The sequence below is a fragment of the Trachurus japonicus genome, chromosome 17 (genome assembly GCF_045865225.1).
Source record: "Trachurus japonicus isolate A0001 chromosome 17, Traja_1.0".
Classification (NCBI taxonomy): domain Eukaryota; kingdom Metazoa; phylum Chordata; class Actinopteri; order Carangiformes; family Carangidae; genus Trachurus; species Trachurus japonicus.
Window position 1 is genome coordinate 11,551,301 of NC_140923.1, and position 53,218 is coordinate 11,604,518.

General features: G+C 42.7%; 4 protein-coding genes across 4 annotated transcripts in view; 1 reads left to right on the forward strand and 3 right to left on the reverse strand.

The window, feature by feature from the left end:
- LOC146970182 (uncharacterized) overlaps positions 1-4,386 on the reverse strand; it is a 14,876-nt gene extending 10,490 nt beyond the window's left edge. The window contains exons 1-2 of the mRNA XM_085804661.1: positions 4,116-4,386; positions 597-1,232 (exon numbers count right to left, since the gene is read on the reverse strand). Coding sequence (XP_085660787.1) covers positions 597-1,232; positions 4,116-4,386 — 907 coding nt within the window. The remainder of the gene's footprint in view (positions 1-596; positions 1,233-4,115) is intronic.
- Positions 4,387-7,366: 2,980 nt separating this feature from the next.
- Positions 7,367-11,332, reverse strand: LOC146970183 (uncharacterized). The gene is made up of 2 exons (XM_085803707.1): positions 10,984-11,332; positions 7,367-8,435 (listed from the first exon to the last, which is right to left on the reverse strand). Exons 1-2 carry the CDS (start codon positions 11,261-11,263, stop codon positions 7,456-7,458), a joined length of 1,260 nt encoding a protein of 419 aa, XP_085659833.1. The 5' UTR covers positions 11,264-11,332; the 3' UTR covers positions 7,367-7,455.
- Positions 11,333-14,700: 3,368 nt separating this feature from the next.
- Positions 14,701-34,799, reverse strand: arhgap30 (Rho GTPase activating protein 30). Its single transcript, XM_085803690.1, has 14 exons — positions 34,581-34,799; positions 33,482-33,932; positions 30,893-30,995; positions 30,649-30,793; positions 30,447-30,529; positions 29,025-29,132; positions 28,717-28,835; positions 27,310-27,484; positions 26,466-26,563; positions 25,489-25,560; positions 23,641-24,459; positions 21,743-21,957; positions 18,186-18,841; positions 14,701-16,856 (listed from the first exon to the last, which is right to left on the reverse strand). Exons 2-14 carry the CDS (start codon positions 33,567-33,569, stop codon positions 15,620-15,622), a joined length of 3,918 nt encoding a protein of 1,305 aa, XP_085659816.1. The 5' UTR covers positions 33,570-33,932; positions 34,581-34,799; the 3' UTR covers positions 14,701-15,619.
- A 3,375-nt stretch (positions 34,800-38,174) lies between these two features.
- LOC146970185 (uncharacterized) lies at positions 38,175-52,963 on the forward strand. Its single transcript, XM_085804662.1, has 6 exons — positions 38,175-38,397; positions 44,300-44,400; positions 45,565-45,667; positions 47,609-47,770; positions 49,753-50,036; positions 52,432-52,963. Exons 1-6 carry the CDS (start codon positions 38,175-38,177, stop codon positions 52,918-52,920), a joined length of 1,362 nt encoding a protein of 453 aa, XP_085660788.1. The 3' UTR covers positions 52,921-52,963.
- Positions 52,964-53,218: the final 255 nt, after the last annotated feature.

Genomic DNA, 53,218 nt, shown 5'->3' on the forward strand with positions numbered 1-53,218 from the left:
GCAGAAGTAAGCGATCCGGTCGTTTTGGCTAATGCTGCGTTCCAGGCAGGCTTTTATAACCGTAAATTACAGCTTCAAGTCACAACTTACGACTTTGTAGCGTTCCAGGCAACCCACTCCGTAACTTCCGACCCGTGAACTTGTACCAGATCGAACTGGTACGACTTCACAGGTCGGAAAAACACGAGTTACGGGTTGCCTTGAACGCACCATAACTTCCTGTCAGCCAATGGAGTTAGCAGCCCCCGCCCTCGTCATGGATCTATTGGTCCTCGTCCCTACGTCACCACATTCAGGCGCATCCCTTGGCTGCACACACAGAGAGGACTGCCCCTTTATGCCGTTCTCTCTCCTCATTGGATAAAGGTTGTAGGATACGAGAAAAGTTTTCTCCTCGGCTCAGAGCAGAGCAGAGTGACTGACAGACCCGTGTTTCAGACCAAACACTCTATGTAAGTGATTGCTGTGGGAAGATATAACTATTTAAGACTTATAGTAACACAAAAATATCGCTTACTTCTGCTTTAATGTTTCCAAAACAAATAAAGTTATAGTTACCAGTACAGTGTAAATGAAATCTATAAACCTTCCCGTACCTCTTCTGTGGATCTTCATGTGCTCTTTGAGGCTACACGACTGATTGAAGCGCCGCCCGCAGACCTCGCACCGATACGGTTTCTCTCCGGTGTGAATCATCTTGTGTCTCTCCAGGTGTCCGACGCGCTCGAAACACTTGCCACAGTATGGACACACGAAGCCTTTCTTAAACATCAGCCTCTTCGCTGTCCTCCTCCGCACCATGTTGTACAGGTTACGGTACTGACTGCACGCTGGCGGCGGTGGTGGCAGCTCTAGTCCATTCAGACGGTTACTGCAGTTGTTGATGCTGCAGTTGCTGCTGATGCTGCTGATGCTGCTGATGCTGCTGCTGCAGGCCGCGGCCGGTCCAGCAGCGTCCAGCGAGGATGCATCCAGACACGAACCCAGATCTAAGTAATCTGAGTTGTTTCGTCCCGTCTCGGCCTGTGTGGTCGGTGGTCTCCACTGCTCGTACAGACCCAGCTGCTCTCCTCCTCCTCCTCCTCCTCCCAGCTGATCTCTGGTTGCTTCTCCGCCGCCTCCTCCCTGGTCCATGGGCTCGGATTTAACCCGGACCTCCGACATGGACCGGCCGCTGTGGTGGTTCTTGTCGAGGTGCACGCTTTCCAGCAAGCTCCTCTCGTTGTTGATGCCTGTGGAGAGACAGTGGTACAGTTGAACAACGGTGTATTAGACTCAAATTGTTTTGATGCCAAATTAAATATGTGGTGCAGGGCCGGCCCCTGGCATAAACACTCTATGTGGTTGTTTAGGGCCACAGCCGTTAGGTGGGGGGCCACATGATCAGAAAGGTACCGGGGTTCATCAAGTCATTTAAACATCCTGAGGTCTGCACGTGCACGCTATGAGCTTTATATGTAATGTGAAGTCAATATTCAGCTTCTTTTATCTCACATTTGAGACATTTGGTGAAAATAGAACGGCAGAATGACAACATTTGTGCTCAAAAAGCAATCTTACAAAATGTCATTTTAGACTTGTTTTCTACACTTATCTATTACTGTATTCATATCCTATTTCAAGCACCAAAACAGTTCATTCTCATGACTGAAGGAGTGTTTTCACAAGGGATTTGAAATGTTTCAAAAAGCAGACTTCAAATTTCCAGCATTTGTCCTAAATTATTTATTTCTACAGTGTTCTAGGACAAACTGGCCTCAGTGTGCTTACAGCGGAGGTTCTAATATTTAGACATAAAACACTTGAGTATTGTTACATCTGCAAGTATCTTAAAAAGATAAATGTAAGAAAATATGTAAAAGTGGAGAAAATGGCCTCAAACCTCAGAGGGCAGAAACACGTCTGTATTCAGTTTTAACCAGTGATTTGGTGTTTGTGCTTAGAGTGCAGGGCCACAAACAAAAACTTTGTTTAGGGGGCCACCAACATCCTAGGGCCGGCCCTGTGTGGATTCAAACTGTTTGGTGACTTCATACCGACGTGTTTAGCAGGAAAAAGAAGGAAATAATCTCAGTAACCACACACATCCAAAAGTGACCGTCCATCTCCAACTGTTCCAGCTTCAAGATACACAAAACATGTCACAGCTGCCATCATGCCAGAAAGACGCAAGTCTTTTAAAGGAATAGCTCACCAAAAAAATGAAATTCAGTCATTATTGACTCACCATCATGCTGATGAATACTGCAGAGTAGTTTTTTATTCCTCAAAGCGCATCTGCAGACCCGGGAGGGGGGTTCCTAAATCCTTATATGAGAGTCAATAGCGCCCGACACAAAAGGTCCATAAAACCATAAAACCATAAAACCATTGGGATTTGCCTGGTGCGCCCCAGGAAAACTCAATACAGGACTGTTTAGGCTGTAAAAATGTTGTAAATGACGTCGTCTCGAGTAAACTCTGGACTATATCCCTTCGGGACACTTGGATTGCAGCGGACGAGGAGCATGGAGGAAGATTACAAGGTTTTTGTGTAGTTTTATGGACTATTTTGAGTCGGGCGCCTCTTCCGAGTCTCCAGATGCAAAAAGGTTTAGAAAGCCAAGAAAGCAGCTGGAGCCTGTCAGTATTTAGAAAGTAATATCAGATGGTTTAGTCCAGTTGACGCCTATAAAAAGGTTTCTCATCGCCAAGGTGTCACACAAGAGGCGTCTCATGGTGGGGGAAAGCAAAGAGCTTCTCCAGACCTTCAGAAACTGATGTTGCAGAACAAACTGATGACATCGGTTACAGACGTGTCTGAGTCTGAATGCACCGTTTTGTCCGTTAGTGCCGTTAATCCAGAACTAAAAAGAACAACATTTCACCATAAACTGGCCACGATCAGGTCCTCACAAGATGTCTGAGTCAAAAGAAAACTAAGAAGAGTCGTCCAAGAGCCGATGATCACTGACGGAGCTTTAGAGAGACCTGGAATTAGCAGGTACAGTTATAAAAAAACAATGCCTTTAACCGCCATGGCCTCTGTGCTGCTCACCATGCAAGTCTATTGACACGCTCAATACTTATTTTCCCCACTGTATGATGCAGTTCCTCTGCGTAGAAGCAGATGTTTGTATATCAAAGCATAGTCCAATCAATTCTCACATACTGTTCCATCTGCTTCTACAACATGTTATCTGTCAAAAACAAAGACAAACTCACACGCATAACTAACACAGCCTCCTAAATAATTGGGCAGATCAGATTTACACAACAGGTCCATCACACGCATTTCTATCTCAATAGAACGGGACCTCAAAGGAGGTTAAATTAAACCTCCTTTGAGATACTATGACCTGGACAAATGAGAATATGCACAGGCTAATAGAACGGGACGTCACACACCCACTCAACACCGACCTCACCCCCCTCCCCTCAGGACCGAGATACAGGGCACTGAGGTGCAGAAGCCTAATACCGGCCGTCATAGCGACCCTTAACAAGAGGCCAAGATCACCTGGCCAGAGTGTAATAATGTGTGGCACTGTGTTGTAATTTGTGTGTGTTTTATGTGTCTGGTGAAACAAAATGTAAATGGTCATGTGAAAAAGAATTTCCCTAGAGGGACAATAAATGTCTAAAGTCTAATGTTTGACATCTGTCATAGTCAATGGCTGCCACTGGTGATCAACTCCCTACAGTAGCCTACTATGAAGGCATCATCTACACCAGTGTGACAGTCTACAGCTCCTTCTGTAGCCTAGTAAAGCCTACTATTATAAAAAGGTTTTCTGAGCTTTATCTGTTGAGCTTATTGGTCCCAGATTCATTCTGTAACACCACAATGACACTAAAACTAAAACTGCAGGAGGAACCAGGAGTCCTGCAACAGGTCTGGGCACACAACATGAAGTGAAACTGCACAATGAAGTTTCCCACAGAGGTTGAACTGGTTCTGTTTCACATGCAGGTCACAGTAGATACATTAAATATGTAGCCTATTTGATGAGTTTCTATTATTTCCTGCACAATAACAACTCGGTTTGCTCTGAAACTTTTTGCACAGCTCCGTGTATCAGTGACGTGTCCCGGATGTTGTGCATGTATCTGAGGGTCCGTCAGTCCGTCCTTACCGTCCCTCCCGGGGGGGTTGATGCTGCTGTTGTCCGGTCTCAGCAGGGAGACTCCCCGGTCCTGGTCCTGGGCCGCCCTCAGCTCGGTGTGCAGGACCTCGACGCTGCTCTTCAGCTTCCTGATCTCGCTGTCCCGCTGACAGAGCTCCAGCCGCAGCAGCACCACGCCGTCCTCCACCACCTTGGAGATCTGCGCCACGGCGGCCTGGGACAGCGCGTCCACGATGGAGGCGATCTGAGCCCGCAGAGAGACGCTGCTGGCCGCCGCCATGGTGGAGCAGAGGAGAGGAGAGGAGCCGCTGTCTGTCTGTCTGCTTCTTCACGCTGAGCTGCAGCTTCAGGGATAAAAAAAAAAAAACTGACACAAACAAAGAGTAGCGAAGCCCCGCCCCTTCCGGTCGGTGGGACCCCACGGGACTCGGAGCGTAAAAAACAAATGAATGGTGTTCAATGGAGAGAGAGAAAATAATTATTATTTTCTGATCCCCCAGTCGTTATGCATTGGATTACACAAATGTTGTTTAAAGGCTTAAATTATATTTTTTTCATGTCAAGAGTTTATTATGCCATTGTTCAGTTAAATGCTGTTGAGAAAACACAATAAGAAAGACTAGATACAAACATGTTATTTTCATCCACAGCAATTCAACTCTCCACATGCCCCGACTTGTAATGATTTCCCCTCTTTCTGTTCATCACAAGAAACATATGTGAAAAAAAATCCATGGAACCAGACCTGCCACTATATAAATAACGGCGTCAGCGGAAGTGACGACACTGGTACCGTAAAAACCGGACAAAAGGCGCAACAAATATTCCAGAGAGAAAAAAAATAATTAATTAAGAAGAAAAAGAACTCAATATTCATAGATAATCGAAGATTAAATTCTTGCTTTTTTCAAAATTTTCCAAATTACTACTTTATTTACTTAGTAACTTTGACTTTCTTAAAGGGATAGTTCAACATTTTGGCAAATTGGCCCATTGCCATAATCCCTATAGTTTTAGCAGTAGGTTCGTTACCTTTAATTGTCGGTGCAAGCTATTTTTAGAACGGCAGAGCAGAGCCGTGAGCTGCTCAGAGCTACGCTACGGAGGCTCATTATGGGATTTCTTGGTTTCCCTCATCAAACTCATCAAATACACAATCCAACAACTCCACAACGCTCTGGTGGACAAGTTGTGACCTGCACATTCACCACACTATGAGATAATAACACAACGTTACCAGACAGAGTTGTTTTAGAGGTAATTGCAGAGACTGCTTGATGAAAAACTGCCCCTGAAGGCAACGTGCATTAGCTGTTTTGCATGAATTTCCCTCTAAAACAACTCTGTCTGGTAACGTTGTGTTATTATCTCATAGTGTGGTGAATGTGCAGGTCACAACTTGTCCACCAGAGCGTTGTGGAGTTGTTGGATTGTGTATTTGATGAGTTTGTTGAGGGAAACCAAGAAATCCCATGATGAGCCTCCGTAGCGTAGCTCTGAGCAGCTCACAGCTCTGCTCCGCCGTTCTAAAAATAGCTTGCACCGACAATTAAAGGTAACGAACCTACTGCTAAAACTATAGGGATTATGGCAATGGGCCAATTTGCCAAAATGTTGAACTATCCCTTTAAGTTTACTTATATACTACTTATTTTTCCAGACATGCACAAAACAGTGATTTTCAATTGTTGGCCATTAACTCACTTTATTATTATTTTTAAATGTTTCATTAACCATACTCATTAACTCAAGTAAGGACAATGGTAAATAAATAAGATAACCAATAAAAAGAAATAAATATGTATACAATGTGTGAAATGGAAAAATGCTTTAGAAAAACAAGTAAGAAAATTGACATACAAATCTTCACAGACAGATGTTTTAAATTAAGTGCAAATATAAAAGTACATACATCATTCATTGCATAGCTACACACCCCACACCACCTTTACTACAGTATGACACCCATAAATCATCACTAGGGCAACCTGGAAATCGCTGGAGGCCACATGATGAGTTCAATGTGTGACACCTAGTTTTATAGTTGTTAACAGCTGGTCGGCATCAAAAAACACGAGATAAACCACGAAGACTAATGGACATTAGAGAGATAACAATTAGGGGGTGATACCTGAAAATGTACAAGGCACTGGAATAACTCTGATTGCAGTTAGGTGGTGGGATACACTTTCATAGCCTGGTAGAAGTCCTGACTTGCTGCACAAGTTGACAACATTATGCACAACACTACAAAACAATAAGCTGCTTCCTGACAATGGTGCAATTTCATATTATTTGTGCAATAATGTAAATAAGAATCTTTATTTATGTAATTTACTGGATTAGCACCAAGAGAAATTTGTCGTTTTTGTTTTATTCAGAAAATTTGTGGGTTTTAATTTGGCACATTGCTCACATACCTTGCTTCAGGTAAATTAAACTGACTGAAACCCATTAAACTGTCTTGATGATATCTGCCAAAATAATTGAAAGTCAAACTGTAACTGTCATTTTCACTTGGCAGTCGTCCTGTACAATCAGTCTGACTGTTAGCTCTCAGTAAATAATCCAATGACACATGATAAAGAAAAGATCCCTTTCCTGCTTGTTGCACACAAGTTACAACCATTAATAAATATAACCATCATATTTTTCCTCGCCCCTGCTTGTAACAGTGTTGTGATCCACTGAATGCAAAATGGGTAATTTAATGGCTGCACTCGATGTATTAAAGGGATAGTAGCATTTTTTTAAAAGTGGGGTTGTATGATCTACAAATAGCCCCTAAGTACTTTAATTGCAGTAGAAGACTCTCTGCACTCCTCCCATTAGCAACGCCAGCCCATAATAGCCCTGCCCAGAGATTTACAACATACATTGTTGTGAATGGACCCAAAGAAACGGCCTATTTTCGCGGCCTAAAAGAGGTTTTACCTGAAAAAAAATACACAGTTCCATTGTTCGCTATAAAACTGTGTTTTTCCTGCACTTTGAAGGGCTGGAAAAAATTATATTATAGCGAACAATGGAACTGTAGGGGGTTTTTTTTCAGGTAAAACCTCTTTTAGGTCGCGAAAATAGGCAGTTTCTTTGGGTCTGTTCACAACACTGTATGTTGTAAATCTCTGGACAGGGCTATTATGGGCTGGCGTTGCTAACGGGAGGAGTGCAGAGAGTCTTCTACTGCAATTAAAGTACTTAGGGGCTATTTGTAGATCATACAACCCCACTTTAAAAAAAATGCTACTATCCCTTTAAACCCGTCGAAGCACATTGGCGAAATAAATAAATAAAACGTGCAAATTCTCTAAAGTCCTACAGAGTCACTGAGAAAGCCGGTGTCTGGGTGCTACCTTCCTTTCAGGTGGATCTCTTGGTGTATTTTGAGGTTTCCCAGCACCGTGAAGCTTTTGCCACACTGGCCGCAGCTGTACGGCTTCAGGCCGCTGTGGAACCGCTCGTGCCTCTGACAGTTGTCCTGCCTCGAAAACATCTTGCCGCAGATCTTACAACTGAACGGCCGCTCCCCCGTGTGCACGCTCTGGTGCGTCTTCAGCCGGGTCTTCTGCGTGAACGACTTCCCGCACTCGAGGCAGCGGAACGGTTTGAAGTTCGTCTGGTGCGCGGCCTTGTGCTCCTCCAGCTGAGACAGGCGGTGGAAACCTCTGTTGCACACGGAGCAGATGAAGAGTCTCTGATGATTCGATCTCCACACGTTCATCAGTCGCTTCGCTCTCAGGTTGTTCCTGCTCGGGATGTGATTGTGATCCTCTGTGGACTTCTGTGCAGGAGGCAGAGCTAGCGACGGCCCGGCCCTTTGTGATGACGACTGACGGTCCTGACAGGCTGCGGGATGTGAAACACGTCTGAAAGGTTCATTATGAACAGACTCTGGAGCGACTCTTCCCATGCAGATAGGTGGAATCTCCACTTCCACTTTTATCGGCACTCTTAACGGATCTTCTGCGATCTCCTCCGGTGCAGCTGATGAGGAGTTATGGGAACTTTCTGGATTTCTGGGAGCGAAAATCTGCATGTGCTGCTGCCGTGCAACAACAACAGTTGAGTTTTCCTCATCAAACATGCTGCAGGCAGCGGGCGGCCATGTTGGCTCATCTCGCTGTGCCGCCTCAAAGCAGAGATTAGCGGCCGCCGCTGCCGAGTTGTCTGTCGTTTCCTGGACGACGAGTTGTTCTTCATCGTCGTCTTCTGGCTCGGGTTTCACCGCCGGCCTCGTGTCACGGTTCTTTTCTGCCCCGTCATACAGTGACTCGGCAGTTTTTGGTTCCAGGTACACTGCTGCACATGTTTGCTGATCTTCTCCTTCGTCTGCAATTAAAAAGAAAGAAAGTTGAAGGTACACATGATGAATTTGACTCTTAGCTCCACAAAATGCAAATGCAAGTCAATGAAGCAAGAACTCGATTATTAACTGGAACATTTCAACCCCCAGGCTGTTTACTCTGGAAGAATCATCTGAACACTAACGATTAGTTCTTTAATAAAGTATATCAGCCCAATGCACCAACTTACTTCCAGAAACATACCTGTCAGAAATGCTTTTAAGATTAATCTCATGTTATCTGTCCATAAAATCATAGATTTAACTGAGAGGGTGCTTGAGTTGGTTCATTTACTGTAAACTAATTTTAACTCAAGTAAAGTTAGTAGTTTTTACCACTAAAATACATTTTCAGAGTTGGAAAAACCTCATTTACACAAAAAAAAACAAGATAATAACTGTCAAATAAAAACAGAACAGTACATAAACAATCCTAAGTTAGCAAAGCAGTAATAACAAAAAAAAATTGGTGGCTCCTGGTGATCAAAATTCAGTTTGTCATTGATGATAAAACAGATTTACAACAGATGAACTGCTGCTCTGCTGAAGAGTCTGGACCTTCTGCTTTATCTGAGTTTTACTGAGGAAACTGAGAAACATGACACTACATTGCTTTTTTTTTTTGTTTGTTTATCTTGCTGTGTTGTTGAGTAGATAGAAATAGATCTGGGAGTTGTCGGCACAAAAGTCATCAAGTCATGTTTATAATTAGTTGAAAGAGCAATAAAAAAGAAGCTCCAATTAGCATTTTTCTTCATAAACAGATTTTTTTAACATCAAGCCAGTCAATCTTTTAATCAAATTAATTGAATTAATATTATAACCTGATATAATATCTCCTATATGGATTATTACAACATCACCTTTTTAAGTGTATGAATATTTTACAAGGTTCACAAAATTAGAGTCAGTACTGAGGAACTAATGAGGAACAAATGAGTAGTTACTGAGGAACTAATGATGAACTAGGTATTAGTTAACGGTCAGTTCTTTTAATTACGGTGGAACTAATGAGGAACTAACTTTAATCATTACCTTGTGTACCCTAAAGTAAAGTGAAACATCAAAATGAGTAACTACTCTAATTTTGTGCCTTAGTTCCTCAGTAACTAATCATTTATTCCTCATTAGTTCCTTATTAGTAGTTCCTCATTAGTTCTTCATTGGTTCCTCAGTAACTACTCTAATTTTGTGTACCTTACTGTAAAGTGTAACCGGACTTTTCTTTGTCTATTTTTATGAGAAATATTTGAACGTCTTTAATTTGCTCTTCTGGTTTAACCCTTTAACACCTATAATATTAACCATTCCGCCTGGACTTATTTTGTTTTTTTAGCTGTAAAAGTGTCATACAGTCTGCTATGAGTATGTGCTTTTGTCCCTTTTTTCAGGACAACTTATTCTTTCAACATCTGGCAGTTGTTTTTCTCTACTGTGTGATATAAGTGGTGTAACAGGGCGTAATAACAGAAAAACACAAAAAACGGAATTGAATTTTTGTGGTTTTTACTCAATAAGGCACTGAGAATATACATGAACAAAATAATTTGAATGTACAAAATGAAATATAAAATATAATACACACAAAAAAAAACCAATTATGTCAACTTTGACCCAGTAGTTTTTTGTTTTAGGTCCAATCTGAGGATGAGACTTTAGAGCTGGAGGTAACTTCACATATGAAAAATAAATTATTGACTAATTCTTCAGCCGAATTTAACATCAGACCATAACAATTCATGGATAATCTCTATTTATGTTCAATTGAGTAACAAACGTTGTGTATAAACCCGTGAAATCTGACTTTACGGCATTTAACATGAGGTTTGGAGGCAGCGTTGTGTCAGGGCCGTTGCTAGGAATTCTGGGCCCCCTTAAAGAATACTAAAGTGGGCTCCTCCCCCTAACTTTTCCTTTTTTTTTTCTTAGACTACGTATGTATTATCGTTTTTTTATTTAGCCTTCTTTGTTTTGATGCTAATGCAGCATTACACTGCAAAACCTCAAGTATCTTAGCAAGAATATTTGTCTTATTTCTAGTCAAAATGTAATTTCTAGTCAACAAATCTCATTATACTTAAAATAAGACTCATCATATTAAAAGTAGCTTGTTTTTAGACACTTTTTTACTTCTTTCAAGCATATTTTCACTTGTAATAAGTAGAACAAATCTGATAGTGGAGCAAGTTTTTCTTCCTTATTACAAGCACAAAAAACTTACTTTCACTGGCAGATTTTTCTTTTTATTGTGGATTTAAGTGAAAATGATCTAAAAACAAGTTAATTTTTAGGTAATGAGTCTTATTTTAAGTGGAAAGAGATTAGTTTTGACTAGAAATGAGACATTTGGACAAGAAATAAGACAAATATTCTTGGAAAGATGTTGTACTATAGTCAGGGTCTTACGCAGAATAAATCAGTCATACAAAGATTAGACTACTGGGGTTTTTTATGGGCCCCACTGGGCGCTGGGCCCCTAGAGTTATCATCACCTTTCTCCCCTATACAACGGCGCAGCGTTGTGTCCTTTCTCACCTGTCGGAGCAGCCTGGTTCACCTGGTTCACAGATTGTTGTGTCGTCTGCTCCTGTTTGTCCTCTGCTGCTCCTCGTTGTGTCCTTATCGCTGCTTCTTGAGCTTTGCAGAGTTGAATCTCCATCAGGTTCAGACTTCTCTCCAGCTCCTCTATCTCTCTGTCCTTGCTACACATCTCCCTCCGCAGCGCCGCGCCGCCGTCCTCCATCAGCTTGGTGATTTCTGCCACCGCGGCTTTGGCCAACACGTCCATGATGGCGGCGACCTGCGAGGAGAACATCCTGCTGCTGCCCGGAGAAAATAAAATAAAAATAAATAACAAACTCACTGGATAAAAGATGTCCAGACTCTGTTTGACAGCCCGGGGTTTCTACAGTGAGGAGAGAAGCGCCTTCACATCTGTTTTATTTTGATTTACTTCCGGGAAACCGAGGGCGCGGATGTGACGTAATTGGCCAAAGTCGTAACGTTCCTAATAAACACGAATCCCAACAAGATATTGTAAGTTCACCCTCTGCTTTATCCTACTACTGGTCTACATTTGTTGGAAATATTAATTGGGAAAAGGTCTGGCTATTATCAAATAAGTTTTTTTTAACCAACAAGGTCAAAGAGATTTCATTTAAAATGCTTCATAGATTTTACCCAACTAATCATTATATACAAAGGCTTAAGAAGGACATTGATGTGAACTGTACCCACTGTGTCTCTGTCAACGAAACCTTGGTTCATTTATTTTGGTCTTGCCCACACACCAGACAACTTTGGAGCAGACTGGCACGCTTTATCAGTTATCATATTTATCCCCAGTTTAATTTATGCTGGAAAAATGTTTTCTGGTAAGAAGCCAAACTTCTTGGAACTGTCTGCATATGTTGGTCAATATATCTCCTCCCTCTGTGATTGTGAGAATAAAAAAGCTGTTAAAACGTATGATCTTTGTAAGCTTTACAAAATATTTATTTAAGTTTATGTTTTTTCTGTCTTGCTGTCATCCCCTGGCGTATTTATGATGGTTTGGTTGTGTATTAATGTTGTATACACTTATTTAATCTAACTGTATTCAATCCTGTGTATACTCTTGTTGTCAATAAATTTGTATAAAAAAAAATAATAATAATAATAACTAGAAAATTTCCTCTGGAGAAATTTTGAATGGCCCACGGGGCTACTGCCAGTTTTGCCATCTCTGTCAACATGGGAATCAAACCCACGATCTTAAGGTCAAGACAGAGCTGATCAGACACATGATCATCTTTCTATAAGCACTGATATGGAGGAGCTGTAACCACATTAGGTTAACTGTGTGTGTGTGTGTGTGTGTGTGTGTGTGTGTGTGTGTGTGTGTGTGTGTGTGTGTGTGTAATCACATGAAGTTACCTGTGTGTGTTAGAGTGTGGGAGAGGAGTGCGCGCTTCCGCGCGCATTTGTATGTTACCTAGTGTGTGTGTCTGTAACTGTAATCACATGAAGCTGGTTCTAGAGTCTGTGTGTGTGTGTGTGTGTGTGTGTGTGACTGACTTGACACATGTTATGAGCTGCATCCTGTGTCAGTCTGCAGGACTAGTAGCGAATCGAAAATCGTCCGGAAGAGGACGGAGAACTAGAAAAAGCATTTCCAAGAATGGAAATGGTGTGAATGCTGAAAGCAGCTGAACGCTGTTGCAGAATTAGCAAATAGTGTAAACCATACAAATGTTTGACCAAGGTAGGAATCAAACCCACAACCTCATGGTCAGTAGACTTTCACTCTGCCTCAAAGCCACAGTGTACACACAGTTGCAAAGACTGTTGTCTGTTGATGAGCTGCACTCAGTTGGATACACACTGTGTCAACACCAAGAAAGCTTGAGAGTCAAGCTTGAATGACTTAGAATGAAAATTTCTGTGAATTTCAGGCTGAGAGCAGCAGTTTCAACATGAAGCAAGTTATCAGAAGTAAACAGAGGACGACTGGGAAAATAATTCACTATAATTGTTGTTGAGGCAAGATTTGAACCAGGAATCAAACCCACAACCTCATGATCACTAAACCTTTGCTCTGCCACTTCGCCACAGAGAGCACAGACCAAGGCCTGTTGCCATTGTAATGTGATGATGTGCTGCAAACGGTGGCAGTAGCAATTAATGTGTCTCTTAACGAACACCTGTAACCAATTGAGGGTGGGGGAGGGGAGCAGAATTCAACATCACATAACAAGATTGCTCAGCCTGGATTCAAACTAGTGACCTTGGGGTTGGCAAGCGGACATCTTACCAACTGGACTACAGACAGAGTTGTGGAGAAGAGAGGTTGAGACTTTGATGAATGTGAGATTTTTCAATGATGCTTAAAAAAAAAGAAGAAAATAGTATAAATGAGCCACAACAAGTAAGTAGAGGACTTTTTTGTGACCTGTGACTATTTTTTGGTGAATTAAAATGAATTAAAAAGCACTTAACAGCAAGTTACAAAGTTGAGCTCCCTCTCATGCTGCTGTGAAAAAATGCATTGGGCTGAATGAGAGCAGAGAGCTCCCTGGCTGCATTTAAAAAATATTTTAAATTATTATCTAAGTCTCTTTGCATTTTTGACCAGAATTTTAGCCAGAAGACAAGTGTGGCTACAAAACTGGAGAAAATAATTTGTCTAGAGTTTAATTTGTGGCCGTGCTGACAGTTTAGCCAGAAAAACTCTAGAATGTTTTTTTGCCTCTCTCCACTCTGGCACCACTGTAGCTCTGCTCGTTAGACGCAACACACACGCATTATAAAGCTGAAAAAAATCAGAAAAAGTTAAATATTTGAAAAAGTATAAAAAGTATGAAAAATTTGAATACATCCGATAAAGTCCAGAAAAAGCTGCACGTTTTGATATATGAATTGTTGAAATAGCACAAAGTATGAAGGACTAGAAGAAGACCGTAAAAAGGCGGAAGAAAATGGCCGAACAGAAGAACAATAGTGTGAATGCTAAAAGCATTCACACTAATAATAAGGAAGAAAAAATCCACCAGTGCCCGGTGCGATGGCCCGTGGCCCTAATAAACACGAATCCCAAATACACTGCTGTGCCCAGTTCAGTTTATGCTGGAAAAACGATATGTTTGGTTACACTGAATTTGATAAGAAACTAAATTCTCAGTTTTATTTGATCTATTTGTTAATTACGCTATATTTATCCAAGTTTTACATACACAAATTCAAATTTTCAGGCAAGAAGCCAAATTTTCTGCAACTGTGCCGTATGTATAACAATAGGCCTATTCCTCTAGAGCCCATGTGATGGTGAAAATAAAATAAAAAAGCTGTTTATACATATGGTCTCTGTAAGCTTTACAAAATATTAATCAAATAAGTATTTCTTTTTTTCTCTTTGTCTTCTTGTCACCCTTAAACCCCCTTGTTTGATTGATTGACTGATGATTGTATGTTTGTGTAATAAAGTTGTATACACTTATCTTTGTGTTCATCCATGTGTTGTATACCCCCCCAAAAAAGGAAAATAAAAATAAAAAATAAACAAAATACAGTGATGAGAAGAACTAAAATAAATTGTATTTCTAGTCGTCTCGAAACAATAACAGATATTTTCTTCTAAAATAATAAATATTATAATTTTGATGTAGTTTAAATTATAATACAAAAAGAATATGCAACATCTTGGAAACATATTTTTATTCACATATTTAATTAAAAAATTTAAAAACATCTATTTTCAATGGTACATTCCATTCATCATCCCTGCTTTTCAAAATCTACTATTTAATCCCATTTGGTCAACTTTTTCTTTATTTCTTTGTACAACATTTATATGTGCTGTATAGATACATATACTTCATATAACTACAAAGTACTGTATAACACTCAGGGGTTCTGAGCTGGATTTGAGTTCACCTATCAAAGTTGAATTATCCAGTGATGGCACGTTTTGTTTCTCCAGACCTTCAGTATAAAAGCTTTATGTGTGGGCTTTGAATGTTTGTCCAGATGGTTTGTAAAAAATATTTCACATTAAACACGTTGGAGCAGCAGTTCTCTATTCGTCCCACTTCACTGTGTGTTTGCATTCAGTTTCTATGTTTTATATCTGTAAAATCTTGACTGCAGTTTTTCCCTTCTGCATCCATGTGGCCCAGAAGTTTAGAAACGGTGACTTTAATAATAGCTACATCCCTGCTCAGAGTCCAGACGTCCTGGACTTTTGCTTCATGTCACCACTTCCTTTCATTTCCCTGTCAGCTACAGTTGTCACAGTCCTCTCCAACACAAACAAAAAAAAAAAAAAAACCTAATAGTTTTCCAGCTGCACATCAAGTTTGTGTGCAACAGAAAAACCATTTCGACATTTATAACAGTTATAATAATACAATACTGTTGTGATTTATACTGGAATTTAAAAATGAAGCCTTTTATGCAAGGCAAGGCAAGGCAATTTTATTTGTATAGCCCGTTTTTACAAATAGTTTGTCTCAAAGGGCTTTACATGGCATCGTAACAACATCCTCTGTCCTTAGACCCTCACATCGACTGAGGAAAAACTCCACGGAAAACCCTTTTTGCTCCATGTAAAAAAAAAAAAAAATAGTTTGTACAGAAAAATAAATCAGTCTAAATCAATATACAACAACATCGCCCCTGCTCACTCACTCTACTACTACACTTCACCTCCCCGGTCCTTCTGCCTCTCCTTCTCCTTCTCCTTCTCGCACTCTCTCTCCTTTTCTCGCTTCAGGGTCGCTATGGCAACGGCCTCGTCGAAGCACATGCTGTGAGGACTGCTCCTGCTGCTGCTGCTCGAGGCGCCACCATCGTCGCTGCTGTCCCTCCACCTCTCCCTCTCCCTCTCCCTCTCCCTCTCCCCTCCTCCCTCCCTCCCTCTGTCTGCCTCCAGCCTGTCCCTCTGCTGCTGCTGCTGTCGGAGCGTCAGGGCCGTGATCTTGCAGTGCTGGGGCTTCGGGGGCACCACGGGCACCGCCTTCACCTGGTAAACTTTGGGGTTTTGGGAGACGACCAGCTTCCTACCGACTCCTCCTCCTCCTCCTCCGACTCCCGACGTGGCCTCTTTTAGTTGTTGTTGTTGCTTTTCTACGAGATCTGCCGGTGATCTGAGATTGCCATCAGCTCTCCCCCGGCCGTGCTGCTTCTCCTTTTCTGGCTTTTCTTTTGAAACCGCTTCTTCTCCGTCATGATGATGATGTGCCTCTTCGCCGACCGCAGTCTTCCCTTCGATCGCTTCCTCTCGTTCGCTCGACGTCTCTTTTTCCTCTGATTTTTGCCGCATCTCCTGGTTTTCCTCCGTCGATTCCTCCTCTACCTCCGTCCTAACTCGTCCCTGTCCTTCCTTCACTTCCTTTATCTCGTCTCTCGACACCTTAACTTCCTCCCCTCCATCTGTTTCTAGACCACCGTCCGTCTCAAGCTGCTCTTCCTCCTCGCCCTCTATCACTTCACACACAACATCTTCGAGTTCAGCCCAAATTTTACCGCTACAGATTTCCCCGTCCTGCTCTTTACCTCCTTCCTGCATCTTCTCCTCATCTTTTCTTTCAGCTTTCTTTCCTTCCATATACGTCGGCTCTACTTCTTGAAATCCTCTCCCGTCCTCTTCCCCATCGCTGTGTTTCTCTTTCACATCCCCTCCGCCGCAATTTCTATCTCGATCTTCTCGGGGTTCCTCTAATAAAACGTGACATGTTGGATCATCGCTGGGAGGATTTTCAACAACTTCCTCTTCCCCTTCCACCTCCTCCTCCTCCTCATCCTCGACCTCGACGGTGCTTAACTCATCAATGTCCTCATCGATTGGTGGTGGGAAGTCCTCCCAGCTGTGTGTCGACACTTCCTCGTCTCTCTGAACATCTGCAGTGTTGAGATCTTCCTCGGCTGTTGTGCTGCACATGGATGACAAATAGAAACAGTTAATAAGAGTTGCTGCTTTTTTAGATGAAGATTTAGGGGTTACATTCATTTATTTGGACATAATTAGATAAAGAGTTGGCTTAAATACAGTTGTTTGCTTTATTTCTAACATTGTGTGGAAACAGTTTACCTTTTATATTCATATAAATATAATGTATGCCACCAGGGCCGTTGTATAGGGGAGAAAGGTGATGATAATTCTAGGGGCCCAGCGCCCAGTGGGGCCCATAAAAAACCCCAGTAGTCTAATCTTTGTATGACTGATTTATTCTGCGTAAGACCCTGACTATAGTACAACATCTTTCCAAGAATATTTGTCTTATTTCTTGTCCAAATGTCTCATTTCTAGTCAAAACTAATCTCTTTCCACTTTAAATAAGACTCATTACCTAAAAATTAACTTGTTTTTAGATCATTTTCACTTAAATTCACAATAAATAGAAAAATCTGCCAGTGAAAGTAAGTTTTTTGTGCTTGTAATAAGGAAGAAAAACTTGCTCCACTATCAGATTTTTTTCTACTTATTCCAAGTGAAAATCTGCTTGAAAGAAGTAAAAAGTGTCTAAAAACAAGCTACTTTTAATATGATGAGTCTTATTTTAAGTATAATGAGATTTGTTTTGACTAGAAATGACATTTTGACTAGAAATAAGACAAATATTCTTGCTAAGATACTTGAGTTTTTGCAGTGTAATGCTGCATTAGCATCAAAACAAAGAAGGCTAAATAAAAAATGATAATACATACGTAGTCTAAGAAAAAAAAAAAGGAAAAGTTAGGGGGAGGGGCCCACTTTAGTATTCTTTAAGGGGGCCCAGAATTCCTAGCAACGGCCCTGTATGCCACACATTATTTTCATATTTCTTGTTGTCTAACTCCAGACTGTTTGGACTGTGGACCTTTCTTGTCATTATAACATCTATTCATTTTGTTATTATGGAAAAGTTTGAATGTGCATGTGAAAAGAAGGTGGCCCCGAATTGTAATTACGGTAAATTCATTATATAAATGCAGCAAAGAAGTTGGTTTAATACCTCAAGACGATATTTCTTTAAAACCATTCCCTGTAAATTGTACTAACATGTTAATATCTGAGCCTATTTACTCATAAAGCACCTCTCCTACTCCTACCTCTCCAGACTGTCTGTCTGCGTGTACGTATCTAGGACAAACGGATTAGATTTTGGTAGCTAAAGGTCAAAAGGTAAAAAAAAAAAAAAAGGTTTGTTGTTGTTGTATATATTTTTAACCACTGGATTCAAATGCATGATGTAAAAATGTAAAATAGGAATCAGTTTCACCTTTGCATGTGGTTTTCAGGTTGCTCCTCTTGCTTATCGTGTGAATCTTCCTCTTCCTCCTGCATTATCTGTTTTCCCTTCATTCTCTCCACGTCAGCATCATCCGTCGCTTCTCCCTGCTTCTGATCTCCTCTTGTCGGTTCTTTAATGTGCAAAGTCTCACAGTGTCTCTCCTCAGAGCTGTGCGATGGATCAACAGGAGGAAGTCCATCGAGGTTGAAGCGACTGTCCTGTGTAACAGAGTCATTTTCCATCCCTGATAGTTTTCCTAAAATGAAATCAGCAGGAAGGCTTTTACAAAAAAAGCCCTCGTCTTCTTCTTCGTCTTCTTCTCCTCCACTACTGTACTCATTGTCCCTGTCATCCTCCTCCACATCCTCCTCATCCTCATCCTCGGAGCAACACCCCTCCGGCCCGTCGACGGGCGAGGTCATGTAAGGCAAGCTGAGGGACTTAGTGTGTCGGCTGTGCAGGTCGAGGCTGAGCGGCCTGTGTGGGGTTAAGTGGGTGGGACTCTGGACGAGTGTTTCAGGGACCGGGTGCAGCTGCATCTGTGGCTCTGCAGGAGGAAGAGGAGGAGGAGGAGGAGGAGAAGGAGCTTGGGCCATGACTTCATACTCATCGTCTGAGTGACCCGGAGGTTCGACGGAGAACTCCTGAAAAGAGAGTGTAATGGTAAATCTTAATATTCCTTTCTTTTAATCACTTGAGACACACTTAACCATCTGTGATGCCCAACTTCCCACTTCCTAATTCACACTCAAACCCCTTTGTATTTTAAATTGTATCTCTTAACTCCATACCTCGGGAGACCGGTGATGATACCTTCAAAGGTGAAGGTGTGAAAACACAATCAGGGAAGGGGCCGGCCAAAGGACACAAACACACCCCAGAAGTGGACCTTCCCTCAGCTATAAATGTTTAGGTTTTCCCATTGTCTTTGTCTTTTCTTTACCATCACCCACTTGGGTTTGAACTGACCTTTCCTTGCAAGGAAATAAAATCATGTCCGCCAGCGAAGTCTCTATTTCATTATTCACCAACAGCAAACGGCGGAGAATTTCCACGACAAGAGGCAGGAAGTGAAATAAAAGAACTTCAAGTAGGTATAATCTGACATCGTCTGCATAGAATTATAAAATGGAAAGGTGAAATCCCGCAATCTGATTGGTTGTTAACCGTGGTATAATGAGCATATACCACGGCTACTATTCTAAAGCCTTATCACAGCGTAGGCTATCACTCCGCCTCAGGCACGTATGAATGGAAGTTGTTGTCATGTATCCATGACAACGGACTGATGTTTTTACGATGTTAAAAAATGGACTAAAGTAGTTGAATTCACATGTTTAAGGTGAACTTTCACCTCCGGGGAGGGTTAACAATGGTAGAGGGGACTGAGCAGTGACTTTCACCTGAAAAAAAGCAGAGGAAAAGACGAGCTACAGAGCTACTTGGAGCTAACGTCTGGAGAGGTGGGACTATTTTTTTCACAGTGAGGCTATTTTATTGGATAATATGTATTTCTGGCTGAATAAAACTACATGAAATTGATTGCGTATCCCTCTTTCATATTGTCATTATTGGTAACCGTTTTATAAAAGCAATATATCACTCCAGTCCGTGGTATATGCTCATTATACCACTCTAAGGGGGATAATGAGCATATACCACGGCCTGTCGTGATATATGTAAGGGATAATGCCCGACGAGGTGTCCATTATCAGAAATTAATGGACGACGCGGAGGCGTGAAACGGTTGCTTCCGCGAAGTCCATTAATCTCTGATAATCGGACACCTCGAAGGGCATTATCCCACTTATACCATGGTCACTTACGAGATAAATACATATTAAATAAATTACTTATAATTTAATGTTGTTTTTACCGTTAAAATGTTGTTTTTACCGTTAAAATCACACGTCTTTAAGCGGCTGAGCCGAGCGGACTATTTAATAAACTCGTCGGCGATAAAAAAAAAAAAAAAGAGGGGCCCGCTGTGACTGCAGCGTGTTGCCATGGTGACTCTGCCACAGCCTGATAGTTGATCAGTGAAGGGAGGTGAGGTGACGGCTCAAATGTTACGTGACACAAAGTATTATTTCAGAGGGCCAGTGCACTTCTTACCGCTTGTGTGTTTACAGACTCCAGTGCGATGATGCGCTGAAAAAAAGTTGTTATGGTCCGAGTGTCCGTTGCCGTGGTTACCAACAAGCGTTTGAGCCAGCGCAGTAATATTTAGAACGTAATCAGGCTATTTTACCGGAACATCTTTATGGGTGTCCATTATCACTTCTTAATGGACACCCCGCAGCCAATCAGAATCATAGGCTGTGTTCGAAATCATCCACTCACTCACTCACTCACTCCCTATCCACTACATCATGTATATGATATAGTGGACTACATCATGTACACGATGTAGGGAACGACGGGAGGAGAATTCGGACACTAGACGGTAATTTTCTGGACGTGGTTGCGTCAGCAGATGCGCCAGGTGTTGCTGTGACGGAAGCAGACGCGCCGAGAATCATGTCAACAAACCATGGACGTATGAAACAAACCGGACACATAAAAAATAAAATAAGAAAAACCAGACACTTGCGGGAACATTTGAGGATGTGATTATGTGTGGTTGTGTTACTCGGACAATAAACTGTTGAAATATCGGAAGTTTGGTTTGGTAAACTACTGTTGTGTGTCCCGACCGTGAGCCGTTAGCGGCTCTGTGGCTATGCTCTGTGGCTATTAGCTTAGCTCGTCAGATCGTATTTACTACATATTCTACTACAGTTTCTTAATTAGATTGATTTAATGCTGCCTGTTAATGTTCGGATGCTGCTGCCCAACTCCTGCTCCTCGGGCGAGGCAAACGGAGCGAAGGCAAATATGTCTGAGGAGTTTTTTTGGTAAATTGCCTAAATAAATCGTAGCTAACATGCTAATTAGCTTCATCTTCTTCTCTGGCAAAACACGACCGCATTGCATTGTGGGATACGGGAGTAGAAAGTAGTGTACATCGCTTGTTCACTCAATTTCGCGGTGCATTGTGGGTGTTTTGTCATCCACTACATAGTGGATGAAATTAATCGCGGAGAATTCGAACAACACTACAAAATGGCGAACACACTATATAGTGCACTACATCCGTGATAGGGGGTGATTTCGAACACAGCCATAGACTGTAAAAAGAATGGACGTAGCACCGTGACGTCACCCATTGGTTTTGGTGAGTCTGTTTTGTGCCGCTACTACGGGGGTTTGAACCGCGCCATGTTGGATTCTACTTGCCATATTTGGAGCGGTGCGGCCATTGGCCGGCCAAAAAAATGAAATGTACCAGGCTGTAAATATGTTTTTTAAAGCTGTAAAATCGGCTATTTTAACATGGGGCTCAATTGGAGTTGCTCCCTTCTGGAGCCAGCCCCCAGCGACAGCCGAGGGGATTGCAGCTTTTTGAACGCGGAAGTGAGCTTCACTTCTCAGACCGACAACTGCCCCCTTGATCAGAATCGAGGATTCACCCAGACCATAATGCTTAAATAAACAACACCAACCGGATAGGAGCTGCTGCCATAGTCCATATGGTCCATGCCGCTGCAGTCCATTTGATCCAGGAAATCAAAGTTGCATTGGACGTAGCCAGACATCTCCTGCTCGTCTTTCTCCACTGCGGTCGAGTTGAGGACGACGTCGGGAGAATCTAATGCACAGACGTCTTCTGACTGATTCACCTCAGGCTCAGCATCAGTCGGTTCGCGCCCATGCATGTCTACAATAGAAATATAGGATAACATTAGAAACTGGATAATATTAGAAACATTTATACTAAGAAACCAATTCTGGGGTTTAAATTAACAGGTTCATGGTCACAGCGACAAGACGACATAAGATTTGTGTCTCTCTAATTAGAACAAATAATAGATAAAATATTGGCTTGTGCAAGGGGTATCATTGATTTTTTTATGGCATTTCCTTTCATCATAGTTATTCAGTGTTTGTCACTATACCCTTTAGTGCTTAACTACATCTAAAGGCAAAAGTGTTCACACTGTTTCTGAAGAGTGACACTCAGAAGTGAGAGTGAGGCAGAAAGTCGGCAGCAATGTTTAGCTACCCTTATTAGCTGATAGCAGATGTTGACATTTGCTGATTAGCACAAAGGTAAAGTTAAGGATGATGTCATTCAGTTTAGTCTTGCAAGTTGACAAACTGACATGACGATGGTGTCAGAGAGTTTTGTGTGTTTACAGTTGATCCTGAAGGCAACGTGAATTTCAGCCAATAGAGGAACAGTCTGAGGATCAACAAAGTCATTTAAAGATAAATAAATGCTGCAGGGAGCTTCATTGTCTGAACCAGAATTTATGGCAAATTAATCCATTCAATTGTTGCAAAGATATTTAGGTCCACAGACTGATTTGGTGAATAGTAAATGATATTGATAACAGTCATTAGTCTTGGCCGTCGTTTAGCTCGGTTGATAGAGCAGACGCCCCATGTGCAGAGACTATAGTCTTCCCGACTCGGGCGGCCTTGTGCTGCATCTCTCTGACTCCCCATTTCCAGGCTCTCTCTACTACTACACTATTGATTAAAGGCAAAAAGCCCAAAAAATATGCTTAAAGGGATAGTTCAACATTTTGGCAAATTGTCCCATTGCCATAATCCCTATAGTCATAGCAGTAGGTTCACCTTTATTTGTCGGTGCAAGCTGTTTTTAGAACGGCGGAGCAGAGCCGCGAGCTGCTCAGAGCTACACTACGGAGGCTAATGGGATTTCTCTGTTAACACCGAACTTGGAAAGACCAGCTTCTCTTACTGTGCACCTACAACCTGGAACACTCTGCAGAATCATTTGAAACTTACCTCACTTTTATCAATGGGACAATTTAAAGCCATAACTACATCTTATTTTACCTCTAACTGCTCGTGCTTTTAACTACTATGTTTCGATTTACCCTAATCACCTTAAATTCTGGTATTCTGTTATGTTTTTGTATGTTTCAAATGTCTTGTCTTCTGTCCTTGTGTGTTTTGTGTTTCATCTCGGCTATATTGTAAATGAGGTTACTCCTCAATATATCTCCGAGTTTAAATAAAGGTTATGAAATGAAATGAAATGAAATGGTTTCCCTCATCAAACTCATCAAATACACAATCCAACAACTCCACAACGCTCTGGTGGACAAGTTGTGACCTGCACATTCACCACGCTATGAGATAATAACACAACGTTACCAGACAGAGTTGTTTTAGAGGGAAATTCATGCAAAACCGCTGATGCGCGTTCGTTCCTGTCAGGGGCAGTTTTTTTGGCTATAGGGATTATGGCAATGGGCCAATTTCCCCAAAATGTTGAACTATCCCTTTTTTAAAAAAACAGTCATCATTAGTCTCAGCCCCTGTATATTCAGAGTAAAGGTTGTCATGGTGATGAAACAGGAGGAGTTACCCATGTAGTCACTGCCGTCGTCAGCACATGGGTCATAATTCACAGCGTCGTCATCGTCTGTGTTGGAGTTGGAGTTGAGGTTTTCCACCTGTTGTTGCTCTCTCGACACACTTCTGGTCACCTTCTTCTCCTCCTTCTCCTCCTCCTCCTCTTCCTCCTCCTCTTCTTCATCCTCTTCCTCCTCTTCCTCCTTTGCTCCTTCAGCCTTTTCCTCTCCAGCACCACCTGTCGCCTCTGTCTTCTCATCTCCCTCCCTGTCTTTCTCTTCCTCCTCAGCCTTCATCCCCTTCACCTTCACCTCTTCCTCTCTGCTTTCCTTCCTCTCCACCCTGTCCCCCCCTCCTCCTCCTCCTCCTTCCTTACCCTCCACCCTGTCCCCCCCTCCTCCTCCTCCTCCCCCTCCTCCGTCCTTATCCCTGTTGCAGTGGACGATCCTGCTGTTGCCCTGCAGCACGCCGTAGGCCAGGTTGGAGGTGATGTGCAGCGGCACGGTGACCAGGGTGGGGCCCGTGATGTGCATGGCCGCTCTCCGTCCCGCCTTAGTGGAGACCCCCGGGGATCTGGACTGGAGGGTCTCGCCCCCCACGGACCCTAAACCCTCGGGGTCCAGGGCGGTGTAGGTGCCCTGGGTCCCCGCGCCCCCGCTCACCAACCCCGTGCCCCTGCGGTACGTCACGGCGTATTCACTGGCGCTGCCGGTGCCGCCCGTCGCGCCGGTGCAGGGGGAAACCTCGGCGCCTGACGGAGGGGAGGGGGAGGAGGGGGCCGCCTGGGCAGACATGTTGGTGGAGGGGGGGCGCTGCGCAGAACGTCTGGAGCCTAAAGGGACAGAAAAGATAAAATCCTGTGTCACAAAAACCGTTCAGTCTACATGAAAATATTGCGGTCAATTTGCATCTTAAAAGGATAGTTCAACATTTTGGCAAATTGGCCCATTGCCATAATCCCTATAGCTTTAGCAGTAGGTTGTTACCTTTAATTGTCAGTGCAAGCTATTTTTAGAACGGCGGAGCAGAGCCGTGAGCTGCTCAGAGCTACGCTACGGAGGCTCATTATGGGATTTCTTGGTTTCCCTCATCAAACTCATCAAATACACAATCCAACAACTCCACAACGCTCTGGTGGAGGCCAATTTGCCAAAAATGTTGAACTATTCCTTTAACGAAAACTGTTGCTTAACAGGCCAGTACACACAAATCATAGTCATCTTCTCACTTTTCTTTATGTTGTTCAGGTTTTTCTTTTGGTTTTTTTTTATCATTTTGATCTCTGACACATTTGTTTGTGAAGTTTCAAACATTAAAACACCTGAATCTTCTAAAGGACGACTGCAAGCCACAGCCATCACATCAAAACGGTCAAGGTAAAGAAAAGAATATATCGCCTGGTTGTAAGAACTTTATCAAGATCATTAAAAATCATCCTTAAAAAAGGTCTGTGTTCAAATGTCCCAATTACTGTATTCTGGATGATGGGTGGGAGAAAAAATCGATTCACATAAATATCGCGATATCTTTTTGGACGATTTTTAAATCAATTTTTTTTTGTGTGCAGATAAATATTAAAAATGCAGCCTAAAAATCGATGGCAATATCATAGAATCGCAATTTAAATTGAATCGCCATCCAAAAAAATCGTAGAAGAATCGAATCGGGAGAAAAACATATCGTCCCAGCCCTAATCCACAAGCTTCACAATGAATGAGTTTCCATTAGACTATACTGTCTAACTGTGGGAACCGGATGATTCAGAGTAAAGACGATGTTGTCTCAGATAATCCCCAGATGGACTGAGTTTTACCTCACTGGTCAATTAAAGTTTATAGAAATGAATAATAGGTTTTTGCACCTTCGGTTTTATATGGCGGGGAGCTGAGGGAGTCCATGCTTCTGGCTGGTCTCAGAGTACCCCTGTCTTTTTCTGAAAGAGAAAAAAAAATTAAGATTATACAGGCGTGGAAAAACTGAAAACACACAAATTTAATTTATTGTACCAATAAGACCCCACATTCAGTCTGAAGCTGTAAGATGACCAGGTGCTGTGCTGACAATCTATTCTAGACAGCATCTTAAAGCAGATATCAGTGGAATGTTTTTGTTAATATAAGTCCTAAATAGTCCTATTTTCCGTCAGCAATCACTTACATGAAGTATTTCAGCCTAAACACGAGTCTCTCCGTCACTCTGCTCTGCTGTAACCCGAGGAGAAAATTTTCCTTGTGGGATACAAGTGTTATCCAATGAGGGGAGAGAACGGCATGAAGGGCTGTGTGTGCAGCCAAGGGATGCGCGTGAATGTGGTGACGTAGCACGAGGACCAATTGATGCCTGACAAGGGCGGGGGCTGCTAACTCATGGTGCGTTCAAGGAAACTCGTACTTTGTGTTTTTCCTTCCTGTGAAGTCATACCAGTTCGATCTGGTACGAGTTCACGGGTCGGAAGTTACGAGTGGCCGTTATAGGGAACTTTCACAGACAACAGGACGGTAAAAACACGAGCTACGGGTTACCTGGAACGCTACCAAGTCGTAGTTGTGACTTGAAGCTGTAACTTACGGTTTCAAAAGCCTGCCTTGAACACAGCATTAGCCGAAACGGCCGTGCCGATGATATCTGCTTTAAGTTCCTATTAAAAGAGTGAGAAGTCTTCATCTTCAGACTTCATTTAACAACAGCAGAACTTCTCTCACTCTGTAAAACATCATCAATTAATAAACACAGGAATCAAACTTACTATAAAATCTTAACTTGTTCATGGAAAAAACAGAACCAAACCAGAAGCTTATACTTTCATACAACAGCTAATTTCCATAAGACATTTTGTACCTTTAGCTGAGTGTTTGTGTCTCCTCCGTGGGTCTGGGAATCGTCCTCCGATGTTGAATATGGACATCCACTTCCTTCCCTTCAGAGATCCTTTTCTCCTGAAGCCACATTCATAAAAATAAAAATTAAAAAAATAGAAGAACAGCAGAGATGAATCACATTGAGGAAACTCAGAAACGTGTTTTCAGTCACTTGACCTCACGACATAACGTCAGCATGTTTCACTCTACCAGGAAGCAGGGCCGTTGCTAGGAATTCTGGGCCCCCTTAAAGAATACTAAAGTGGGCCCCTCCCCCTAACTTTTCCAGTTTTTTTTTTTCTTATACTATGTATGTATTATCATTTATTATTTAGCCTACTTTGTTTTGATGCTAATGCAGCATTACACTGCAAAAAGTAGCTTGTTTTTAGACACTTTTTACTCCTTTCAAACATATTTTCACTTGGAATAAGTAGAAAAAATCTGATAATGGAACAAGTTTTTCTTCCTTATTACAAGCACAAAAAACATTTCACTGGCAGATTTTTCTACTTATTTCAAGTGAAAATTTGTTTGAAATAAGTGAAAATGATCTAAAAACAAGTTAGCTTTGACTAGAAATGAGACATTTGGACAAGAAATAAGACAAAAATTCTTGCAAAGATGTTGAGTTTTTACAGTGTACTATGAGTATTAGTCAGGGTCTTACGCAGAATAATTCAGTCATACAAAGATTAGACTACTGGGGTTTTTTATGGGCCCCACTGGGCGCTGGGCCCCTAGAGTTATCATCACCTTTCTCCCCTATACAACGGCCCTGCCAGGAAGTTTAACACATTGTCCGTGATTGACAGTGGACTCACTTGTCTGTGCCTTCGATGATGGCGTGGTAGGGTCTTATGGCGAGGGGTCCGTCCCCTGGACTGATGTTCCCGATGTTGGGAAGAAGGTGAGGGTGGCTGGACCGGAATAACGGCTCGTCCGGACTGAGCTCTGACGTCGGGGAGGGGAGGGACTTCCTCCTCTCGGCTGATACACCTGCACACAGCAGCAGACGGAGATGAGGCAGAGGTCTGTGTGTGTGTGTGTGTGTGTGTGTGTGTTTATTGTTGTTTATTGTTTATTGAGGATCCCCATTAGCCGACGCACAAACGCCAGGCTAGTCTTCCTGGGGTCCTTTTCAAAAGTTCAAAATAAAATAATAATACACAGATCCAGTTACAATAAAAAGAAAGGAAAAAGGAAAAGAAAAAGAAAGTTCTCAAAATGATAACATGAAAGTTTAACTCTTAAAGCAGAAGTAAGCGGAATATTTGTGTTAATATAAGTCTTAAATAGTTATATCTTCCGACAGCAATCACTTCTATAGAGTGTTTGGTCTGAAACACGGGTCTGTCAGTCACTCTGCTCTGCTCTGAGCCCAGGAGAAAACTTTTCTCGTATCCTACAAGTTTTATCCAATGAGGAGAGAGAACGGCATAAAGGGGCAGTCCTCTCTGTGTGTGCAGCCAAGGGATGCGCGTGAATGTGGTGACGTAGGGACGAGGACTGTTATGGTGCGTTCAAGGCAACTCGTAACTCGTGTTTTTCCGACCTGTGAAGTCGTACCAGTTCAATCTGGTACGACTTCACAGGTCGGAAGTTACGAGTGGCCGTTATAGTGACTTTCACAGGTAAAACAGGTCGGAAAAACACGAGTTGCGGGTTGCCTGGAACGCTACAAAGTCGTAAGTCGTGACTTGAAGCTGTAATTTACGGTTTCAAAAGCCTGCCTGGAACGCAGCATTAGCCAAAACGACCGGATCGCTTACTTCTGCTTTAAGTCTAAAAAGTGACTTTACATGTTTCTTAAATGCTTTTTTTACTGGGAATAGTCCTAATATTTAAATGAAGAGTATTCCATAACGAAATGCCTCTAGCTATATACAACAGTGCTTTCCATTGAATTAGCTAGTTCTTGGTCGTGGTAATGCAAGTAGACCTTGAGTTGAAGCTCTAGTACTGTAGTGGTGAACATCAGCATTATAACCAATCTGATTACAAAGATCTTATTATGAATAATGTTTCGAATAAATAACAATAAACTGCTGGATTGAACCTATGAATAACCTTCAGCCATCCAAGACAAGAATGCATACGGTCCACACTCGATCTATAAGAACAACCAAGAGTAAGTCTAGCTGTGTGTGTGTGTGTGTGTGTGTGTGTGTGTGTGTGTGTGTGTGTGTGTGTGTGTGTGTGTGTGTGTGTGTGTGTGTGTGTGTTCTTACCTAGCTCTGGAAACAGCTGCGGCACGTGTGTGAGGATGAACTCCACCACAATGGACTGAACCCTGACCTCCATGAAGGCTGCTGTGCCGTTAAACCCGGTCGCCTCGATGTCCTTCGACCTAAAAATAGAAACCAATTGATGGATTATTGATTGATTGATTGATTGATTGATTGATTGATTGATTGATTGATTGATTGATTGATTGATTGATTGATTGATTGATTGATTGATTGATTGATTGTGTGGCTACTAGTTCAGTGTATTTCTCAAAGGCGGCGGCAGCACACACTGATGCTAACAAACACACCTGAGCAGGTTGGGGGCCCAGACGATGGCCAGGTTTCTGGCGTGCATGTTGGTCTCCGAGGAGTGAGAGGCCATCCTGACCAGATGACGCATCAGGAACTCCAGAGTCCTGAAGGAGGAGGAGAAGAAGTAGAAAAAGAAGTAGAAGAAGAAGAATTGAATAGATCTATGATGGTTTTTATATTGTCACATTATTGTAGGGATAAAACATGATAGCTGATTTCAAGTGGAGCACAAATCAGTCAGTTAAAGTTCAAATAAAACTCCTAAAAACTGTGACTTGATAACTCATATGATACAGGGGTTTTCCAGGGTTAAATGGAGGTCTGAAGTGTAATGTGTTTCTCTGTAGATGTTATTTTTTATAACGGCGGAGCAGAGCCGCGAGTTTCCCTTATCAAACTCATCAAATACACAATCCACACTCCAAAAACTCAAAATCTTTCCAAGAATATTTGTCTTATTTCTTGTCAAAATGTTTCATTTCTAGTCAGAACTCATCTCTTTCCACTTAAAATAAGACTCATCACCTAAAAATTAACTTGTTTTTAGATCATTTTACTTGTTTCAAACTAATTTTCACTTGAAATAAGTAGAAAAATCTGCCAGTGAAAGCAAGTTTTTTGTGCTTGTAATAAGAAAGAAAAACTTGCTCCACTGTCAGATTTTTCTACTTAAATAATCTGCTTGAAATAAGTAAAACATGTCTAAAAACAAGCTACTTTTTAAATGTGATGAGTCTTATTTTAGGTATAATGAGATTTGTTTTGACTGGAAATGACATTATGCCTAGAAATAGGCCAATGGACTATGAGATAATAACGAAATGTTACGAGACAGAGTTGTTTTAGAGGTAAATTCATGCAAAACCGCTGATACGCGTTCCCATCGGGGGCAGTTTTTCAGCAAGCAGACTCTGTATTTCCCTCTAAAACAACTCTGTGTGGTAACGTTGTGTTATTATCTCATAGCGTGGTGAATGTGCAGGTCACAACTTGTCCACCAGAGCGTTGTGGAGTTGTTGGATTGTGTATTTGATGAGTTTGATGAGGGAAACCAAGAAATCCCATAATGAGCCTCCGTAGCGTAGCTCTGAGCAGCTCACGGCTCTGCTCCGCCGTTCTAAAAACAGCTTGCACCGACAATTAAAGGTAACGAACCTACTCCTAAAACTATAAGGATTATGACAATGGGCCTATTTGTGTTGAACTATCCCTTTGAATATATCATGAAATTCTACCAACGGAAATTTGCTTGGACACACTTTAGTACTCAGTTGATACTGAATATCATCGAACCTACTGCTATGACTATAGGGATTATGGCAATGGGCCAATTTGCCAAAATGTTGAACTATCCCTTTAAAGGAAAATGAGGCAGGTTTTTCATTGTGGGTTAAGTTGGAAAGTCTATAAGACTGTACCTGTAATGAGGTGGTGGCAGCTCTTTGAGAACATCTCTGATCTTCACCAGCCTCTCCTCCTCCAGCTGGATGGCCACGGCCTCCTGCAACACACACATTTCACTTTATCACTGATTTTTTTTTAAAGAAAATATGTTTTTTTTATCCCAATTTGATTTAAAATCCTAATGGTAACATTTGTGTGTATGAGCTTTTTACTCACAGCAAACTTGTCGTACAGCTGGTACGTGAGCAGAGGGTTGGGCAGCTCTCTGAAATAAGCTTTACACAGAGAGCTGACACAGTGGATGTCCTGCAGGTACACATCCTTGTTCAGATCTGGAATCCCGTCGTTCTCAAACTCTCCCCTGGTTGTAGACAAAGACAGATTCAATCAGTTTAATTCAGTAAATTTTAAAACAGAGTATATAATACAGGTTAAAAGAGAGGCCGGTGGGAGAACTCGCCTTAGTTTCTGTATGTTGGACGACACTCCAGACAACCTGTAGATCCCGTCCACGATCCCATTGAGCTCAACAAATTCACTGCAGCATCGCAAAACCTGAGGAACTGTGTCACATGACCCAAGTTATTAACCTGAATAATAACACGGGTGATCTATAAAGGTTGAATATGAACACACACATCCAGGTTTGTATGTATTTTGTTTCATATGTGACAGCCAAGACATGAAGACTTGCTGTTGATTGTATTCATATGCACTACATGTGATCATAAAAGCAATGTCAAAATCACATGCACAGACATACTGATATATGTATACTATATATATACTATGTAATCCTGCAGACATTTAACCTATTACCGTATATGTCAATCACTGAAATACACGGTTGACCAAAAAATTGGAATAAAACATTTTTTTTAACCTCTTCTCATGAAATCATTATGATATTGTGATTTATTCTTGATAGATAAAGTGTACTATATTTTCTCAAAACTTTATTGATCAATCTCTTCCAAACATAACACTGTGAAAATTAAAGCACAATTAACCTTTATAATAGAAAATAAAGTTATTCCAGCTTTATGGGAAACCATGTATTTTGAAAGTCAAATTTTCAACCCTGGAGTGTTAGGATATTTCATCAATAGTTTTTATTTTCATATTGCAAATCAGTTACCATGGTGGTTCCTCGCCCGTCTAGGGTAAAACATTTGCAGTATCTTTAGAGTATTTTCATTTCAATATTTTTATAGTATGCTTATTTACAGTATATTTTTATAATTAATTTCTTTTTACAGTATTTCATTTGTAATATGGCACCACGATTTTTCATGTAATTTCTACAAATCCTACATAAACAACACCTAGCTCAACATTTAGCAAAGATATTCAGTTGAGTTTCCATCAACTTATCATTTTTAGTTTCAATATTACATCCGTAGATCTGGACGTGGTTGGGGGCTCACAGCTGCGTTTTATACATTTTGGAATAACACTTCAGTTTGACGCGCTCTGAGCTGCTGCTTGGTCAGATGATATTTGATTAAATGTCGAAGTTGCCAAATATGGTTCTTTGCCCAAAGGGTTAAATTGAACATTTTCTAACGTGTGATTTTGTAAAAAGCAAAATTTTCAAAATCAAGTAATTGTGATGTTGGAGGAGCACCATTTCTTTTAGTCTGAAGAAGTATTTAAAGGACTGTCATGACATTTTGCACAGTGAGATGAATCTGATTGTAGCTACTGATCTGTGACGTTTCCTCTGACGTTTAAAAATGTGAAAATAACTATCAACTATTAAATGTACTGGTACAAACGTCCAGTATAAAACCCCCCTTCAGCGTTATCTGACACTGACTTTTCATGTGACATCATCATGAGGTCAAAGTTTAAGTTTGTTTGAATCTAAATACGCAGAAACATAATTATATTCCCATCAAATATGCTAATTAGCAAATATAAGCATGCTGCGATATATTTGATCTTGATGAATATTACACCTGCTAAACATCAACACGTTAGGCTACTATTGTTATTGTGAGGACGTTAGCACACTGATGTTAGCATGTAGCAGGAAGCACTAACACCTGTACCTGAGTCATCCTCACAGAGATGCTAACAAGGTTAGTTTAGTTTCTATTTACAGGAAAGTTGAAACATAAAATCCACAGGGACTTTATGTGTGTTATGAAACAGCACCACATGTCTCACTTTATAAAAGGACCAGTAGCCTACTATTTAATGCATTGGAGCAGACCTGTGGTGTAGTTAATGGTGGGGGAAAAAAACTAAATATGTAGCTACTACGTCTTTTTTTTTTGCTTCATATCTGTCTGCTTAATGCAAAATTAGGAATTAAGCATTTTAAAAACACAACAAGTGTTCTTCAATATTCGCAAAAACACATTTCTATTTTCCCAGATCACACAGGATGTTCACTACAGTAGCCCATACTGTAGCGTACATACATATCTATACACACCATCATATTGTGTGATCATTCAGACGTCTTCCAGTTAGACACTGTTGAGATTTATCTACATTATGGTTATTTATCTGTACACTGCAAAAACTCAAAATCTTTCCAAGAATATTTGTCTTATTTCTAGTCAAAATGTCTAATTTCTAGTCAAAACAATCTAATTCTACTTAAAATAAGACTCATCACATTAAAAGTAGCTTGTTTTTAGACACTTTTTACTTCTTTTAAGCAGATTTTCACTTGAAATAAGTAGAAAAATCTGATAGTGGAGCAAGTTTTTCTTTCTTATTACAAACACAAAAAACTTGCTTTCACTGGCAGATTTTTCTACTTATTTCAAGTGAAAATTAGTTTGAAACAAGTGAAAATGATCTGAAAACAAGTTCATTTTTAGGTGATGAGTCTTATAGAGATTAGTTTTGACTAGAAATGAGACATTTTTACAAGAAATAAGACAAATATTCTTGGAAAGATGTAGAGTTTTTGCAGTGTACAGTATGTTGTGGTGTTTAGTCTCTGTGCTGTAGTGTATGTTAATGATTACAGAGAACAACACAGTACGATATATAGGACTTTGTTTTGTAGTGGGGGGGGTCGTTCACTTACTCTCTTGAGAGGAGGCGGTCAGGTGCTCGAGCAGATCACATCCAAACACCTTCTCTTTGTTCCCTCCTCTTCTCCGAACTCTTCGCATCTCTTCCTGTCGTCTGTTTCCACCTCACATTCAGACGGGCCTTCGCTCCGAGCCGCTCACTCTGTGACCGTCACACTGACTTTCTGACTTCCCGTGGATGTGTTGACCTTTTTGGTTAATGTGACACTGGCTTTGTAAAGGTGCTGCACATTTCACAGATTTGACCGTGCTGCTACTGCTGCTTCTGCTGCTTCTGCTGCTTCTGCTGCTGCTGCTGCTGCTGATGTTTCTGCTTCCTTTACTTTAGTGCATGGTTGGTTGTTGGGTGCAGGTTGCTTCCTCTGTAGAGCTTGCGTTGCATGGGGAGTTGATGTTGTGTTGAAGCTGGATTGTGTTAGGACATACTTTGGTTCATCTTCCAGCCTGAAAACAGAAAAAAAAAAAGCAGAAATAAAAGGTTTCTTTGTGCACACAGCGGCTTCACATGGCAGAAAACAATCTCCCCCTTTAAAAAAAAAAAAGAGAAAGAAATCAAACAGCAAATGACTACGAATGCTCCAGTATGCATATGTGGCTCTTCACTTCCCCCCCCGGTGCACTCAATTTATTTTCGAATGAAAGGCCACACCCTTGCCTCTGAACTTCTCCTATTCAGTGAAGTGAGCCACTGAATGTTTCACTCCAGTCAACCTGTAATGTCTCTCTGGACCGGCGGACACATCTAAACCTCCAATCTCAGCTCCCGCCCGAGGACTGGGTTCACTACAGACCCGGTCTGACCTACTCGCCCACATGCCACGGCCATCGCGGCCCCTTTTTTCACTGCAGCGGAAGTGGAGCAGCTCTGTTTTATAAGCCTGAACCTATAGACACCAAGACTACAAGACACACACACACACACTGAGGCTCAAACTCAGTCCCCGCATCTTCCCCCATCGTCCTGACACCTGCCACCGCCGTCCTGCCGTCCACCATCCCTCCCTCCCTGTCTGTCCACTCTGAGGAAACGGTCTCAGCGTGGAAACCTGAGAGAATATACAAAGTTTAAAAAGCGACTACGAGTGTTCCTACCTTCGCTCTGCATCGGCACGCAAGAAGCAGCATAAAATGATGACGCAAGAAACCACTAAACTTCCCCTGTTCACTTCCTGAGTGTCGCTCCTTCTCTTGCGCTTTCTCTCTGAATGTGGCCCACGGTTTCTCCGCCTCTGCTGATTGAGTAGGGAAATCAGTTCAGTGTATCAGTACAGTGCATCTATTTCCCTTTATGTGACTCTGTTTGTCTCCGTGCAGGCCAAGTAGTTCCTTGTATGATGAGGTTCACCCCTGACAGCAAAAAGATTGACGTTGAAAAGAGCAGTTCAACTGTAGCGAAACAACAAAATGTTTGACTCATTTCCTTTTGGTTGTGTCAGTTGTGCATGAACGCTGTGTACCAACTCTGATCACAGAGGCCTAGTAGTACTACAGCATCCTCAAAGTACCAGTGCCCCTCAGCCCTTTACATCAAAACACAAAGTACAACAAAGGCTTTAAAAAAAAAAAAGTACCAACATAGACGCCACAAACTGCTGCAAACAGCTTCAAACCAGGGGCCAATGAATTATTCAAAAGGCCCAGAAATCATAAATACTGGCATACCACATGTACCACAAAGTGTAATCTGTTTATGATCTGAGTCTCAGCTGTTTTTGGTGTTTTTTTGCAACAAGCAGAGAATGAGTTTGTTATTTGCCATTTTAAAAAGGTTATTACGTAATCCTGCTATGATAATCTGTTGATTCAGTTACAGTAAGAGTTGCTCGGGGTCAGCTGGTTTAAAGCCGAACAATTTCAATTTTGAAAGACTACTGTAACATGTAGCTCACCTAGTAGAACAGCACTCTTTGTAGTCGACTTTGTTCTAGTCTAGATTCAAATCCTTCCATCAACATGCAATTTTGGTGATCAATGCATTTTCTTTTGTCATCATCATTATGATCACTGCTATGTGTGTGTGTGTGTGTGTGTGTGTGTGTGTGTGTGTGTGTGTGTTTGTGTTGTGTGGCCTCTCTCTCTGTTTGGTTTCTCTCTTTTTGGTGTCAGACATCACTGCCTGTTATGCTGCCCTTTTCTGCTAAAGCTCTGATTGCTAATTGTAAAACTGTGTGACAGGTGTTTACCCATGTGATGAGTCAGTGTGAATAGTAGGGAAACTAACTTTAGAATATTGAATAACAGTATGTTACTCGTGAAAACAAGAGATTTTCTTCATGAAAATTGTGCCAAATGCAGAGAATTGTGTGTAGTGTTTTGAAAAAAGTGTGTTAGGCTATAGAACTGCAAATTGAGTGTAAAGCAGGAATTGTGCTTGTAGTTTAGCAGATTTGGTTCAGGGAGTTGGTGCATGAGTTAGATGTTGAGGCCATTGTGTCTCAAGTACCAAAAATTGTGTGTAAACAATAAGTATATTTGGCTAATTGAGGATTGAGTTTATGAAACAATGTGTTAATAATGACAGTCAGATTTGTCAGATTAGCTAGTGACAGTGAAGTTCATTTTGGTCCAAATGCTCCATGTTTTCCAGAAGGTTAATGATCAATTAGAGTGTTTTTATTATGCAACCTGGCAACTCACTATTTTGTAAACATCATTACCGAACAATGTCATATCAAATTTATTCTGCATAATCTGTCATACCTATGTGTAAATATCTGTCTCTTTTACACAAATCCCCCCACTTAGCGTTAATAAAGGCTTATTATATGGGTTAATGCACTAGTTTCAAGCAGGTAATTTTCCAAGCACCATAACACAAATAAATGACTGTCTACTGTTGTAAATTATAAACTAAATGATATAAAATAATTAGATTAATTTATAATCCGTCTTTTCATTTGATTGAAAGTAGCCTACAGTACATCACACTGATAGAGCATGATTCATTCTGACAGTGCGCAAGTTGTCCCATATTTACGGTAGCGCCTTGTCACCTGTGGCTGCTTGTACAACAGACGCTGCCATGGTAACCTCGTTTTAGATCCCTGCGCGTTCCAAAATGGCGGAAATAACGACGAACTAACGTCAAAAACACGACACAAACACGGTTAGATGTGCGTTTATTTCACATGGCAGAAGATACAGAAGTAGTTTGAGTAAATATACAAAGTCCAGTGTGTTAAATGCGAGGAAGTGGAGGAAGTGGACAGAGAGAGACACCGCCCGTGTGAAGCGGAGAGGTACTATAAAGCGAGCGCCGCTCTCTCTTCCTTTAGTGCCACCAAAGACGGTTTATAAACCAAGAGCTTCCATGATGAGTCAGCTGTATTGACTCCAATGGGAAAATTGAACGTGAACACAGATTATGGTCTGTCTTTTCTCCCCACAGTCACTGTAGTAAATTTTGGACTCATTTTTCACAAGCCACATCTCTTCTGAACAGTTTGACACCAAAATGGCAATTTTCAGACGGAGAGATCAGGAGAAAATCCACTTTGTTTTAAGACCTGTCTCTGTCTCTACGACACACTCTCGCGAGATTTGGCACAGATCTCCTAGGCAACGTCAAACAAACGGCCGCGAACTCCCGTGAAAATGATTTTAATTATTTTTGTCATGCTAAATATGACTGTTAGTAGTGTAAATATTTAATGTTATCATAAGAAAACATTAATATCTCACTTTCGTCTACCTACAAATTGTATAAATCCACACACACGATCACAGACGAGGTGGCCCAGCGCCCAGTGGGGCCCATAAAAAACCCCAGTAGTCTGATTTATTCTGCGTAAGACCATATAGTACAACATCTTTCCAAGAATATTTGTCTTGTTTCTTGTCCAAATGTCTCATTTCTAGTCAAAACTAATCTCTTTCCACTTAAAATAAGACTCATTACCTAAAAATTAACTTGTTTTTAGATCATTTTCACTTAAATTCACAATAAGTCGAAAAATCTGCCAGTGAAAGTAAGTTTTTTGTGCTTGTAATTAGGAAGAAAAACTTGCTCCAGATTTTTTCTACTTATTCCAAGTGAAAATCTGCTTGCAAGAAGTAAAAAGTGTCTAAAAACAAGCTACTTTTAATATGATGTGTCTTATTTTAAGTATAATGAGATTTGTTTTGACTAGAAATGACATTTTGACTAGAAATAAGACAAATATTCTTGGTAAGATACTTGAGTTTTTGCAGTGTAATGCTGCATTAGCATAAAAACAAAGAAGGCTAAATAAAAAATGATAATACATACGTAGTCTAAGAAAAAAAAAAGGAAAAGTTAGGGGGAGGGGCCCACTTTAGTATTCTTTAAGGGGGCCCAGAATTCCTAGCAACGGCCCTGGGTTGGGGTGACGGTTGGCCACGCCCACTTAGAGAGACAGGAAGTGTTTAGCTACCATTTCTATCACTGGAGCCTCTCATGGAGTAGCCTATCTTTCCATTTATTAAATATCTTTGGTGCCACTCGCGGAAGAAATTAACGGTTCACTTCCTCACAACGATGAACACAACAACACGCTGACATTTGTGACTCGCAGTGCGCACACACACACACACGTTTATCCCGAGACATTCAAGGCGTGGATGAACAGGTGGATTTTTATTTCATTATTGATCAATCAATCAACGTCTGGATAAATAAATCGCCTTGAATCGAAGTTGAAGTGGTTCCTTCCCTGTCTGGTGAAGATGGTGGAGAGCTGCAGCGGCTTCCAGGGCCAGCTGCTGTCCGTCATGGAGGTGCTGGCCCAGGCGGCCGTGGCCGAGATCAACCGGCGGGTGGACGACAGCTGCGCGGCGCTGCGGCTGGAGCTGAGCCGCGGCCGCAGGGACATCGACCTGCTGAAGGGCAAGTGCGACCTGATGGAGGCCGAGCTGAGGAGGAGCAGGGTGAGGAGCAGCAGGAGGAGAGGTGAGGAGGAGGTGGGGGAGGAGGTGGGGGAGAGGTGAGGAGGAGGAGAGGAGGAGGAGAGGTGAGGAGGAGGTGGGGGAGAGGAGAGGAGGAGGAGGAGGAGGAGGAGGAGAGGTGAGGAGGAGGAGAGGTGAGGAGGAGGTGGGGGAGGAGGTGGGGGAGAGGTGAGGAGGAGGAGAGGAGGAGAGAGGAGGAGGAGGAGAGGTGAGGAGGAGGAGAGGTGAGGAGGAGGTGGGGGAGAGGTGAGGAGGAAGAGAGGAGGAGGAGGAGAGGTGAGGAGGAGGAGGAGAAGAGGTGAGGAGGAGGAGGAGGAGGAGAGGTGAGGAGGAGGAGAGGAGGAGAGAGGAGGAGGAGGAGAGGTGAGGAGGAGGAGGAGGAGAGGTGAGGAGGAGGTGGGGGAGGAGGTGGGGGAGAGGTGAGGAGGAGGAGGAGGAGGAGAAGAGGTGAGGAGGAAGAGGAGGAGGAGGAGAGGTAAGGAGGAGGAGGAGAGGTGAGGAGGAGGAGGGGGGGAGGTGAGGGGAGGAGAGGTGAGGAGGAGGAGGAGGAGAGGTGAGGAGGAGGAGGAGGAGGAGAGGTGAGGAGGAGGAGAGGAGGAGAGGTGAGGAGGAGGAGGAGGAGAGGTGAGGAGGAGGAGAAGTGAGGAGGAGGAGAGGTGAGGAGGAGGAGGAGGGGAGGTGAGGAGGAGGAGGAGAGGTGAGGGGGAGCAGGAGGAGGTGGAGAGGTGAGGAGGAGAGGTGAGGAGGAGAGGAGGAGGAGGAGGAGAGGTGAGGAGGAAGAGGAGGAGAGGTGAGGAGGAAGAGGAGGAGAGGAGGAGGAGGAGAGGTGAAGGGGAGGAGGAGAGGTGAGGAGGAGGAGGAGAGGAGGAGGAGGGGGGGGGAGGAGGTGGGGGAGAGGGGAGGAGGAGGAGGAGAGGTAAGGAGGAGGAGGAGAGGTGAGGAGGAGGAGGAGAGGTGAGGAGGAGGAGGAGGAGGAGAGGTGAGGAGGAGGAGAGGAGGAGAGGTGAGGAGGAGGAGGAGAGGTGAGGGGGAGCAGGAGGAGGTGGAGAGGTGAGGAGGAGGAGGAGGAGAGGTGAGGAGGAGGAGAGGTGAGGAGGAGGAGGAGAAGTGAGGAGGAGGAGAGGTGAGGAGGAGGAGGAGGAGGGGAGGTGAGGGGGAGCAGGAGGAGGTGGAGAGGTGAGGAGGAGGAGGAGAGGTGAGGAGCAGGAGGAGAGGTGAGGAGGAGGAGGAGGAGAAGTGAGGAAGGCCAGGAGAAGAGGTGAGGAGGAGGAGGAGGAGGAGGAGGAGAAGTGAGGAAGGCCAGGAGAAGAGGTGAGGAGGAGGAGAAGTGAGGAAGGCCAGGAGAAGAGGTGAGGAGGAGGAGGAGAGGTGAGGGGGAGCAGGAGGAGGAGGAGGAGAGGTGAGGAGGAGGAGGAGAGGTGAGAAGAGCGAGGAGGAGGAGAAGGTGAGGAGGAGGAGGAGGAGAGGTGAGGAGGAGGAGGAGGAGGAGGAGGAGGAGGTGTTTTCTACCCGGAAGTAGAATGTAAACAACCAGGAGATTCGTCCTATAGTTCACCTGGTAGAGCAGCTTGCACCGTGAGCAAGGACTATGTTCCAGTCTGGGATCGAATCCCAGTGTGCAGTTTTACGCTAAACAGTACAGTGTCCAACTGTCAGCAAGCGGGCGGGCTGGGCGGGTGCAGAGCAGCTTAGGCTCCGCCCCCCCTCCAGAGGCGCATTGCTAATGAGCTGCTGCTGCTGTGCAGAAGGAGAGCCCTGGGAAATGGCTCAGGTTTTGTGATTTTGGCTAAAAACTTCATAATCACAATTTAAAGACCACAGAGAATGTTTTAAAATAACCAAAAAGGGTCGCGGGAGGGAGGGAGGGAGGGAGGGAGGGAGGGAGGGAGGGGGACTTTAAACCTCTTCCCCCTCAGCCTTCCCGCCCTCCTCCCCCTCCATCCTCATCCCTGTTACAGTGGATGATCCTGCTGTTGCCCCCGGCGCCCTGCAGCACATGGTACGGCAGGCTGGAGAAGATGTGTGGTGGCACGGTGACCAGGGTGGGTTCTGTGATGTGCATGGCTGCTCTCCGTCCTGCTGCTGGGGATCTGGACTGGAGGGTCTCACCCCCCACAGACCCTAAACCCTCAGGGTTTGGTGAAACCTCAGAGCCTAAAGGGACATAAAAGATTTTTAAAAAAACCTGCGTCACAAAAAACCTGTTCAGTCTAAATAAAACTAGATGGAAATGCATGAGTGCTGAAAGCTGAACGCCACTGCTGAAGCATTGTTGAATTAGCTGAAGAAACAGCTGAAGCAATATTGAAAAAGGCCGGCGCTAAAACTGAAATGTATAACTTGTAAGCTGAGAGATGAATGCCTTTTAAAGGGCGTAAAGTAGTAGAATGTCAAAAAGGTGGAAGAAAATGTTGAAATCCTGCATGTTTAAAGTAGAAGTCAGCGATCCGGTGGTTTTGGCTAACTTCCTGTCAGCAGATGGAGTTAGCAGTCCCCGCCCTCGTCCCTACGTCACCACATTCACGCGCATCCCTTGGCTGCACACACAGAGAGGACCGCCCCTTTATGCCGTTCTCTCTCCTCATTAGGGCTGTCAATCTTCCCCCCAAATTAGGTTCGAATTTCTAACCCATCTTATGTTAAATATTCGACTAACATTAGAATTTTTAATATGTTTTTTTTTATTTGACGATGACGGTGGCGACAACGACACAGCAGAACGCAGAACAATCCTGCATTGGAGCTGTCCATGGTTACTTAACCAAAAGTCTCTTGAAGTGTTAAACAAAGAGAACTATGGACTGTGGAAGTTTGAATAGCAAAAATACATAACTTATCTTGACGTGAACCATATGTTGCGGTATATTTAAAAAAAAAAAAAAAAAAAAAAAGGATTGTTGATTCGATGGAAACCCGGCTTCACAGGCGGGGGCGGGGGCGGCGTCCCCCCACTCCCCCCCTCCTCGCGAGGGCTGCGGGGAGGGCACAGAGTAGTGGTGCAACAGATCACAGCTGATCCGTGATCAGCACACAAGTGGTCCGCGGATCTATCGATTAAAAAAAAAAAAGGTGTGCGTGTAGTGTGGGGACACATACGCGCACCGTGGCGGCCGAATGAACGGGCAATTAAAAAAACTCTGCTCGTATTTGAAGCTGCAGCTTTACCTTGTGCACAGCAACAACTGCATTTTGTTTTATCAACATGTGTAGCTACTACTCTGAACGTCACGACGCACCACGTTAATTTGCCTCGTTAAAAACGTTCGAACGTCAGTTTCCACCTTCGAATGTTCTCATTTCGACTAACATTCGAATTGTATTCGAATAGCGAAGTTCGTTCTGACAGCCCTACTCCTCATTGGATAAAGGTTGTAGGATACAAGGAAAGTTTTCTCCTGGGCTCAGAGCAGAGCAGAGTGACTGACAGACCCGTGTTTCGATCCAAACACTCTATAGAAGTGATTGCTGTCGGAAGATACAACTATTTAAGACTTAGATTAACACCAAAATATCGCTTACTTCTGCTTTAAGTGTAACAGTTGAAATCTGCAGCTACACCTGTGTGTGTGTGTGTGTGTGTGTGTGTGTGTGTGTGTGTGTGTGTGTGTGTGTGTGTGTGTGTGTGTGTGTGTGTGTGTGTGTGTGTGTGTGTGTGTGTGTGTGTGTGTGTGTGTGTGTGTGTGAGTAAAGTAGGTGATAACCACCACAAACCTCCACCACGTCCTAATGACCTCATTTTGAATACTGCCCTCAGAGGTTACCATGGTGACTTTAACTGCTTAGATGAGAAAGAGGTCTGTGAACCCCTCAAACATCCAATTTAAGACAAATGTGCATTTATTATGAGCAAAAGCTTTATATGATCAGAACCATAAGACCTTCCTGACCTGAACGCACACAGTACACTTCACTTGTGTTTCTAGATAAATCCCAGATGGACAGAGTTTTACCTCACTGGTCAATTAAAGTTTATAGAAGTAAATAAACATTTTGCATAGGGCTGGAACAATATTGAGCGTAGCGTTAGTTCTGGCAGGCCACGACGTCAAGCTCTAACTGCATAGCTGTCATCGCCGGCGCAGATCAGCTGATGGCTCAGCTGACTCTGCGTGCCCGCTCCCTATTGGGAAATTGCATTAAGAGCGGGGTATTTAAACTGCTCTCGCCCGACCCTCCTTCCTGCTTCCTCTGCTGCTGGCACTTTCGCAACCCACCTCCACCCCAGCTCCTCCTGTATTCATGTTGGTTGCTCTGCTCTGTCTGGGTTTTCTTTTGCTGCTGCGCTCCCTGCTTATGCCGTTCACGATGGCTCGTGAAGGGCAGGAAGGTGCTCTTCCTGCCTCAGGCTTTCCACGCAAGCGCGTGGAAGAGCAGGGGGCCCCAGAACAGTATCATACCGCCAAATAAAACTGTGCAAGTAAATAAAGATTATTTTGACAAAAGTGGTCCTGACTGAAATGCTTTTCTCCCGATTTGATTCTTCTACGATTTTTTGGATGGCGATTCGATTTTACGATATTGCCGATTCTCTCGATTATTAGTCTGCATTTTTAACATTTATCTGCACACAAATACTGTAGGAGCCTATAAATTAACATACTCCATTATAAAGTGAACTTAAACCCTTTTAAAAACCTGTACTCTCTGTATGTAAAAAAGGCTAACAAATGCACATTGCACAATATTTAAAAAAATTCAAAAAAAAAACCATTAAAAAAAAACACATTTTTTAAAAAAAAAATCGATTTTTGGAGAAAAAAAAATCGATTTTTGAAAAAAAAAAAATCGATTTAAAAATCGTCAAAAAAGATATTGCAATATTTATGTGAATCGTTTTTTTCTCCCACCCCTAATTTTGCACCTTCGTTGGTCCTGTCTTTTTTGGAAAGACATAAAAAGGAAAGAGAGAGATATGCAGGTGTAAAACTGAAAAAGCACAAATTGAAGCTTTGACCACACATTTAGTCTTAAACTATGAGAATTTGTGGGTTATGATAATCTATCTTTAGTTCCTATTCTGGCTGAAATAATTAAAAAAAAGACTCCATCAGCACTTTATAATTAATATATAATATAAATCAAAATTACCATAAAATCTTAACTTGTATATGAAAAAAACAGCTTGTTTTGTACCTTTAGCTGAGTGTTGTGAATAAAGACATCCCATCCCCGCCCTTCAGAGATCCTTTTCTCCTGAGGCGACAAGTCACAAAGAAAATCAGAACGAAAAGAATGAGCTGAATCGCACCGAGGAAACTCAGATGTGTTTTCAGTCACGTGACCACATTGTCTGATCACGGCCGCAATTTATGGTCGACTCACTTCCTCCTCTCTGTTGATACTAGGGATGCCACGATTATAGATTTTCTTTGTACGATTACTGTCAGAGAAATAATCACGGTATTACGATTATCACGATTATTATGCATTAATTAATATCACAACATATGAATGTGTAAAATCAAATACAGTCAAAATTTAATTACATTACAAATTTTTACACTAAATATTTTAAGTTATCTTCTATTCATATGTAACCAATTATTAATCATCCAGGGAAAGTGTTTTAAATATTCAAATCATTAATTGTCATCTATACCAAATGTTTAAGTTTATTTTAATTGTTTGTTTTTTATCACAAATGAGACGCTAACATTTACATTTCTACCATGTTACGTTAAATTGACCAGTATTTCTTACATTTACCTTAACTTTTGTGCCACATCTGCCTCTATGTTTCCAAAATAATCTTTTTTGGAAAGTGACGGTATTTAAGAATTGTGGCGTTTAATACCGCGATTAATTGTGAAAACAAGTAATTGTGACATCCCTAGTTGATACGTCTGAATATGGCAGAAGATGATGATGATGATGATGATGAGTGGTTGTGTCTTGTCCTCCAGCAGGTGAACGGTTTCCTCCCTGGGTCAAAGTGGTTTTAAACAGAGAGAGAGCGACAGACTGGGACAGACAAGTGCAGGCTGAGGTTCACCATCAGCCCCAGCTGGTAGGAATTCATCTAACTCTTTATTATTATTACTCTGTATTTATAATAAATCACAACAGAAAGTGAATTAATCACCACACCTGAGAGGTTGAAATGAATGTGTCTGTCTATGTTTTATTTTATTAACCAAAACCATCCAGAGCCTGGGAATGGAAAATATAAACACAGTATGGTTGAATAAGATCATTTCCATTTTTAAAGGGATAGTTCAACATTTTGGCAAATTGGCCCATTGCCATAATCCCTATAGTCATAGCAGTAGGTTTGTTACCTTTAATTGTCGGTGCAAGCTGTTTTTAGAACAGCAGAGCAGAGCCGTGAGCTGCTCAGAGCTACGCTACAGAGGCTCATTATGGGATTTCTTGGTTTCCCTCATCAAACTCATCAAACACACAATCCAACAACTCCACAACGCTCTGGTGGACAAGTTGTGACCTGCAAATTCACCACGCTATGAGATAATAACACAACGTTACCAGACAGAGTTGTTTTAGAGGGAAATTCATGCAAAACCGCTGATGCGCGTTGCCTTCAGGGACAGTTTTTCATCAACAGTCTCTGCATTTCCCTCTAAAACAACTCTGTGTGGTAACGTTGTGTTATTATCTCATAGCGTGGTGAATGTGCAGGTCACAACTTGTCCACCAGAGCGTTGTGGAGTTGTTGGATTGTGTATTTGATGAGTTTGATGAGGGAAACCAAGAAATCCCATGAGCCTCCGTAGCGTAGCTCTGAGCAGCTCACTGCTCTGCTCCACCGTTCTAAAAATAGCTTGCACCGACAATTAAAGGTAACGAACCTACTGCTATGACTATAGGGATTATGGCAATGGGCCAATTTGCCAAAATGTTGAACTATCCCTTTAAATTCATCATTTAGTCAATAAAACCGCCAAAAAATGTATTAAAAAGGAAGAAAAAAACATATATTCAGTTGCTAATCACATAAAATACAGAAATACAGACTTCATTTTCTGCTGAGGGACTAATTCATCAAACATTTTTGCATCTTTTCACCATTTTTTCCTTGAAAATCACCAATGTATCAATCATTTCAATAGCTGTAAATTACTTTTGTGCTGCATAAATAAACAAATACACAAATTTGTCTGACTCTACAGTGTGTGCGTGTTGTGTTGTGTTAATGCTGAGCCTGGTGTTGCAGTGTGCAGACATGGAGCCTGTTAACGAAGCTCAACACATCCAGATCAAAGTGGAGTGTGCGGAGGACGACAGCGTGTGGAGGAACGACGCAGAGGAAAAACCCAGTGAGTGTGATGATAAAAACACACACTGAATGAGAACCTCCACTTTTTTTTGTATGTGTATTTATTTTTATTGTTTTAATGACAAAGAAATAGATATAATACATATTAACAATAGTTGGTAGTGCTGCACAGAAGAGTCCAGGTTTTGGACATGTGACAAACAGGACATACTGTATAGTCCAGGCAAAATAGCGTTTTACAACAGACAAATTGTAACAGAAGGTTTTTCACCATATATCATTTCTTTGAGGTGTCCAGAACAACATACTAAAAGTCCTAAGAAATCCTAGTTGGGGAAATATGTTTAATTCGCATCATTATTTACTGTATAAAGTCTATGGTGCCGACAACAATACACCCCAATGGGGCTATTTTTTTCCTTTACTCCTATCACAATGAAACTTTACACAATGAAAGTAGACATGAAAAGTAACATTTTTTGTATTACAAGTTTCTTGGAAAATGAATTTGAATATGCAAATGAGCCATACACTAATGGAATATGCCCAAAATACACCTGAATAGGCTTATTTTCTTCTTTTACTCCTACCACAATCACACTTCACACAATAAAAGTATACATGAAAAGTAACATTTCTGTATTTCAAGTTTCTTGGAAAATTAATTTTAAATATGTAAATGAGCTCAACACTAATTGACTTATGGTCAAGAAGCCATAAAGCTGCAAGCAGCAAAAACGGGCCAATTAGTTCTATTTTTGGGTCCAAAATGAGCTAAATTGCCTGGACTAATAGATAAAGGCACAGTGACAGAAAAGCACTAGATCAGCTTTTAGACATAAAGCAAAACAAGGATGCCAGATTTTAAAACAGATTCCCTCTTTGGCAGATATAATGTACTTGATTTTCTCCAGGTGTAATACTTTCCCCAGCAGCTCCTTCAGCCACATTTCAAATGTAGGAGACCTTTCAGAGCATTGTAAAATCAGCTTTCTGGCTAACAATGTTGAGAGGGAAATAGCCGTAAAGTCTCACAACTATTATTCACATGGATGATTGAAGGCTTCAGTGAAAAACTCAAACAAGGAGCCCCAGAATGATTGCAGCTTATGATATGACAAGAATAGGTGGGATAGTGTTCCTTATTCACCTACACACTTGACTGTGTGCTACCAGTTGTATCGGATTTTGTCTTGCATCTATTGAGCATCATGGATGATCTTAAAGGGATAGTTCACCCAAAATTCAATTTCACTCATTATCTACTCACCCTCATGTCGACTAAGAGCTGGGAGAATTTTCAGAGTCCTCCGTTCCTTCTCTGAGTTACGGGGGGGGGGGGGGGGGCCGCGCAGCAGTATTTGTCCATATGATGGTTGTCAATGGATACCACTTTTCTTCATCCAAAAAGACACACCAAAAAACATCCAAATACCTCCATAGTGCTCGTCTGTAATGTCCCTCTTGTATTGAAGCCCCGACATGAGAAATTGTTCCGAATTGTTTTTTTTTAAGTCTATATTTTAAGCTTGTTTGTAGCGGAAGCTCCCAGTGTCTCAGTTCACTGCTCTTCCTGTGTCAGTGCAAATCTCGCGTGATTTTCACTGACCGGCTGAACAATTTCTCATGTCGGGGCTTCAATACAAGAGGGACATTACAGACGAGCACTATGGAGGTATTTGGATGTTTTTTGGTGTGTCTTTTTGGACGACGAAAGTTGGTATCCATTGACAACCATTATATGGACAAATACTGCTGCACGGACCCCCCCGTAACTCAGAGAAGGAACGGAGGACTCTGAAAATTCTCACAGCTCTTAGTCGACATGAGGGGGAGGAGATAATGAGTGAAATTTGAATTTTGGGTGAACTATCCCTTTAATACAATTCTCCCACGTCTCATCTGAGATTTTCTCATGAAAACCTCCACTTTACTTTTACTTCACGTGTTCCGTTTTTCTTTGTTTTTGTTTTTCCTTCAGTTCCTGCAGCTGAGTCGCCGCCGTGTTTCAGAGCGTCGCCGCCCGTCCACCCCGACAGCTTCGTGGAGCGCTACCTCTCGGCCCAGAGCCCGGCGGCAGACACACAACAACAACGACAACAACAACAACAACAACAGCAGCCTCTCGTTTCCCCGGCGGACGGTAGGGCTGGGACGATACGCTTTTCTCCCGATTCGATTCTTCTACGATTTTTTGGATGGTGATTCGATCTAAATTGCAATTCTACGATATTGCCGATTCTCTCGATTTTTAGTCTTTAGCATTTTTAACATTTATCTGCACACAAATACTGTAGTGGCCTATAAACTAACATACTGCAGTATAAAGTGAACTTAAAGGGGACATATTATGCAAAACTCACTTTTCCATAGCTTTAGTGTGTATTTGCCTCCTCACTCCTTAAACGTCAGTTTTGACAACTACGTCAACATTTTGTAAACTGCCATAGTAAGAAAATGTGTCTCTTAACAAGCCGTTTTAATTTCACCCGGCTTATTACATCACAAGCCGGGTGACGTGAATATTCAAGCCCTCGCTCCCATGGTTACCATGGTTACCTCAGCTACCAGGGCGACGCTTCTAAACCAGCGGTACTCAATAGGCGGCCCGCGGGCCGCATCCGGCCCGCCGAACCTTCCAATCAGACCCGCGACTGAGTTCTACTAGTTTACATATTACTGTATACTGTATTTCTCGGGCTCCGTGCGCCTGTAAGTCAAAGCGCTGGGACATGGAAACACGTGCGGAGCGTTTGTGTGTGCCTGTGAGGCGCTGCACTGGGATACAGAAACGCTGACGAACCCAAATCACCATGCGTGAGTGTTTGGGGAGCGGGCTGGACTGCAGGGTTTTCCCTGCCTGTCTGCAGAGACCGTGGGTGATTTTCACCGCCGTCTTGGTTCAACTGTGTGTGCATCATGCATGGGGGGCCGTTCAGATGAAGCGTCTTTTGCGCGCGCTCAAACCCATTCAATGTAGCCGCGCGTCATGCACGCTCACAACTCAAAAGCCGTAGCCGCGCACATTTGATGAGACGCAATTGTTTTTCCGTGCACATCTGCGGTGCACAGCTGCACGACCTGCTTCTCCCCCGCTGTTGTGTCCCGGTTCCATCGGCCTGTGTCTCTCCTACTGTTTCCCACTGAGCTCTGTCTCGTTTGACAGGTGAAGGAAGCCCATGTGTGGAAAGACGTCGCCTCTGAGATGTAGAATGTGTGTTATAGAAGAGAAACACACATCTCAGGACCAATGACTTGTATCCTCAGAACAGAGTCAGACATGTCCCGTGATGGTCAGGTCATATTTAAGTTGAAAATCACAGGGCATGTCTGAGGATACAAGTCAGCAGTGTAAAGCTCCAGCATGATATGTAAATGATGATATGATAATGTCAAGATTTTTCATTTTATATCATACTAAACACCATGGAGTGTATAAATAAAAATTTTGTGCTTACAAGTAAAATAAAAATATTTAAATTATTAGACGAAAAAGGTTAATTTAATTTCAATCTATGCCTATTTGAATGTGCGGCCCCCAAGGTGTCTGTTAAGAAAAATTCTGGCCCTTTGACAAATGTATTTGAGTACCCCTGTTCTAAACCGACCGTTTAGAGCAGGGCTGTGAAACTGGTGTGTAGAAAACCAGCTGTGCTCAATCTGTTGGTTTTTCTGACCAAAGCATGTTACTAACATTACTTTTAGACATCAAGGTACCATGTCAAGAAGCAGAAATGAGCAGAATATGTCCCCTTTAAACCCTTTTCAAAACCTGTACTCTCTGTATGTAAAAAAAAAGGCGAACAAATGCACATTGCACAATATTTCAAAAAATTAAAAAAAAAATTCAATTCTTTTAATCGATTTTTGGGAAAAAAAATCATCAAAAAGGATATCGCAATATTTATGTGAATCGATTTTTTCATCCACCCCTAGCGGACGGGTACAGCAGCAGCAGCAGCGCTTTGCCGGAGCAGCAGCAGCAGCTTCTGAACAACACACACAACCAAACTGGGACCGAGCTGTCGCTGCTGGTGAAGCACGAGAAAGAGGAAGAGCCCGATGAGGGAGGAGGAGGAGGAGGAGGAGGAGGAGCAGGAGGAGGAGGAGGAGCAGGAGGAGCAGGAGGAGGAGGAGGAGAAGACGGTGACCGGCTGTGGTCGTCCGGTCTGTGCGGTGATGATGATCGTGACCAGAGCTGCTGCTCCCTCGCCGGGCCGCAGTTCGAGCAGATTCCCGCTGCGTTCACGCCTCAGCTCGGCCTGGATTTAGAGTTAGAGATGGACGTCATAGGAGGAGGGAAGTCGCATCCCGTCGTTGTGGCGATGAACGCATCGCGGGCGAAGAGACGAGTCAGGACGCTGACGGAGAAGGACGGACACGGCAGCGCTCTGTCTCAGATCAACCAGGTAACTCGGCTAAACCGGCATGTTTACAGAAATGTTCATTAATGTGCATTGTCTCTGTATATTTAATAGTCTACTTGCCAACAACGAGTACCCGGAAATGTTGAGTACCCCAAAGTTTTATGTTAGAAATTAGGGCTGTCAGAGTTAACGCGTTAATCGCGATTAGATTAATTAAAAAAATTAACGCGATTAAATTTTTTAATCGCGGTTAATCGCGGCCCATTTTGTCCTCTGTCTGCTGGACTGGAGGACTGGAGTGTGGGACCTCCAGTCCAGTAGGTGGCGGTAAGGCACCTTCAAGTTGGTTGCTACACAAATATACACAGTCTAACATATATCCACAGCTCCATCCATTGATTTTTTGAGGCTTTGTTGTCAACAAATGCACGTGGCGATGTATTGATTTTTTGACGGAGTCGGTTGTCAACAAATGCACATGGCCAGGCAGAGTAGCAAAGTAAAGGGCAATTTCCACTGGATGCAATTCGTTTCAATTCTGTGTGAGTTTCATGCATCATGTCATGTGTTATGATTAGGTAGGCCTGCTAGGTCTGGTCTAAAAGTTGTTTGTCTAGAGATTATAACACTTTGGAGTGTTGAAAGTCCAAAGCGCCATATATAATATTTTTAATAGAGATTAATCGCGAGTTAACTATGGAAAAAATGCGATTAATCGCGATTAGAAAAATTAATCGTTTGACAGCCCTATTAGAAATAGATAGTATGGGTCCCCAGTATTCAGAAACTGCCGGATGCTAACTTATATATATATATTGGGCAATTAGCATAACAGACATAATTAGCATTAATTAGCATAATTGCCTATATGGGCAATATTTCAACAAAATTGACTTGGCTGATCTGGGCAATATTAGTGTGGTTTTAGGGGTTATTGATGATGCTGAATCCATTTCTGACATTTTCAAAATTCAAAATGGCTGTCTAAACAGATTTTGAAATCCATCAAAATCGGCCCACTGGCGGTTAAAGGGCAACTTCGGTTTTTTTCAACCTGGGCCCTGTTTTCCTATGTTTTTCTGTATATGTGAGTGATGGATAACACTTTTATTGAGGTGGCTGCAGTATTGAGCCCGGCAGGCAGCCTGCAGCCCAGCTAACGCTCTTACATGGGGCAAGTGGCTCCCGTCAAAGTTCGCGGTATAAACAGGCATTTTTTTCAAATTGACAGGCTCAGATAGTTACAATGAGTGTCCGACAACATACCAGACCCTGTGGTCGGCACGGCCTCGCTGAAATTGTCTGCCGCTGCGCTGGAATCTTGATTAAAACTCAATGTAGGCTACGGTATGGAAGCTCAGCGGCGCTGTTTTCAACTGGTTCAACTCGACCGCAGCAGGAGGGGTGTGTTTGATTTCAGCTCCGGGCCAGACCGCAAGATGCCGTTGATGCGCGGCTTGCTTGTGTACCTGCGGGGGCGGGGCTCATTGGGGTTCATAGACTCCGCTCCGTTCAAACCTGGTGCTGAGTGTAAACACACCCCACCGGCACAGAGCGTGAGAGAGAGAGAAGGAGACGGAGACGGAGAGCTGCAGCTACAAAGGTGGCTGTTTAACCCGGATAGATCTCCATGGTAATTTATTATTTATGTTCAGAGTTTCATCCTAAAATCAGCTGTAAAAACGCGGATGTTACACTATTACAGCTGGCGGCACCTTTACCTTGCAGTGGATGTGGATCAGGACGGGGCGTTTGACCGGAGGGAGAGATACGTATCCCTGCGGCCGCCTCAACCCAAATTTTGGCCAGAAAAAACCCTGAATACGTTAATTTCTCCTTTCTAGTATGTTGTCGGACATTCATTGTAACTATCTGAGCCTGTCAGTTTGAAAAAAAATGCTCGTTTACGGCGAACTTTGACGGGAGCCACTTGCCCCATGCAAGAGCATCAGCTGGGCTGCAGGCTGCCTGCCCGGCTCAATACTGGAGCCACCTCAAAAAAAATATTATCCATCACTCACATCTACAGAAAAACATATGAAAACAGGGCCCAGGTTGAAAAAAACCGAAGTTGCCCTTTAAAATCTGGTCACTTCCGGTTTAGACAGACATTTTGAATTTTGAAAATGTCAGAAATGGATTCATCATCATCAATAACCCCTAAAACCACTCCAATATTGCCCAGATCAGCCAGGTCAATTTTGTTGAAATATTGCCCATATAGGCAATTATGCTAATTTATGCTAATTGTGTCTGTTATGCTAATTGCCCAATATATATAAGTTAGCATCCGGCAGTTTCTGAATACTGGGGACCCATACTATCTATTTCTAACATAAAACTTTGGGGTACTCAACATTTCCGGGTTCACAATGGGGCCCTATGGGCTGGCAAGTAGACCATAAACCAATAAATTTAGATTCAAATTCAGATTCAGATCTCCGTTCCTCAGCAGCCGTGGCAGCACCAGTACAGAACCAACACACCTGCTGCTGCGAGGAGGAGGAGCCCAGAGGAGGAGGAGGAGGAGGAGGAGGAGGTGAGGGCACCGAACCCCGCCGCCACCGCCGCTTCATCTTCATCCTCCTCATCCTCCTCCGTCCGCGGCGGCTTGGGCCTGCTGCACGCCAGGAGGATGCGGGCGCCGTGGCGGTCGTCGGGCCTCGGCATCAGAGAGAAGCGGTTCAGCTGCTCGTACTGCGACAAGAGCTTCATGCGCTTCAGCCAGCTCAAGGAGCACCTGCGCAGCCACACGGGCGAGAAGCCGTTCAGCTGCCTGCAGTGCGGCCGCAGCTTCACCAAGCAGTGCAACCTCATCCGCCACGCCGTCGTGCACAGCGGCGAGAAGCCCTACCAGTGCTCGCTCTGCGGGAAGTGCTTCACGCAGCGCTCCAGCCTCAAGTCCCACCAGAAGACGGCTCACTGAGCCCAGAACCATGAACCATGTTTTATTTTATACAGATCATTCATATATAAATTTTTTTTTTTTTAAACTCTTAAAGGGATAGTTCAACATTTTTGGCAAATCTAATATTTTCAGAACGGCGGAGCAGAGCCGCAAGCTGCTCAGAGCTACACTACGGAGGCTAATGGGATTTCTTGGTTTCCCTCATCAAACTCATCAAATACACAATCCAACAACTCCACAACGCTCTGGTGGACAAGTTGTGACCTGCACATTCACCACGCTATGAGATAATAACACAACGTTACCACACAGAGTT

What these genes read in the sequence shown, in the direction of transcription:
- LOC146970185 (XM_085804662.1), top strand. Translation starts at nt 38,175, where the DNA reads ATGGTGGAGAGCTGCAGCGGCTTCCAGGGCCAGCTGCTGTCCGTCATG. An exon ending in GAGGAGCAGCAGGAGGAGAG is followed by an intron (nt 38,398 to 44,299) that starts GTGAGGAGGAGG and finishes GTCCTCCAGCAG; the next exon opens with GTGAACGGTTTCCTCCCTGG. An exon ending in TTCACCATCAGCCCCAGCTG is followed by an intron (nt 44,401 to 45,564) that starts GTAGGAATTCAT and finishes CTGGTGTTGCAG; the next exon opens with TGTGCAGACATGGAGCCTGT.
- LOC146970183 (XM_085803707.1), bottom strand. Translation starts at nt 11,263, where the DNA reads ATGTTCTCCTCGCAGGTCGCCGCCATCATGGACGTGTTGGCCAAAGCC. An exon ending in GAACCAGGCTGCTCCGACAG is followed by an intron (nt 8,436 to 10,983) that starts GTGAGAAAGGAC and finishes TTTTAATTGCAG; the next exon opens with ACGAAGGAGAAGATCAGCAA.
- arhgap30 (XM_085803690.1), bottom strand. Translation starts at nt 33,569, where the DNA reads ATGCGAAGAGTTCGGAGAAGAGGAGGGAACAAAGAGAAGGTGTTTGGA. An exon ending in AGCTGTACGACAAGTTTGCT is followed by an intron (nt 30,530 to 30,648) that starts GTGAGTAAAAAG and finishes TGTGTGTTGCAG; the next exon opens with GAGGCCGTGGCCATCCAGCT. An exon ending in CGACGGCAGTGACTACATGG is followed by an intron (nt 21,958 to 23,640) that starts GTAACTCCTCCT and finishes TTTCTATTGTAG; the next exon opens with ACATGCATGGGCGCGAACCG.